The sequence below is a fragment of the Erpetoichthys calabaricus genome, chromosome 10 (genome assembly GCF_900747795.2).
Source record: "Erpetoichthys calabaricus chromosome 10, fErpCal1.3, whole genome shotgun sequence".
NCBI classification, from domain to species: domain Eukaryota; kingdom Metazoa; phylum Chordata; class Cladistia; order Polypteriformes; family Polypteridae; genus Erpetoichthys; species Erpetoichthys calabaricus.
The window spans coordinates 123,862,233-123,934,321 of NC_041403.2; the positions used below are offsets into that span (position 1 = coordinate 123,862,233).

The 72,089-nt window shown below is 38.3% G+C and overlaps 3 protein-coding genes across 4 annotated transcripts in view; 2 read left to right on the forward strand and 1 right to left on the reverse strand.

Moving 5' to 3' along the window:
- Nucleotides 1-18,346: 18,346 nt before the first annotated feature.
- ergic3 (ERGIC and golgi 3) lies at nucleotides 18,347-60,281 on the forward strand. 2 transcript variants are annotated; one of them, XM_028811868.2, is made up of 14 exons: nucleotides 18,347-18,497; nucleotides 20,491-20,561; nucleotides 22,314-22,401; nucleotides 22,641-22,760; nucleotides 23,011-23,104; nucleotides 27,968-28,133; nucleotides 29,653-29,710; nucleotides 33,433-33,447; nucleotides 40,452-40,483; nucleotides 44,144-44,240; nucleotides 58,330-58,394; nucleotides 58,760-58,896; nucleotides 59,266-59,321; nucleotides 59,700-60,281. In XM_028811868.2, the coding sequence occupies exons 1-14, from the start codon at nucleotides 18,410-18,412 to the stop codon at nucleotides 59,777-59,779; spliced, it is 1,167 nt and encodes a 388-aa protein (XP_028667701.1). In that variant the 5' UTR covers nucleotides 18,347-18,409; the 3' UTR covers nucleotides 59,780-60,281. The 2 variants fall into 2 exon arrangements, with proteins under 2 accessions (XP_028667701.1, XP_028667702.1); XM_028811869.2 differs by lacking the exon at nucleotides 33,433-33,447.
- Nucleotides 46,969-54,021, reverse strand: romo1 (reactive oxygen species modulator 1). The gene is made up of 3 exons (XM_028811871.2): nucleotides 53,854-54,021; nucleotides 53,049-53,182; nucleotides 46,969-47,360 (listed from the first exon to the last, which is right to left on the reverse strand). Exons 2-3 carry the CDS (start codon nucleotides 53,177-53,179, stop codon nucleotides 47,252-47,254), a joined length of 240 nt encoding a protein of 79 aa, XP_028667704.1. The 5' UTR covers nucleotides 53,180-53,182; nucleotides 53,854-54,021; the 3' UTR covers nucleotides 46,969-47,251.
- Nucleotides 60,282-63,226: 2,945 nt separating the features above from the next.
- oser1 (oxidative stress responsive serine-rich 1) overlaps nucleotides 63,227-72,089 on the forward strand; it is a 9,904-nt gene continuing 1,041 nt past the window's right edge. Inside the window, exons 1-4 of the mRNA XM_051932841.1 lie at nucleotides 63,227-63,548; nucleotides 66,227-66,321; nucleotides 71,497-71,607; nucleotides 72,042-72,089. The exon at nucleotides 72,042-72,089 is cut by the window's right edge and continues 1,041 nt beyond it. Coding sequence (XP_051788801.1) covers nucleotides 66,245-66,321; nucleotides 71,497-71,607; nucleotides 72,042-72,089 — 236 coding nt within the window. The 5' untranslated portion in view covers nucleotides 63,227-63,548; nucleotides 66,227-66,244. The remainder of the gene's footprint in view (nucleotides 63,549-66,226; nucleotides 66,322-71,496; nucleotides 71,608-72,041) is intronic.

Sequence of the window (72,089 nt, forward strand, 5' to 3'; positions counted from 1 at the left end):
GCTATACTGAAAAGATCCTGATCCACACTGACCAGTATGCTGGATATTCTGGGTCTCTTTTACTTCAAAGGCCCTGGGAAGCTTGCTATGGTACATGGCATTATTTACTCCATAAAATACCAGGAAATTTAAATCTGCCAAGAAACTAAAACTGGGCAGTTGCTCGATTTTCCAGCAAACAATAGCACAAAACATATAGTGCATCCGGAAAGTATTCACAGCACATCACTTTTTCCACATTTTGTTATGTTACAGCCTTATTCCAAAATGGATTAAATTCATTTTTTTCCTCAGAATTCTACACACAACACCCCATAATGACAATGTGAAAAAAGTTTACTTGATGTTTTTGCAAAGTTATTAAAAATAAAAAAACTGAGAAATCACATGTACATAAGTATTCACAGCCTTTGCTCAATACTTTGTCGATGCACCTTTGGCAGCAATTACAGCCTCAAGTCTTTTTGAATATGATGCCAAAAGCTTGGCACACCTATCCTTGGCCAGTTTCTCCCATTCCTCTTTGCAGCACCTCTCAAGCTCCATCAGGTTTGGATGGGAAGCGTCGGTGCACAGCCATTTTAAGATCTCTCCAGAGATGTTCAATCGGATTCAAGGCTGGGCTCTGGCTGGGCCACTCAAGGACATTCACAGAGTTGTCCTGAAGTCACTCCTTTGATATCTTGGCTGTGTGCTTAGGGTCGTTGTCCTGCTGAAAGATGAACCTTCGCCCCAGTCTGAAGTCAAGAGCGCTCTGGAGCAGGTTTTCATCCAGGATGTCTCTGTACATTGCTGCAGTCATCTTTCCCTTTATCCTGACTAGTCTCCCAGTCCCTGCAGCTAAAAAACATCCCCACAGCATGATGCTGCCACCACCATGCTTCACTGTAGGGATGGTATTGGCCTGGCGATGAGTGGTGCCTGGTTTCCTCCAAATGTGACGCCTGTCATTCACACCAAAGAGTTCAATCTTTCTCATGGTCTGAGAGTCCTTCAGGTGCCTTTTGGCAAACTCCAGATGGGCTGCCATGTGCCTTTTACTAAGGAGTGGCTTCTGTTTGGCCACTCTACCATACAGGCCTGATTGGTGGATTGCTGCAGAGATGGTTGTCCTTCTGGAAGGTTCTCCTCTCTCCACAGAGGACCTCTGGAGCTCTGACAGAGTGACCATCGGGTTCTTGGTCACCTCCCTGACTAAGGCCCTTCTCCCCCGATCGCTCAGTTTAGATGGCCGGCCAGCTCTAGGAAGAGTCCTGGTGGTTTCGAACCTCTTCCACTTACGGATGATGGAGGCCACTGTGCTCTTCGGGACCTTCAAAGCAGCAGAAATTTTTCTGTAACCTTCCCCAGTTTTGTGCCCTGAGACAATCCTGTCTCAGAGGTCTACAGACAATTCCTTTGACTTCATGCTTGGTTTGTGCTCTGACATGAACTGTCAACTGTGGGACCGTATATAGACAGGTGTGTGCCTTTCCAAATTATGTCCAATCAACTGAATTTACCACAGGTGGACTCCAGTTAAGCTGCAGAAACATCTCAAGGATGATCAGGGGAAACGGGAAGCATCTGAGCTCAATTTTGTGCTTCATGGCAAAGGCTGTGAATACTTACGTACTTGTGCTTTCTTAATTTTTTTATTTTTAATAAATTTGCAAAAATCTCAAACTTTTTTCACGTTGTCATTATAGGGTGTTGTGTGTAGAATTCTGAGGGGAAAAATGAATTTAATCCATTTTGGAATAAGGCTGTAACAATAATGGGGCAGCAATGCATACAAAAAGTGTATTTTCTACCTAGTGTGGCCAACATATATGCAAATACCCTTAAATGAAAGTTTGATATGTGCACATGAATAATGTCTGAATTGTTTGATTTGTAATTTTAAACTGTGGAGCAGAGGGGTAAATCAAGGAAAAATGTGCCTTTGTCCCATGCATTATGGAGGACACTATATATAAAACACCACTTTAGCTCATCATTAGTTGTATAGATCTACTTAAAAACTCCAAATCAAGATCATTTTAGACATGCCTAAATGTAGACTCCTAAGTGGGTACAGATATTCTAGCAATGCTCATTCAGCATAGCACCATGAATAAATAAGTAACTATGATAAATTAACTCTTTGGACCACACTGTTTTCTGGGTACATTTTTAATGTTTTCATGTAGATGTGGGGTGGGAATGGCATGGTGGCATAGTATTTACCACTGTTGGCTCTAGACTGCTGCATTTAAATCCTAGCCCCATGATATTGCCTGTGTAGAGTTGCTTATTCTTCCCATTACTGCATGGAGTTTTCTTTAATTGTATTTGAGTTACCATTCCACATTACAGTTTTTGAGTGTTACAATAATGAAGAACTCTAAATTTCCCCAGTATGATTTAATTGGGGGTGTGAGTATGCTCTGTGATGTACTGGCACCTCCACAGGGTTTGCGCCTGCCCTGCATCAAATACTACCAGAATAGCCACTTGTACCTTACAAACCTGAATGGGTAGGTCCAGGGGAGGTGTGTGTATGTGTGTGTGCTTGTTAGTCTCATGAAAGACAAATATATAAAATGGAAAAAATAGTCTAGCAATATGCAGTTTTACTCCAATATAAAAAGATAATTACATTTTCAAAGGTTATTAATGTTAAAGAAACCTGATGTTAAAACAACCAAATAAACATTTTGTTAAATTAAATAAACAGAAAACTAAAAGCAAAGTGATAATAAAACAAACAGAAATTAAAACTGCATGCTTAAACTATCCATCCATCTTCCAACCCGCTGAATCCAACCAAACACAGGGTCACGGGGGGTCTGCAGGAGCCAATCCCAGCCAACACAGGGCACAAGGCAGGGAACCAATCCCGGGCAGGGTGCCAACCCACCGCAGGACACACACAAACACACCCACACACCAAGCACACACTAGGGTCAATTTAGAATCACCAATCCACCTAACCTGCATGTCTTTGGACTGTGGGAGGAAACCGGAGCGCCCGGAGGAAACCCACACATACACGGGGAGAACATGCAAACTCCACACAGGACCTGGGAAGCGAACCCGGGTCTCCTAACTGCGAGGCAGCAGCGCTACCACTGCGCCACCGTGCCGCCCATGCTTAAACTAACTTAAGTAAAATAAAATAGTGGAAGTGAAAATCTATTTTTAAGTTTCGGCACACATTTTGCAAATCAAGGATGGCACACCAACAGTCTTTCTAGTAATCAATTAAAGCATGGGATGAAAAACCTATAGGCAAATCCTTTGAAAAGTTGACATTAAAGTAACCCCATTAGTTATTTTTATGGCCTGTCATTAATGCACAGTTTCATGGTTATTCATTTTGAAGTTTCTTTGGTTTTTGGGACACAAACAAGAGCAACAAAGATGGTGTGGTTTAGAATTAATTAGGTTCACCATCAAGCTGACAGTTTAACAATTTTAATATACTGAACAAATCATGTTGTTTTTATTTTATGCAAAGTTTAAAGTGTTTTGATGACAGTATGGCAGAAAATGCTGCTTTGTGGAAAATGTTTAAACAGAAATAAGAATGTATACTGGCATGCATTAGGATATGAAAGCCAAGTCAACCACTGCCCCATCAGACTACATATGGTAACCCTAAACATTTTCTTATCCTTGTTCACTTTCAGTAGCTTTTTGGAGGTGTCCAAATGATTTTGTTTTTAGTTTCTTTAATTATTTTTGTCTTTTTGAGAACATTTTTTTTGTGCCTGGTTTGATTTTTGCCATGTACCTGATTCTGTTGAATTAGGCTAGGATGCATTAAGTGAATTTAGGGCGGAGTGGTGGCTCTGAGGCTAAGGATCTGCACTGGTATCCCGAAGGTTGCCGGTTCGAATCCCCGTCACTGCCAAAAGAGATCCTACTCTGCTGGGCCCTTGAGCAAGGCTCTTAACCTTCAATTGCTCCAGGGGCGCTGTACAATGGCTGACCCTGCGCTCTGACCCAAAGGGGTATGCGAAAACTAACAAATTCCTAATACAAGAAATTGTATAAGGCGAAATAAAGAAGAAAAAAAAAACATTTAATCATGAATAAATGAATGAATAAATTGAGGAAAAATATTATTTGTTTATATAATTGACATTCAGTATGTTTCTGGCTGACAAGCATATTTGAAATTGACTCGACATTTAGACTCTGATGTAAAACCAGGGTTGTCATTTTTATCAATTTTAAATCAAGTTTTACTGAGTTTTAATAATCTAATATGTTAAAATTACACCTCACCAAGAACACAGGTACTGCAGTCAAGCTTGAGAGTGCCGTTTGCTGGTGAGTGTTCTGTCCCAGGGCGACCCACGTAGTCCTGTTGAGTCCTGCCCAAAAAAGTTACATTGAATGATCATGTGAGCTCATTCCTCACAAGGCAAAAGGTAAAGGTCAGGTGCAAAGTTAAACAAGAATAGGATAGACCCATAGGACTTGGAACTTTACCTCTCTTAGTAAGGAGAAGCCAGAACTTGTGTGGGAGGCTGAAAAATACCTGCTATATACAGCACAGTCACAATTGAGTCACATTCACCTCAGCATGCAGATTTGGCTTTAAAATCAAAATTCTTGAACATAGGTGGTCTCTCTCCAACTATGAAGTTGCCCTGTGGGTGGGTGGATGCCCACCATTTGGAGTTGCTTCTGAAAGACTACAGTATGCGCAAAACTATTCAAAAAACTCTGGCCTTTTTAGAGGTATTGAATGCAGTGCTGGAAAGGATACCATCTACTGATGTAGGGGCTATGCAATTATTAGAAATTATCTGCCTGATGTGAATCCAAATGGTGAACTTTTACTGGATTTTTATGTGAGTCATGGATGGGTTCCAGTGAACACCATCCTCAAACCCAAGGTTCACAGCATATCTGGTACTAAAGTATCTTGAGCTATGCTCATTAATCAACTTTGTGTTGCATCATCTAATCTGAGGCTGTATGTTCTGGACATCTGGTTAAAGAATGATGGTTGGCTGTCATTTGACTCCAATAGATAAAAAGGCCTTAAAGACCCAAATGGATAGTGAGGATATGCGGGGAACAACTATGGAATGTGTCTGTTCAGAATGTCTTAAGCTTCCACCTCCAAAGAAGTGCATTCTCCATCTCTGAAGAGGGCATCATGTATAAACTCTCTTGAGTGTACCCTGTTCTACAGCTCAGCTGCAGGAAGCTCTGGCCAAAAATCATTGGTGCCAGCTAGGATCTGACTGAGGAGAGGAGATTTGAGTGGTCTCCAGATTTGACTGATAGGTAACAGCAGGTCAAAGCAAAAACCTGTGGGTGGGGGGAGTTTGATGAGGTCATGAAGAATGACCTTCATATATATTCAGAGGTTCTGGCAAGCCATTTGATTACTCAGAGATGGAAGACAGGACATGATCAAGAATTTTTTCGGCAAGGGTGGAGTAATATTGACATCCACTGAGGAAATCTTCAAGAGGTAAAAGTCTATTTTATATAAAGGTTCAGGTTTACCTGTCTAAGACAATTTGCACAAATCTTTGTGTCTTGTTCATAGAGTCTTTTTTTCTCTGACATTAAGATTGTTCTAATTTTTCATACTCTCTGAATGAAGCAGCAGCTACATGATAAATACACAAATGTGAATGAAAAAGTTGTTATTTCATATTATCAATAGTGTCTTGTGATTGTCTTTTTATAGAAGATTATTTAAAACAGATTTGGGGAACAAACTGAAGAAGAAAATGAATTACACATACACATTTTGAAAGAATTAGTAAGGAGCATAAGCACAGTCATGCAGCTGTAACAGCAGTGTACTGAGCCTTATGTTTTTTATATATGCTCAGTTCAGCGACAGTGGTGAGACAGTGCCACTAAGCTTCTTAACAAAAAAACTTGACTTGTCAATACAATTTATAATGTGCTTATTTAAAAGATCTCCTTTAAATGACTGGATTGTTTATCTTAATCTCCTAAAAGCCTGATTGTAGTGAAACTCTAAATATAAGAAAAAAACAATTATACAATACTAGTAAAGAACTTAAAATGATACAAGCATTTATCACTGTGTGCATTATTATAACTTAGCTCCAGTTTCATAAACTATATGCATTACAAGTTTCTAGCATTTTTTGCATGTTTCTTGTTTCATGACTAAGTCACATTGGAAGCTGAAAACCTCAAAAAAAAATACTGCAGTTTTTATTTTTTTATTCTAATGCTGGAGAACAATACATATTCAAAGTTTCATTCTAGTCGGCAAGTATACGAACCATTATCCTTCATATGCCACAGTGAAGACATGGGCTACAGAATCCTGTCATGTTATGATGTCTATTAAAGATATCTCAAAGTATGAATTACCTTTGACAACAATAACAGATCAGAATGTTGTCACTATGGAGAGACTCTTAATCAAAAATTGGGAAGCGACAGTGTGTGGTATAGCAGACAGAATAGGAAATGAAAAAATAAATATAAGGAACATCTGTATAAAAGAATGTTGACTCATGAAATGAAGAATCACCATATCCCATATCCAAGGAGAATCTCAAGCTAAAAAAATCAGACTAAGGAGAAATGTAAGGACTGTGGATAAAACTTCAATGCACCACTATGAGCCAGAGTCCAAACAACAGCCAAAACTATGGAAACATGTTGATTCATCAAAACATAAAAAAATCAAGATGCAAACCAACGCTGATGATCTTCTTGTTGATCCTCTGTGGCAACCCCTAACGGGAGCAGCCGAAAGATGATCTGTTTCCATATCTTCCTGTCCTCTGCATCTTGCTCTATCACATCCACCACCTGCATGTCCTCTCTCACTACATCCATAAACCTCCTCTTAAACCTTCCTCTTTTCCTCTTACCTGTCAGCTCTTTCCTTAACATCCTTCTCCCAATATACTCTGCATCTCTCCTCTGCACATGTCCAAACCAACTCAATCTCACCTCTCTGACTTTGTCTCCCAATGGTCCAATCTGAACTGATCCTCTAATGTACTAATTTCTAATCCTGTCCATCCTCGTCACACCCAATGCAAATCTTAACATCTTTAACTCTGCCACCTCTAGCTCTGTCTCCTGTTTTTTGGTCAGTGCAACCATCTCCAACCTGTATAACATAGCTGGTCTTACTACTATCCTGTAGGAAGTTCTGGCCAAATATCATTGGTGCCAACTAGGATCTGACTGAGGAGAGGAGATTCGAGTGCTGTAGGCCTTCCCTTTCACTCTTGCTGATACCCGTCTGTCACAAATCACTCCTGACACTCTTCTCCACTCACTCAACCCTCCCTGCACTCTCTTTTTTCACCTCTGTTCCAAACTCCCTGTTAATCTGTACTGTTGATCCCAGGTATTTAAACTCATCAACCTTCGCCAACTCTATTCCCTGCATCCTCACCATTCTTCTGACCTCAGTCTTATTCACACACGTGTATTCTGTCTTGTTCTTGCTGACCTTCATTCCACTCCTCTCTACAGCATATCTCCTCCTCTCCAGGGTCTCATCGACCTGCTCCCTACTCTCACTACAGATCACAATGTCTTCCGCAAACATCACAGTCCACGGGGACTCTTGTCTAATCTCGTCTGTGAACCTGTCCATCACCACTGCAAATAAGAAAGGGCTCAGAACGGATTCCTGATGTAATCCCTCCTTTACCTTGAATGCATCCCACTCCTACCTCAGACCTCACTACTGTCAAACTTCCCATATACATATCCTGTACCACTCTTACATACTTCTCTGCCACTCCAGACTTCCTCACACAATACCAAAACTCCTCTCTAGGCACTCTGTCATATGCTTTCTCTAAGTCCACAAAGACACAATGCCACTCCTTCTGTCCTTCTCTATACTTCTCCATCAACACCCTCAGAGCAAACATCACATCTGTACTGCTCTTTCCCAGCATGAAACCATACTGCTGCTCACTAATCATCAGCCTTTTTCTTAACCAAGCTACCACTATTCCTTCCCATAACTTCACACTGTGCTCATCAATTTTATCCCTCTGTAGTTACTACAGCTCTGCACATCCCCCTTATTCTTAAAATTCAGAACCAGCAAAATTCTTCTCCACTCCTTTGGCATCCTCTCACTTCGCAAGATTGCATTAAGCAATCTGGATAAAAACTCCATTGCCATCTCTCCTAAACACCTTCATGCTTCCACAGGTATGTCATCTGGACCAACAGCCTTCCAGTCCTTCATTCTCTTCACAGATAGATCTCCTTGCTAATCCATTAAACTTCCTAATTCATTATCTCCACATCATCCAACTTTCTCCTGTCACTCATTTTCTTCATTCGTCTGCCTCTCAAAGTACTCATTCCATCTGCTCAACACACTCTCCTCTCTTGTGAGTATGTTTCCTTATTTATCCTATATCACTCTAACCTGCTGTACATCTTTCCCAGGTCAGTCCCTCTGTCTAGCCAATCAGTACAGGTCCTTTTCTCCCTCCTTAGTGTCCAACCTCTCATACAACTCATCATATGCCTTTTCTTCAGCCTTTGCCACCTCTCTCTTCACCTTATACCTTATCTCCTTGTACTCCTGTCTACTTTCTGCATTTCTCTGACTATCCCACTTCTTCTTTGCCAACCTCTTTGTTTGTACACTCTGTTGTACTTCCTGATTCCACCACCAGGTTCTGTTGTCCTCCTTCCAATGTCCAGATATCACACCAAGCACCCTTCTAGCTGTCTCCCTTACCATGTCTGCTGTAGTTACCCAGCTATCTGGTAACTCTTCACTAACATCCATTGCCGGTCTTACTTTCTCCCTGAATTCCTCCTTACAGTTTTCTTTGGCTCCGCCCTCACTCTCCTCCTGTTCTTGATATCCAACGTCATCCTACAGACCACCATCCTATGCTGCCTAACAATGATTTCCCCTGCCACCACTTTGCAGTCTCCATTCTCCTTCAGACTGACCCTCCTGCATAGGATATAATCTACCTGTGTGCATATTCCTTCACTCTTGTATGTCACCCTGTGTTTCCTCACTCTTCTTAAAATACGTATTCACTACAGCCATGTTCACCCTTTTTGCAGATCCACTACCATCTGACCTTCTTCATTCCTCTCTTTGACACCATACCTACACATCACCTCCTCATCTCCTCTGTTCCCTTCACCAATATGTACATTGAAATTTGCTCCAATCACCACTCTCTCTCCCTTGGGTACACTCTCCATCACTTCATCCAATTCACTCCAGAAATCCTCTTTCTCAACCTAACCCAATTCTGGCAATCACATGCCTATTTTTTAATAAACAGAATTTAGTTGATATTGATTGAATATCTCAAATTCCAACATAATCAGTCAATATTATTCTGATCTCCTTTGGCTTTGATGCAGTCAGTCAAGGAAGTTGTCACCAATCCACTACCAACTTCACAACAATACCTCACTCACACACCATGACTGTTCTGCAAAACTCTGGATATCAAGAAACGCCACACCCACCTTATTCTCCAGACCTGGGGCCTCATGTATTATGGCGTGCGTAGAATTCACACTAAAACATGGCATACGGACAAAAGCGGAAATGTGCATACGCACAAAAAATTTCAGATGCAAAGAACCGTGTGTAAGCGTGAAAGGAAATGCACATGCACATGCACATGCCTGCTGCCCCACACGACTCCTCCCAGAAATGTGCCCCTTTGAATAAGCAAATCAACATAAATAGCCTGTTATGTTCAGCATTTTGTGAAAAGACAATGGGGTGTGCGAAGTGAAGACAAGGAAAAATGTAGTATTTGTTGGCTTAAGCAGTGTTATTAGCAACAAAATGAAAGTGATGGAGTGATACAGCGTGGCGGAGATACTTGAAAATTCAAGTTTAGAAAGTCGCACAGTGCCTGAAATAAAAAAAAAAAAAAAAGAAGTGGTCAGATGTCAAAGTCGAGGTGAAAAGGCGAGTCGTAGCCCACCGTCAGAGTGTCATATGTAAGGGTATTATAGGACAGAGAAAAGAAAAAAATTAGGGACATAGTGAAGAAAAAAAGGTTGAAATGTAGAGTTTAATCTCAAAATTCCCACTTTAATCTTGCAGTTTATTTTGTCATGAAAGCTGAACGTTGTAAACTTCATCTTAAAATCAATGTTTAAGTTAATAGAGTTTCTTAAATCCCATCATAAGTAAAGTAGCATGTATTTCCCAACCCAGTCATTAATCACAACATGCCTCTGAAACGGGCTTTCTCTTTTGTAGACAGGAGCATGCAGGCACTGATCCCCACACAAAATAATTACATTCATGATATTACAGCTCTCTGAACATTTTAGAATAGTAAGTTTATACTTGATATCATTTTCATAATCAGCTGCTATGCAGCTATGATTCCACACACACATGCAATGGGTTAAAATACTCTGAGTGGTGAGATTATCCACGCTAAAGCAGCTATGGTATTTGGAATAGTTTGTTCATTTCTATAGCAAGCCAGAGTTTGTTAGGTGTATGTGATCTTCTTTAGGAGCCAAATCCACATGAAGACAATCCATCCAATATTTTGAAGCATTTTACCAACTACTATAAACTACTCAATTCTGACTGCTATAATCTTATTGTTTTTATTAATAAAACAATATACAGTATAAATCAATATCATAGGAGACAGGCAACACATTACAAAGGTATTAAACCCATGCACACATCCAGAAATGCTGTGATTGATATCTTAAAAAATAATTAAATAAGGTAAATGTTTCACAGTTTTTGTGTTAGCTTTACAGTAACTAATACGTTTCAGGATATAAATATATTGGCTTAAATAGGTCTTAAGCTAAAATAAATTTGGTTTTTGATCTGTAAATTTTCTGCTATGCATAAGGTGACCAACCATCCCAGTTTTCCCAGGACCATCTTGGTTTTGACACTCTAAGTACCGCGTCCCACTCAAACCCTCTCCGGGATGCCTAAAGTCTTGGTTTTCTTTAAAGTATGTAAAACGAAATGTAACATCCATATGTGGCTTTAAAAATAAAAATAATAGATACTGAAAACAACAATGTTTTGGTGTCAAATGAATACCCCATAAAATACCACAAAATTGGATAAATCCCACAATCTTGTAACACTGGTTGTAACAATGAGCAGTTTACAGATAAATAGATCATCCATTCATACAGCTCACCTTTGAAATTAAGACACCAACAACTGTTAACAGGTAATGTTTGACTCTGCCATTGTATCAAGATAGTACTAGTTTAAATTCCAGGTTGTAAGTATGACGTGACTTGTCCGTCTTGCAGGATGTGAAAGTACTGTATCTCTCTGTCTCTCTTCAAAAGATATCTCTTGAAAAGATCATGTCTTGTCCCCGGGAACTTGTTGCAAGTTTTTTTTTTTTTTGTAATATAGAGAGATTTAATACTTATTTCATTATTTTTTTTGTATTACATACAGTTTAAAAATCCTACATATTGGCATCTTATCTAAAAAGAAAATGATAAAAAAAATAATACAAAAAAAAAAAACTAAAAGGAGTAAAATTATATTGTGCATTTATTATTTGAAATGGTGCAGAAATATTTTTACAGAGTATTTGATTTTTTGAACAGTAAATATGAAATAAAATGAAGTCTGTATAAATGTATTATTAAAGTATATGTTAGTTTTTTATATAAAATTAGTAAATAAAAATGACATCTTGTATATTAATCATTAAGCGGGGAGGCTGAAATAAAGGTGAGTGGATTAAGTAGTATAAGATTTTAAGGAAAACAATTTGACAAGGAGGAGGTGTTGAACCAAGCTGTATGGAGAAACTTGATCAGGCACATTGAACCCACATGACTGTGGGAAGCAATGAAGAGGAAGAAGATGAATTCCATATTAAAAAATAAAATTTATATAACAAGAAATAAAAATACAGAACAATGTAGCTTACAATGTTTACATTTCCAGCATTTATTTACATTTATGTTCATAAGAAATACTTAGCAATGCTTTGAAATCACTTTACATTTTTGTCCACATTGGTACAAGAAAACCCCCACTGTTTGACTTGTCTTGATTACCAGTTATGAAAGATATAAAATATTTTGGGGTTTCCCCCTATTTTTGGCCCTCTAGACTCAAAAACCACTCTAAGGCCATTTTGGACTGCATGTTGTGAAGGGAATTACTGTACACCAGTGTTTCCCAAACTCGGTCCTGGTGAACCCCTGTGGCTGCAGGTTTTTGTTCCAACCAGCTTCTGTTTTTAATTGGACTCCTGGGCTAATTAAGCGATGTGTTATTTCCCAAGTTCTGTGCTTAGGGAACAATATAGAAATTAGAAAACTAAGTTTGCTAAAAAAAAAAAACAATATTAAAATGCACCAAGCAGTTATATAGGAATAATATATTTTTTTCTTTTTAACAGTATTTTCATCTTGATTTTCATTCTACTTTTCTAGGTGTTCTAATTGTTTAATTAATCCATTATTTACTAATTAGTGGGTCTGACGCTAAAGTGCTTGCAGCCTTTGATTATTTAGTGTTGTTTGCCAGCATGTCTGCTCTGCTCGTTTTAAATTGTCATTATTAAGATACAACAAAGAGGGAAAAACTGCACAGAGAAAGGGCAAAGTATAATGAAATCAACAAAAGAGAGTTAAGCATTTAAATCTATAGCAAAAGCAGAAATATTACTAAATGTCTTATAAATGTAAAAACCATGCTACTGTGCTTTTCTGAATGTTGAATAAAAGAAAAAAAACAGCTAATTAAATGAGATCAGTGCTATCAGGTGTTGTCACTGATTAGGAATCCGGTTGGAAGAAAAACTTGCAGCCACAGGGGTTCACAAGGACCGAGTTTGGGAAACACTGCTGTACACCTTTATAATAAAGAGTAGACCGATTGGTGTCATCAGCAAAAATGATCAGAAGGACTTAAAGTTGTGCAAGCTACATAAACAACCCAAGTCGTGCACACTTTAATGAGACATGAAAGGGTTAAAGTTATTCCTTTTTACTACAAAAATTAAAAAAAAAAAAAGTAGAGACTGGTGATACAGCGTGTGGAGTGTCGTTTTATATTATTTTGAGGTTTCTGTTAACAAAAATTATATTTTTGATATTTGATTATTTGCCAGTGGTGCTAGCAATCTAAGAACCACTCCCACATGTTTAAAAATAACAAATTTCAAACATAAGCATGTTGGGTATCATTTTCGACTATTTCAAGGTCAGTGATTACAAATATGTTATTTTTGATCCTTTATTAGTGGAGAGTGAAAGACAGAGTGAAAAATGATGAATTTATGTTACTATCCAGAATATTTAGACTTTAAACGATGAAGCACACATTTTAATATGTCAAATATTTGACACAACTATTCATGTTTATTATGTACTTCTGCCTCATAAAGTAAATCATCTTGAACAAGTAAATCTTATGAACACCGCAATTAAGGCAGCTTACGCTAATTCAGATGATTTTATGTCTATATATATTATACATATTGTATAAAAAAATACAATGATGTAGCGACGAACAGCACTGATGTCCCAGGAGTTCTGTGGTGCTGCACCTAAAATTAGACACTGTTAATTGTGATTTCTTTCATGATGGGTTCAAACAGTTATATTTAATGTTGGTTTATAGCTTTTGGCAATGGGAGTGTTTTATTGAAGTTTAAAGGGGGTTGAGTTTGCCTACTACCACTAACTGCCTGGTGTATGAGTTCTGGTATCGGGACTAAAGAAAGGACGTAATTTGAATATTGCCTCTGTAGTGACTGTATTACAACATTACCAGTATTAAGAAAAGAGTGAAGAAAAAGTGTTTACTTGAAAAGATGAATGTGTCTGTTTGTCACACTGGTGTCAGCAGTGGGATGATCTTTTTGAAACAAGTGACACTGAAATGGACGACTCAAGCAAGAAAGCACAATACTGGTGACAGAGGCAAGATGAAGAGCCCTCCGAGGCAAAAAGATTGGAAGCACCAGGCTGGGAAGCAAAATCCAAATTCAGTGGGAGCAAAGCCATGTCTGGCACTGTTCTTCTCAGGACCAACTCAGGCGACTGACGACACACCAGCACTCCCTAATGTGAAAGAGGGTCACTATGATGGCACTGCTTCGTGGTAATCCTACTTCATTCAGTTCCAGCTGGCAGCCCAGCACAACAAATGGGATTCTGAAGAGGTGGCAGTACATCTCACTTTGGCACTGGACGGTCACACTAGTAAAGTGATAGGGAATTTGGACCTGTTGAATGTAAAAACCTCAACTACCTCACCATTGCTCTACAGCAGCTCTTTGGCCATCGCTTCTTCAGTGAAGAGATGCGAAACAGGCTAGCGACTTGCTGGCACAATGGCAAGGAGACCATTGGGGCCTTTGCAGCAGATATTAGCCATTATGCCCATTTCAAATACACCTCTTTACCTGCCTCAGCTCAAGATGAATTAGCGCTACATGTTTTCCTGCACGCCTTAGAAGCTCTGCCTTCAAGTATGTCTCTCTGCTCTTCACTCACTCTCCCAGGCTGTCTCCAAAGATAAACGTGAGGACGTCATACTAAGAGCAAATGCTAGAGAGACGCCCCGCAGCTGTCAAGTCGATAGTACATTGCAGTAAGATTAGTGTGCAGTCGAGGATGGGCTTTATGCACCAGAGGCCTCTGTTCAAATGGCAGTGCCCAATGGGAAAAAGGGTCCAAATGGCTTGGCTGTTTGAGAAGACACAGTAAGCCCTGTGACTGCCAGAATACTACAGAAACAAGTACCGCAACGTTGAGAAACTTTCAATAGATGATGTACTCCATTTGCTAGTCCCCTCATTATACAGCATGTTGCGAGCCTTGGGGACACACTAGGCCTCTATCTTCCATGTTACCTGGAAGGTAAAAAATGCTGTGGACTTCTGGATACAGGCTTGACCATTTCTCTGGTACCTCACACTGCCAAAATGCAGTCAGCCTGGTGGGTGGAGGCCAACCAATGTCAGCTTGTGTACTGTCACTGGAACACTGACAGACATGAGAGGGAGGTGAGTCCTGGCTTTATGATGGCAGGGGAATAGGGTAGAGAACAAGTTTTGGCTGACTGACATTCAAGATGAATGTATGCTAGGACTGGACTTTCTCATTACAATAGAAGCCTGCTTAAATGCCTGTAAAGAACAGCTGATTTAAAAGGGCATTCTACTCAGCTGTGGTATGGAAGACAGCAAGTTGATAAAACACGCTTAACCATCCAGTCACCACCAACTGCCCCTGGCACTGCTCACAGCTACCACCCAGATGAAACACCTGCAGCCTGCCACTCATCAACGTTGGCTCAGGATACCAGCCAGCCACAGCCTGCTGCAGTGCCGCCAACTTCAAGTTCTGATCATCGATGGCAGACACTGAGCACACTGCCAGCCAGTCAATCCCCACCATCAGCTTCAGATGACAGCCAACTGCAGCCAGCTGTAGTGCTGCCAAATGAGCAGTCAAAGCCAAGATCCGAAAATGCCTGCCAACTACAAACCATCGTGTTATTGAGAACCATAACCTCTTCAGACTGTCATCCCACCATTGAAGAACTCCACAGTCGCAGCAAGACTGGGCTGGAGCTCTGCCAACAGCACCTAGCTGATGAGCTGTTCCAGGAATTTACAGACACCTTCGCTGCAGAGGACAAAGACTGTGGCCGCACAAATTTGGTACAGTACATGATTGACGCAGGTGATGCAGCACCAGTCAAGCTCCACCCACATCACCTGCCTTTTGCCAAACGTGAAGTGGCAGTCCGGCAACTACAAAAAATGGTGGAACCTGGATTTGTTGAACCATCTGACAGTCTATGGGCAGCACCAATTCTATTACGCCAGAAAAAAGATGGCAGTTGGCGCTTCTGTGTGGACCGCAGGCAACTTAATAATGTGACCAGGAAGGACTCCTACTCAATTCCACACACTGACAATGCACTTGATCACACTGCCAGTTCCCAGTGGTTTTTGTTCACTAGACATGAGAAGTGGGTACTGGCAGGTGGAACTGTCACCAGAGTCTAGGCCAAAAGCAGCATTCTCCTTGGGTGAGGGGCTGTGGTAATTCAAAGTAATGTAATTTGGCTTGTGCAAAATCCCCTCCACCTTTGAGCACCTAATGGAGAGGGTCCTTGCTGGCATACCCTGAAGCAAGTGTATCATCTACCTGGATGACCTTCTTGTCCACTCCCCAATGTTTGAGGGGGCCATCCGGAATCTGAGAGAGGTATTCTTGGACATTCAAAAAGCTGGCTTGCGTCTGCACCCTAAAAAGTGTCACTTGCTCCAACAGAAGGTTCAGCTTCTTGGCCACATTGTGGGGTCCAATGGAGTAACCATTGACCCTGCCAATGTTGCTGCTGTTTGAGACTGGCCAGTTCCTTGTAACATCAATGAAGTGAAAAGCCTCATTTGTATGGTACAAGGTTCCTGTTACACACTGACCATGCTTCTTTGACATGGCTACTAAATTTCAAAGAAACTGAGGGCTAAATGGCGAGGTGGATTGAGAAGCTCCAAGGGTTTGATTTTCAAACACAGCACAGAACTGGGAGCCAACATGCCAACGCTGGCACTCTGTCTCACCACCCTTGTGCAGCAACTGACTGCCACCACTGCCAATGGCTGAAAAGAGGTGAACCACTTTTGACCACTGACCACTGACAAAGGAGCCACACTGGTAACACTGGACTTGGCTGAAGTAGGCAGAGAACAAGCTGCAGATTCAGTGCTTTCAAAGGTTTGACATTGGGTTGCGTCTGGAAGCACACCAGATCACGGAGAACTGTCACAGATGAGTACCACGGCAAAAGCCTACAGGTCTCAGCTTATCAGCCTTGCACTACACAACAGCATCTTATATCACAAATGGGTGCAGCAATCCCGGGGAGAGCCATATTCCAGCTGACCTTGTCTTTAGGCGACCTCCTGAAGAAAAGATTCCTGGTCCTCTGATCCAGCTCTAAGACAGGTTGGAGACAGCCCACAAATTTGCCAGGAACCAACAGAATGAAGTCGGGGCGCACCAGAAAAGAGATTATGACCATTGATGTCTGGGGCAACCTTTTGCTCCCGGAGACCAGGTGGGGGTGTTTAACCCCCGCCGCAAAAGGGGATTGTGCCCAAAGCTTGCCAGCCACTGGGAAGGTCCAGGTACTATGCTGGAGAGACTCTCTTAAGTAGTGTATAAAGTCAGGATGCCCAAAAGGAACAAGTTAATGGTGCTCCATCAAGACCAGCTAGCACCTTTTAAACACAGAAGGGCTGCAGAAGTCCCCGACATCCCACCAATCCACTTGGCATCTCCAGAGTCAACAGCCTCACCTGCTGAGCCTTCCCAAAGACATCCTCCGTGCCGGCATCAGGATTTTTCTGTGGACTGTGGGGGTGACGAGGACAACTGAAACCGTTTGGGTTGGGGCGATGTATCGACGGGCGGCACGGACATCACTAGAGGCCCTGCGGCGCTGCACCTAAAATTAGACTGATAATTTTGATTTCTATACATATTTATTACTACTACTACTAAACTATTATTTATTATTATTATTACTTTAACTGTTTAGGTCTGGGGCGGCACGGTGGCGCAGTGGGTAGCGCTGCTGCCTCGCAGTTGGGAGACCTGGGGACCTGGGTTCGCTTCCCAGGTCCTCCCTGTGTGGAGTTTGCACGTTTTCCCAGTGTCTGCGTGGGTTTCCTCCGGGCGCTCAGGTTTCCTCCCACAGTCCAAAGACATGCAGGTTAGGTGGATTGGCGATTCTAAATTGGCCCTTGTGTGGGTGGGTGTGTTTGTGTGTGTCCTGCGGTGGGTTGGCACCCTGCCCGGGATTGGTTCCTGCCTTGTGCCCTGTGTTGGCTGGGATTGGCACCAGCAGACCCCCGTGACCCTGTGTTCGGATTCAGCGGGTTGGAAAATGGATGGATGGATGTTTAGGTCTGGTAAAGATGTGCCCAGTGTTGGCCCTATAAAAAGTTGGTCGCCATAGTTATGCGTAATTTTTTCCTAATAACAATAATAAAAACTTAAAAACGAATATAGCATCACTATCAGAGTGATCATTATGACTCAAACTAAAAGGCTCATGTTCACTTTTCAAACTTTACTTATTTCCTCTACCTAATTCTATACATCATTCCAAAAAATCTGCCTATAACGACATTATCGAAATAAGTGCACTAATGTTCCTTCATTTATTTTACGTAATAAACAGCGTAAATGCAAGTTTTCACTAAACAAAATTACCTTCAACTGGGTCACTCACGATACCGCCTACTATGCAGAATGTAATTGCCGAAGCGCGCGAGTGTCGCACAACATTTGTGTCACAGAGCACGAACCTGTTCAACCAATCGGACCGCGCAATAGGCGCTCGTTTATCCCGGAAGCGTGTTGAATGAGCAGGCGCCTATATCCGGATTGATAACAGTAGAAGATGGAGGCTTTTAGTAAACTTAAGCAATTCGACGCCTATCCGAAAACATTAGAAGACTTTCGAGTGAAAACATGCAGTGGAGCAACAGGTGAGGGCTGACACGTATAATGTTTCACCATCAAATAAAACTACATTTAGAAGCTCCTCATTGCTTGTTTACATGCAGAGACAGGTACAGTTATAAGTAGAAGAAAGTGCAAGCAAGGGAAATAGATGATTCTTTTCATTTTGTAAAACTGAAATGGAGTAAAGTAGAGAGGTTTGATAGTTTATTTTAAGGAATGTTAATTCAAAATGCAATAAATCGTGAATAGACAGGGATAACTAAAGAGCAGTACAAACATGGTTCTTTATTGATAGTAAATTTGAGTGCGATCCTGTTGTTGGGGCTGATAGTTCGTTTTAAGGAGTGTTAATTTACAAATCATTACAGTGGCGAATAAATGAGAGTGTAATACTGGTTAAGATATTTTTGGAGTATGGATTGGGGGTAAAGTAGGCTATGTATGTAAAGGGAGCGCACCCTGCTACTGAACGGAGAAACAAGTGTCTTTCGACTCCTGCTGCTTTAGTCTAGTCGACGATTGCTGTGTAAATATCCAAAACTTCTTTGAATCTTAATGACAGCTAAGTGAAAATGTGATATCTTGGCGATATGAAATTAAGGAGAAAGCGTTTTTCAAATTGTACCCCTGGTAAGTCCTGTACACCTGCGTCGTATTATTAGACAGTTAAGGGATTGTAAAATGAAATTTCAATCTTAAAGTATTTAATAGTTTTACTTTAAAGCAAGTATTCATTCATTTAGTTGCTAGTATTCATTCATTTAGTTGCTATTTTATTGGGCTTATCTGTCTGGAACTGGTTAAGACCCTTTAACCTTGAAAACAGCCTTTGAAACACAGATTCAACAAATTGCTTTGAAATGTTTCAATGTTGAAATGACTCTCTTGAATCACACAGTTCCAGCAAATGTTTCTGCCATACATCCATGCTGTGAATCTCTCTTCCTCATTTCAATGGTGCTTTGTTGGATTGAGATCTGAGAATTGTGCAAGCTATTGGAGTAAACCGAAGTTGCTGTCATATTTGAGAAAACAGCACGAGATGATGTGTGTTTTGAGATGTGATGCACTATTCAGTTGGAATTATCCTTTTGGGGGAAAAACGTATAAAGCATGCACTAGAGAATCAACAATGCTTAGGTGTACTGTGGAATTCATATGATATTAAGATAATTCAATTGTTCAATACAATTAACCTTCTACCACTAGTGTGTACTGTTGACACAAGGAGGATGAGTCCAAGAATTAATATTTTAGCAGAAAATCATGACCCTCCCATCTTCATGTCTCAGTGGAAATCAAGATTTTAACAGTCTTCAGTTTTGGGGGTCATGTGCTAACTTCAACCTGATTTCCCTTTTCTTAGTCAGTAGGAGTGAATCCCACAGTGTGTGTTTGCCGATCTTCTTCAAGGTACAGTGTACTTATTTTCAGAGGTGCCCGTCTGCATGTTATTGTTTTAAACAGCTATTTCATATTTAAGTTTTTCTGTTTTAATGAATGAGTCTGGCCATTCAAGTTCAGACCACTCTCTAACTAGGTAGGTGTTTCTGCCCTCAGAACGGCCTCTCGTTGGTTATTGTTATTGCTATTAATTCATTGTTTCTGAACTGTAGTGACTGTATTGAATGAAAATCTAAGGAAGGCATTTTCTGAAATTCTGGATCCACCATTCTAACACTAATACCACAGTCAGAGATATTTAGATCAAGTATTTTTTCCATTGTGATGTTTCATTGAGAAAAAAGTAAGCCTATTAACCCCAAGCGAATTATATTTACAGCCACATGACTGTAAGTTTGAAGGAGCTATTTGCATTAACAGGTAGGAGTAAAGTGGGCATGAAGTGTAAAATATTGATTTAAAAAAATGTACAACATACTGTATCTCTCAAAAATGACAAATTACATTGATTTACAGCATCATGGTGATTGATAGAGGGGTCTGCAGTTTAACAATATATACTCCTTGAAAACATAATGTAATTAACACTGTTTCTTTCTGATTTATTTACAGTGACTATAATTAGTGGACTGATAATGCTTATCCTCTTCATTTCAGAACTGCAGTATTACCTCACCAAGGAGGTATGTAACAGTGTTTTACATTTATAGGGAAGTCTATTGTTTCATTAGTACTGTTTTGTATTGTTTGTTTTACCTTTGGTTATTACCTAATATAATTAAGACACATTTTCCATGTGTCCATGTGATGGTTTTCATGAGAACAGTCCAAATAATTATGTTTATAGGTGAATTTTATTAAATGTTTTGACCTATAACTCTGTTTGACATTATTTTTAAGGTTTATAGTTTATTACCTTGACTGCTGATTGTGGGCTTCATGGTAGCTCAGTAATTATCTCTTGACTGTTGTAAGTAGTAAAATAATTAAAAATGCAAAGTTTTTAGTTTAAAAGCAAAAAGATGATGCTACAGTGGGCAAAGATATGGTCCGTTTAGATCAATGCTGGATGTATTTGGGGACCAGGGTAAAAAGCCCATAAAATTATGAATGCTATTTGAAATGATTTAATGTGTAGTTACCTAATCAATATCTATATTAAACCATTTTTTTGAACGGATCAATATATCATGCATTTTTACAAGTTATTCTTATAAAAAAGGAAACAATCTTAATGATGCTTATTCTGTTTTTCTGATAAGGTAAAGTGTTGTTTTTCTATATTTTGAAAAATGGCACTAATTGTTTATAAAATTACCTTGTATTTCAGTCTGAGGGAAAAACTACTTTTATTAAAAAGAAACTTACTATGGTTTAAGACGGGGTGGCGAACTCCAGGCCTCGAGTGTTGCAGTGGCTGCAGGTTTTCATTCTTACCATCTTCTTAATTAGTAACCAGTTTTTGCTGCTGATTAATTCTTTTAATTAACTTGATTCAGGCCCCATAGTTGTTTCTTTTTCTTTAATTAGCAGTCAAATAATAATGAGACACAAAACAAGCCACCACATGACCAGCTCCCCTGTGCCCATTACACAATATCTGAAATTAAAGAGAGGTGATGGTCTTGGTAACGTTGATCTCTCAGGTCACCAAAACATTTTGACGGTGCTTTTAGAAAGAACAGATAAACAACAGTTTTCGAAATGTGTGCTGTGGCAGAATGAGAGCAGCAACAAGCCATGGAATTAAATAATGGGTTTAATTAACGGCAAGAATTGGCGTCTCATTAAGAAAGTGATTGGAGTGAAATTGGTTGGAGTTTGAAGTCCCAGTTTAGCTGGTCATCTGTTAGCTCGTTTTACATCTCATTTCTGCTTGGCTGTCATTTAATGAAGAAAGGAATCAATTCAGAGGGCTGAACTCTTCTAACAGGGATATTAAAGTGATGGGGGAAAAAGTTAATTAGCAGTGAAAACTGGTCACTGATTAGGAAAAGGGTTAGAATGAAAACCTGTAGCCACTGCAGCACTCCAGGCCTGGAGTTCGCCACCCCTGGTTTAAGGTAACTATTTATTTATTTTTGGAGCTTCTGTAAAATTTGAATTTCACATTGGAGACAAATAAAGTATAATGTAAAATATAATCTAGTCTCAAAAAGGTACTGTAAGCATTAAATTCAGATGAACAAACATGTTTCACTTTCTTACCTTTGTCACCAACTGTGCTGTGCTTTAGTAACCTAAAAATGTTATTCACTTCCAGGTAGATTATAAACATGAATAAGGAGCAACAACCAAATGAAGTCTGCCAAGTTGTTTTAGGCATTTTGTGTCTTTGTTAGTTAAAAAGTTAAACATTTGCTTGCAAACATCTAGCAGACATTATTTTCAACATATCTTTAAACATGTATACACTGTATTATATCTCACATCAGGTACACCCAGAGCTATATGTGGATACATCAAGAGGAGAAAAGCTAAAGATCAACATTGATGCAGTGTTTCCACATATGCCCTGTGCCTGTAAGTATAACTTGTCCTTTGCTTAGACCTAGAAGGAAGCAATATACTGTATATTTCCTCTATTCTATTTTCTAAAACATTGCACTGCAAATGCTTTTTTTTTTTTTAAATGCATAAAATGGTCTTGGTCCAGAATCTGTGTAATTGCTTGCTTTACTGATCAAGCTTGAATTAAATTGCTGATTTCAAAACGAATTCAGTTATCAAGCGTCAACCTAAGAGTTATCAATCACCTCTAGATCTGAGTATTGATGCTATGGATGTTGCTGGGGAACAGCAGTTAGATGTGGAGCACAACCTCTTCAAGCAACGACTGGATAAAGAAGGAAAGGAAGTGTCTACGGAAGTAGAAAAACATGGTTAGTAATTAATCAGTTAATTATGTCCTGTTTAATCATGTGTGCAAACTTAATTGTTCCTTTTCCTACTGTTGTGGTGATGGTATATTTATTATAAAGTGTGTCCTTTAGATGGTAGAATAAACATGCAGTACTTTTTATGCATGCCAGAGTGATTGAAAATGCTTTGCACCTGAATAATCTGTTTTTTGTCAAACAATATTTGCAAAACCTTTTAAAGATTAGTCTTCTGTTTTTGTAACTGTTTAAGAACTGGGAAAGGATGAAGGAGGGATATTTGATCCAAGCAAACTGGACCCTAACCGTTGTGAAAGTTGCTATGGAGCAGAAACCGATGAGTTACAGTAAGCATGACTTTTTCTTTCTGTGAAACATATTTTTGTATGCAATACATTTATTTTAATGTATTTTTGTGTTGCCTCGTAGAACCCTTAATTCTTCTCTATAATGCATGATGAAAGTACATTAAATATGCAGTTTTATATGAAAACATTTAATGTAAAATACTGAAGCAAACTTGTAAGGATTATTTATTTGTATAAAGTACTGTGCAAAAATATGAGACTACCTAAGAAAACTACTTTTTTAGCAGCTGGAGAACAACCAGGCCAAGTTTTTAGCTTGGAGTTGCATTGTGTTTTGGGTATGGGTGTTTCTGAAGCAATATTTTGGTTTAATGACCAGCACTGTAACTACAGTGGCGTGAAAAGTATTCAATCCTCTTGAAAGTTATCATAATTTTCTGCATGACAAAGGATTTGTGCATATGTTTATCCATTGTGTATTTTTAAAGTGAACTCTTATACTGTAACATTTCTAAAATTAAATTAAACCATTTTTTGTGGTTATTTTACTGAAGAAGAAAAACTCAAAAGTTTGTGTTTGCATAAGTATTCATAAGTTATTATTTATAAGTATTCAAGTACTCCACATCAATACTCAGGAAGCCCTTTGCTGCAATAATAGCCTTAATTCCATTGGAGTAAGTATGTACCAGTTTTCCACATTGTCCAGGAGTGATGCATCCCCATTCTTCATGGCAGAATTTCTAGAGATCCTCTAGGGTGTTGGGATGGCACCTCTGGACAGCAATTTTCAAATAGGGCCACATATTCTCAATAGGGTTAAGAGCAGGCTTTGACTTGGCCTTGTGCTTAGGGTCATTGTCATGCTGAAAGATGAATGTTCTCCGAGCTGTAGATTCATAACAGACTGGAACAAGTTCTCCTGCAATATTGTGTGTTATTTGTGTCAATCTATTGTCCCTTCACTCTGACAAGATTCCCAGTTCCAGAAAATAATGATGGCTACCATCCCCATATTTCACCCTAAGTATGGTGTTTCCTGAGGCATGGGTAGTGTTAGTTTTATGCCTTTTGAAGTCTGTCCACAATGTTTTATTTTGGTCTCATCTGACCATAAAACCTTCTCCCACATCGTAACCGACTCTTTCTCACGCTTTGTAGAAAATGCCATACAGTGGAACCTCGGGTCACGAACGTCTCGGACCACGTACAAATCGGGTTATGACCAAAAAAGTTTGCCAAAGTTTTGCATCTGTTCACGACCATACACTCGGGTGACGAACAAGCCAGTTTCCCTTCCGGTTCGTATGCGCTGAATGATTTCCGCACGTGTTCAGTCTCTCCCTGTGCATTCGCTGTGAACTCTTTGTGCTCTATTTCGTTTCCTTTCTGCTTTGTACGCGCCGGTGATTTACACACTTATTCAGTCACTCCCTGTATACATTGTTCTCGGTCAGACGTGCATCGCGCAGTGGGACTTTGTGGTATAGCGGGTCCACAGCTCACGTCAAGAGGCCAGTTTTAAATAAATAATCGCTGCGCTACAGCTGCCACATCCTCTTCATAAATAGAAGCGCGAGGCGGCTAAAGGGAGGAAAAAGAAAAAGACGAAGGTTGCGGAGTGAGGAAGTAAGCAGGAAGCAGTGTGGAAAGAACCAGTGTGAGCGAGCGCGTGCTTGCAGGCAGGCAGCTGGACAGTGAGCCCAAGCAGGGGTGGGGCAGAAGGAAGCGATCACTCCAGCTGAGCGATCAAGGAGCTGGAGTGACCAGAAAAAGGACGGCTGGCCGCGTAAGGCCGAGAAGGCAGTGGGGGTCACCAGTTAAGAATGCACCAGGCTTGTTTTTAAAGAGACTGTTTCCAGCATTATTTTAACCTCGTTGTATTTAATGAAGACTTTTTTCAATTGGATTTTAACCTCCACTTCACTTATGTTTTTATGGGATTATTTATTTATTGAAGGATTCTGAAAGCACTGCACTTTATTTAATTTGGACTTTATTTTTGATTGTTGTTTTGTTGATTTTAATAAAAGCACTTGGCACTTTTTGCACCATCCCCTTGCTCCATTGTACAGTAGTGCCTCACTGTCGTGCTCATCGGTAACATTACCGACGGTGACGGGTTTAAGGGCTCCCGGAAGCGAGATGGGAGCATGCAGCGAACCCGCATCGTCACAGACTTTACCTCAAAACTGTAATCTCCTCTCCACCCAGTTCCTCCTCACTTCCTTCATGCCAGAACTCGACTCGTGCAAGGTTAGTTTTTGTATTACGGATTTTTCAAATGTTCATTTTTCGTTTCGTAGTGTGAATTGTTGCAATGTTACTTTTCTTGGTTGTTTATTAAATTACGGATTTTTCAAATGTTCATTTTTTTCCCTGTGCTGAAAACTCATTAAAAAATTGTTTACAGCGAGTGGTTCCTAAGGCTATAGCGTGAATTCTTGCAATGTTACTTTTCTCTGTTCAAGGTTTTCTCAGTGTTATTCAATGTTTTTACATTTAGTTTACTATTACACTGTGCATTCTTATGGTGTAATTAACTAACTATTTTTGTGCTTAAAAGTCTTTAAATATATATATATATATATATATATATATATATATATATATATACAGTCATCCCTCACCTATCGCGGGGGTTACGTTCCAGAGCCCCCCGCGATAGGTGAAAATCCGCGAAGTAGCAACCTATATTTATTTTATTATTTATACATATTTTAAGGCTTTATAAACCCTTCCCACACTCTTATAAACCTTTCTCACTCTCTTGTTAACCTTTCCCACACTCTTATAAACACTTCCTATGCTCTTAAACACTTTCTACATTCTTAAACACCGAAGACCAACACTGCACACTGCGATCAGACGTCGATGTGTCTGCACTCGCTTTGTGAAGGGGGGCAGCTGAACTCACGCTGAGCAGAAATGGACTTTGTGCTGCTTCTGCCAAAAAGCCTGCTTGTCGCTCTGCGCTTTCGGAAGGAGGAGAAGGAGTGGGGGTGTGTGAGGGCTGAATGCACGTTCGCTCAAACCCTCCTCCCCGGAGGCGCAGTACGCTCCTGCCACTTTGCATTGTCAAAGGGGTGGGGAGCTGAATGAACGCTAAGGAGAAGTGGACTTTGTGCTTCTTGTCGCTCTGCGTGTCAATAATTTAAAAGCCTGTACAGCACCTATTTTCCTGTCTCACTGTCTTGTCTTGCGTGAAGTTAAAATGTTTTATAATAGTGAGATGTTACTCATATCCTTAGCCCGACATCCACATATCATATGTGTTAACAAAGTGTGTTTTATAAGTTTACATGTGTTTAAAGCATGTGGGATGGGTATTTTAAGGCTTAAACTATGAAAATGTTTATTTATATGGTCTTTCTATATCGCGGATTTTCTCCTGTTGCTGATGGGTCTGGAACATAACTTCCACGATAGGCGGGCAATCACTTGTGTTTAAAAACCTGCGAAGTCATGAATCCGCGAAAAGTGAACCGCGAAGTAGCGAGGGATTACTGTATATATTTACATACAGTTCGTACAGTCTTAAAGAATGGCTTCCTTCTTGTTACCTTTCCATAGAAGCCTGTTTTATGGAGAGGTCTTGAAATTGAAGACCCATGCACCTTCATTCCAGTTTCAGCCAAAGAGCATTGCAAACTTCGGAGAGTGATGATTAGATCTTTAGTAGCCTCTGTCACCAGTCAATATGTTGCTGTGATGTTTAGTTTTGAGGGATGGCCTGTTCTATTAAGAGCCTGGGTGCTGTGATGTACCTTCGACTTTCAGATGATGGATCCAACAGTACTGAATGGGACATTTTAAACTCTTTTTGATTTTTTTTTTTTTTTTTGTGTCCCTTTCCTGCCTTGTGCATTTCAATGACTTTGTTTCTCCCATCAGCAGAATGCTGCTTTGTATTCATTTTTGCAGTGATTGTCCAACAAAGACTATGGCCTTTACAAAGGGTGGTTTTTATTTCCAGATGGATATAAAGGACTTGCAGGTAGTGCCTAATTATGTTTAATTATGACTGTCACCTTTATGTTGTTTGTAATTCGTTTGTCATTTGTGTAAACCTGGTGCTTTCAAAGCACAGAGGTGTAAATACTTATGCAAACACTAACTTTTCAGTTTTTCTTTTTCAGTTAAATATCTACAGAAAATAGTTTATTTTTACTTTGAAAATGTATTGTTACAGTATAAGAGTCCACCTTAAAAATACTGAATGGATAAATATTTGTGTAAATCTCTTGCCATGCAGAAAATTATGACCACTTTCAAGGAGACTGAATACTTTTGCATGCCACTGTATTACATCACAATGTTTGACTGCCTTTACAGTAACAGTTATCTACAATTCAATGCATGTTTACCATTGCTTTAAAATCTACAAATAGCAGTAGTAGATTTCATTAAAAATAATTGTTTCTGTGTTATTTTTAGTTGAGATGCTACTTGTAGTTCATCACATGGAAATGTTCTTTAACAATCGTAATGGCCTGTAATATCGGAGCTGTCCTGTTCAAACACTGTACTATACAATATATTGAAGAGCATACATTTTTTAGATTAGTATAATTAGCATTGTAATGGGAATTTATAAATGTTACAACATCAAAGATAATATTACAGTAGCAGACCACATATACCTGTTTAGAGTCCTGAAATTGTATGGATTAGACAGTATTTTTACATGCCTGTCTAACAATTTTACAAATACTATTGTCATGTCTAGTAATCATATCTATGATGTTTGGCCCCTTGCTGAAAGTTCTTCGAATGAAAATGAAAATAAAGCTAATTACAAGCTTTTTTTCCTCATAAATGAGAGAGAGAGAGAGAACACTATCTAATGGATGATTTCTGTACAGTTGCCTACGCACTTTTTTTGCCACTGTTCAATTGCAGATGCTGCAACTCTTGTGATGATGTGAGAGAAGCATACCGGAGGAGGGGCTGGGCCTTTAAAAATCCAGACACAATTGAGCAGTGTAAGAGGGAAGGCTTCAGCCAGAAGATGCAAGAGCAGAAGAATGAAGGCTGTAGAGTATATGGCTTGCTGGAAGTTAACAAGGTAAACTTTATTAATTTCAAAAGCTATACATCTAAAAAGCAATATTACAATGGTTTCTCGTTTTAACCTTGAAAGACTTCCATTTGGAGTTGGAGGTTCTGGCAAACCAGTCAGCAGCTAAGGAAATATATCCAGTATCTTCTCAAAAGGAGAAATATCGGCTAGAAATATCCCAAAGAAGTAGAAAGTACACTTTGAGAAACTCCAACACCGGATGGTAATGCAGTCCATGGAGTTGACACTGGTAGAACTAGTGTTTGGGTTTGGGTCACTTTTTGTGTCTAAGCTGTCTTCAGATACTAAGACATCATACTTCTCGCCGCGCTACTGCAGCAAAGACTGTATACGATAGTAGAACCTCTGATCCAGGAAGAGAAATTCCGAGTCCATTCTACTAATGGTAGAGTGTGGGATCTTGAGAGATTGGCAGTCATATCTATATCTGCCTTGCAGACTTGGAAAAAGCTTATTATCAGTCACCTGTGTTTTCTTACAGAAGGTGCTACAAAAGTATATAATATTGGTGCTGCATGTCTTTAGGTTGTTATTTGCAAATCAATTTGAGTAACTCTAACATAGGAGTGAGTTATCTCTTGAGCATGATTTTTATGGACAGGTTATCAAGAAACGGCTGAGACATATAGATTAAAACTTAAGCATTGTGTTTGTGCTGTTTGTGGAGGATGATGTCCTCTTGTCCATTTGACTGTGGCCTCCATTTTACACTACATCAGTTTGTAGCTTACCATTATTCGGTCAGGATAAGAATCGGCACCTTCAAATCTCAGGTCATGGTCTTCTTCTTCAAAACCGTGACCTATGCTCATCGGGTGAGAGGTGAGGAGCTGCTAAAAACAGAATAGTTCTAGTACCTCAAGGTCCTTTTGAAGAGTAAATGGGAAATGATTATGAGATTGACCAGTGAATTGATGTCAACAGCAGTGCAGATGTTATACCAAACTGAGGTATTGAAGCAGCAATTAAGCCAGCAAACAAAGTGTCAATTTAGTGGTTATTTTACATCTCCATTTTCAACTGTGGTCATGGGTATATGTAGTAACTGAAGTGAATCTACTTTCCTTGGAATTCTGTGGGGGGGAAAAACTGTAGACTCTCCTTGAGGATTCAGTTTCTTGATCTGTCCAGCTCAGTAGGCCTCCTTAAGTTTTCATCGAGAAAAGTAAATGAGAAATTAAGTTAATTGCTCTATTGCATAGTTCTTGCAAATGACAGGTAAAACTTTGCACATTTTATTAAACAAGCAGTAAGTTAGATAAATAAGGAAGATGGGCTTCAATTTTAATTCTCTGAAAAAATTGTACTTTTTAGAAAAAAAAGTAATCTAATTCAATTTAGCCTTAAAGGTGTTAAGATTTTAATTTATTCAGAGGTTTTTGCTAAATATCAGATTTTAGCAAATAGAAAAGCTTTATCAGTACTAAAATGCTACACATCTTAAGTAATAATTACATTTTATTGATATGTACTTTTAATATTAACTTGTGTTTTACTTCCTTAGGTGGCTGGGAATTTTCATTTTGCACCTGGGAAAAGTTTCCAGCAGTCCCATGTTCATGGTGAGAATGTTCTTACACTTGTAGGATATGCAATTTTTATTATCGTTCCATTGATGAGGTTAACTGCATATGCTCCATAACCCAGGTTATTACCCATTATATTCCACTGAACACTAGAATTACCAAAGCCAATGAAAAACTTGTAATTCCGGCCCACCTTAAGTCAGCGTCTTTTGTCTTGTAAATGTGTTGATAAGCACAAGCAGCCTGCTATACCATCCCCCCCACCGCCGCAGAAAGGGTAAGAAGTTCTCCCAGTTCAAGCATTGATTATCTGGGAGTCAGCTACCTAGAGTTGTATAGGGTAAATAATTTCATGTGTGTTCCGTGTCTACAACAATCTATGTAAACACATCGTTAAAACAGAAATGTTTTTCATGTTTTAGTAATAAATGGCAAAATGTAGACATGAAGCATATAATGTGTGATGCCTGAAGTCCAAATATCAAATAAACACTTTCACAAAAGGTACAAGGATAATACGACAGCTTCCGTGGTGCAGCGGTAAGAACTGCTGACTTGTAATCCAGAGGTCTTGAAACCAGCTCCCTCGCAAATGTACCATTTTGAGTAGTGAGCTGCTCTTATTGTTAATATTATACAATAAAAACATGCATTTGATTTGTGTCCATAACAGCCATTGTAAATTTACAGTACTTTGAAAAGTTAGCTTTTTTTTTTTCCACTTTTATTCTCTGTCACAATCATTGTCACTTGAATTTTTTTAATTCAGTTTTATTGAGTGTTCCTGCTCACGCTGAATTAGTATGCACCTTATGGTCCATGATGTCAAAGCCGCACTGACAAAAAAACAGACATTGGTATATATGATATTTTGAATAATTCATTTTATGACCTGTATAGTATATTTTGCAAAACATTGTGGCACTGATGCAACATTATTCATATTCATTCGCATGATTTGTTGTGGTTGTAATCAATGACCTTTTTTAAACCCCCAGCCGATCTTGCCCTGTCTCTACATTGTGATGCATGGTGGTGTTTCTTTTGTACTCCAGGATATGCAAAGGAAAGAATAGTACAGAAAGATCAGTTCAGCGCTATATTCAATCAGATTCAAATGTTAACAGTTCTCACACACCCAAGGACCGTCCTTCCTACATTTACGACATGAATACCTGTTGCAATGTACACATTTCTCGCTATGCTGTGGTTTCTATTACACTGAAGGGGCACCTGACACTGACTAAGTTTGCTTTCCTGGGGGAAGTGGCTTTCTTGGAAGAGAAGCTTGTCGATGTTGCATCCTCTCTTTCTTTTTCTATTGCCTTTTCTTGTAAGAAGTGCCAACAAAGTTCCTCTGCAAAGTGAGCAAAGAACACTCTTCTTTTCTCAGTGGACCCCATGCATGCCTTGCACAATACATGTGCGTTGATCACTGCCAGGTCAAGCATGTTGTAGCACACAGCAACTGGTCACCCTTGTGTTCCTGCTCGCATAAGCTCACGCCTTCTGGAGCATGACATCAACGCAGCACCGGGGAAGAAAAGAAAAACAAATATCCATCCCTCCATTTTCCAACCCGCTGAATCCGAACACAGGTTCACGGGGGTCTGCTGGAGCCAATCCCAGCCAACACAGGGCACAAGGCAGGAATCAATCCCGGGCAGGGTGCCAACCCACCGCAGGAAAGACAAATATATGTGACATTTTGAGGAAATAATTTTAAGACCTGAATAGTACCAATCAGAAAACATCATTGCACTAATGCAATATTATTTGAAAACGAACCACTGGATCACAAGTCAGCAGTTCTTGCCACTGCACCACGGAAGCTGTCGTATTATCCTTGTACCTTTTGTGAAAGGGTTTATTTGATATTTGGACTTCAGGCATCACACATTATGTCTACATTTTGTCATTTATTACTAAAACAGGAAAAACATTTTTTTATCAATGTGTATACATAGATTGTTGTAGACATGGAACACACATGAAATTTATTTACCCTATACAACTCTAAGTAGCTGACTCCCAGATAATCAAGGCTTGAACTGGGGGAACTTCTTGCCCTTTCTGTGGCGGTGGGGGGATGGTGTAGCAGGCTACTTAGGCTTATCAACACATTTACAAGACAAAAGACGCCATTTTTTTCGTTGGCTTTGGTAATTGTAGTGTTAAGGGTTGAAATGGGATTGTGGTTAAGTGCTAGGTTTGTTTTTTTTGTTTTTTTTTTTTGCTTGCTTCTCATATACTTTTTACACTCTTTAGAGATTTACATTTCTTGCTACAAGTAAAATTGAAGCATCATTTATATAAAAAAGAATATTGTTTTAAACTAAGAGTTTTTCTTGTTATTTAGTATTCAGTAGTAGCAGTATAATTGCAATCTGTATATTGTATAATTGTTAGTGAGTTGCTATATGAAAAGCAGATTTCACTGCAGCATGTTACATTGAAGGGCTTGTGAGACAGAATCCCTTGATGTAAGGAGAAACTCTTTGGTTACTGGTTAAGACAAAAAATGAGGTTCCACATGGTTCAGTTTGCCACTCTCCATGTGTTTCCTTTATTCTCTACAACTTGAATAGTTCTGGATGATGTTATATATTCTTAGCCTGCATGCTTGGTTGCAAATTTTAAATTTCTTCTGCAGATATACACATTGAATGGACACTTTCATAACACCCTAGGGAAATATTTTGTAATACCTCCCTCTAGATTGCATAATGGTCATAATTAAACTGCTCTCGCCATTCTCCTTGAAGATTTATTGCTTCATAGAACAAAATTAAATGATTGTGTTCAAACACAGAGACACTTTTTTTTTTTTTTTTTTAGTAGTTTGTGCACTGCAGGAAGAATTTTCTTATGATGCTGAAGCATGTGTTTTATGTTGTAAAAACTTTTCAGCTTTGTTCAAGAAAATGTTTTATCTGATGAAGACGTTTTTGTCTAAATAGATTGTAAAAGAGTGTAAGTTCTGCTAAGCTGATAACGCATGCTAATAATCTTCTGCCGGGGCATATAAATCTTTGCTACACTTCATAATTCACACTAATGCTAACTAAGCAAAGTATGGTCAGTAACATTAACACATTAATTCTTGCTGAGCAAGTGGTTTGATGTAATGGAAGAATCTGATATTTGTCTAAAACTAAATGATAACCTGTAAGTGGACTAAGTTGTCACTGTCACATTTAAATATTTTCATATTGACGGATGTATCAGATCAACTTTATTTTGATTTTGTACCTTAAATAGACCGCACAAAAAACACAGTCTGCAGAATGATTGACCTGGGGAAGAAACACCTATCTCCACATTACTTTTTCCTGGACAAGTTTCCAGGTTTATCTGTAAAAGATATGCATCCTTACAAGGCAAACAAGCTAGAACTATGTTCTGTGGTCCTGTTATTCTGCAGAGTTAGCAGGACTTAGTAACAAAAGTATAAATGCACCATTTTAAAGATGAACTTTCAAAATGTAAAACTACAGTTGGGACAAAAAAATAAGTAGAATTTATATTTGAGGCTCTGCATCTTTTCGTGGCACTAGTAGACTAAGAAGTCCAAGTAGATTCATACACAAAAATGAAAATCTATTGTTAAGTGTAGGGAATTCATGAATCAGAAGGAAACGAAACGAAACGGGATGGGAAAGGGAGTATCGGGGTTGATGGTATGGGGAGCCAGTAAATGACTTATATAACACTTCCAATTTATATGTGACACCCTCTCCTCTCTTTTCTTTCTGCAGTACACGCTGTGGAGAGTAAGTCACCTTTTTTTCACATTTGTAAATTCACTGGGGTGTGAAATAAATTAAAAGTAAAAATAATCAAAATATTTTTTACATAAATACCCCATTTCACATGCTAAGCCTTGCTTTGTCATGTAATGTGGGCTGGTCACCATTTACCCTGTTAAATTGCAGCTTTCTAATATAAAGCAATTCTTTTCTTAATTATATACCTATTGCTGAATATTTAATTTTACGCTTCCTATAATATGTGCTTAGGTTTAAGATAAACTTTTGTGTGATGAAAAAGAGGGCAGCATTCTTAAGTATTTTACATGCAAGAAGTATGTTGGGGGGTTGGGGAAATGTCTGTGTATAGATCATTGTATATTTCAGTCTAAAATTCATTACCATATGTTTTCATTCAATAGTCACTTTCTTTCTGCTAACTTAGATATCAGCCTTACTTACTTCATTATGTAAGCTGGTGTGGTTCTGTCATCCTTTATGCACTGGTACTTGCATACTAGCAGTTCTGACCGTTAATTATTTTACCATTCTAATTTCTGCTGAACCATTATTATTACTTTACTCTGCTGGGAATACTCTGCAAGTGTGGGCATCTTCCAGTTACCTCCATGACTGAGCTATTGTTGTTATTGCCACAACCCCACACCACATGAACTCTAAATGTATGACATAGTAGGAATCAGTTCTGGACAGTGTCCTAGTCTGTTAATAGGCCCACTCACACACACACACACACACACACGGATACTAATAATCTTGTTAGGCCTGTGTGGAATCTTTAAGAGTCACATATTTGGGGATATGGGAGGCAACAGGAGTATCTGGGGGAAAGGCCACAAAAATTTAAGAAAACATACAGGCCGCATAAACAGTGAGTGAGTGCAAGATTTGAAATCTGTACTAGTCACTCTGCCACCCTTGTCCAAACTCGCCATTATTTGTTAGGTGCCAAAGCAAAATTCTACAGTCTTCAGAATATATTTTGAAATGCTCATTAATCAAATAAGTAAACTATCATGTAATTCAAGTATTTAATTCCACTATTTAGTTTTAGGAACATCCATGAAAACTGTATGAACTTGTTTCTTCCTATAAACCAAGTAAATAAACAGAAATCTGCCTCTAAGCAACATCTGATGTACGCTTTTGTACATCTTTACCAGTAATACTCTGGTTTTTCCCTTATGTAGAAAAAGTGTATTGTTCTTTCTACTACAATGAAAAGAACTACGCTTCTTTCATATACATGGACATAACTACAGTATAATATTGTAAAATACACAGATAAGCGATCCACTCACTGGTGTTCCTGTTGAGAATTTTAGCTTATTGCCTTATGTTTTTGTAATTTGTTCCCACAAATCTTTTAAACAGATTGCCATCTTTAAATGAATGTAGTGAGCAGTGGGGAATTTTCCCATGAAATCACATCAAGGCTGACATCATTAATCTTTGTTCATTATAGCCATGCTAGGCTCTGGCCTCCATGAAGAATTAAAAATGGTTGGATGGATGATCACAAGAATTTTGTTAATGTGTAGTATAATTTGTTAAATGCAATATGCAATTTGTTAAATGCATCATGCATTATGTTGTTAATATACACATTACCTACAAGAAGAATACATTTAAAACCTTTTTGAGATGAATAGAGAACCTTAGTTTTTATGTAATATACAGTAACTGACATTACAGTGGTGTGAAAAACTATTTGCCCCCTTCCTGATTTCTTATTCTTTTGCATGTTTGTCACACAAAATGTTTCTGATCATCAAACACATTTAACCATTAGTCAAATATAACACAAGTAAACACAAAATGCAGTTTTTAAATGATGGTGTTTATTATTTAGGGAGAAAAAAAATCCAAACCTACATGGCCCTGTGTGAAAAAGTAATTGCCCCCTTGTTAAAAAATAACCTAACTGTGGTGTATCACACCTGAGTTCAATTTCCGTAGCCACCCCCAGGCCTGATTACTGCCACACCTGTTTCAATCAAGAAATCACTTAAATAGGAGCTGCCTGACACAGAGAAGTAGACCAAAAGCACCTCAAAAGCTAGACATCATGCCAAGATCCAAAGAAATTCAGGAACAAATGAGAACAGAAGTAATTGAGATCTATCAGTCTGGTAAAGGTTATAAAGCCATTTCTAAAGCTTTGGGACTCCAGCGAACCACAGTGAGAGCCATTATCCACAAATGGCAAAAACATGGAACAGTGGTGAACCTTCCCAGGAGTGGCCGGCCGACCAAAATTACCCCAAGAGCGCAGAGACGACTCATCCGAGAGGTCACAAAAGACCCCAGGACAACATCTAAAGAACTGCAGGCCTCACTTGCCTCAATTAAGGTCAGTGTTCACGACTCCACCATAAGAAAGAGACTGGGCAAAAACGGCCTGCATGGCAGATTTCCAAGACGCAAACCACTGTTAAGCAAAAAGAACATTAGGGCTCGTCTCAATTTTGCTAAGAAACATCTCAATGATTGCCAAGACTTTTGGGAAAATACCTTGTGGACTGATGAGTCAAAAGTTGAACTTTTTGGAAGGCAAATGTCCCGTTACATCTGACGTAAAAGGAACACAGCATTTCAGAAAAAGAACATCATACCAACAGTAAAATATGGTGGTGGTAGTGTGATGGTCTGGGGTTGTTTTGCTGCTTCAGGACCTGGAAGGCTTGCTGTGATAGATGGAACCATGAATTCTACTGTCTACCAAAAAATCCTGAAGGAGAATGTCCGGCCATCTGTTCGTCAACTCAAGCTGAAGCGATCTTGGGTGCTGCAACAGGACAATGACCCAAAACACACCAGCAAATCCACCTCTGAATGGCTGAAGAAAAACAAAATGAAGACTTTGGAGTGGCCTAGTCAAAGTCCTGACCTGAATCCAATTGAGATGCTATGGCATGACCTTAAAAAGGCGGTTCATGCTAGAAAACCCTCAAATAAAGCTGAATTACAACAATTTTGCAAAGATGAGTGAGCCAAAATTCCTCCAGAGCGCTGTAACAGACTCATTGCAAGTTATCGCAAACGCTTGATTGCAGTTATTGCTGCTAAGGGTGGCCCAACCAGTTATTAGGTTCAGGGGGCAATTACTTTTTCACACAGGGCCATGTAGGTTTGGATTTTTTTTTCTCCCTAAATAATAAAAACCACCATTTACAAACTGCATTTTGTGTTTACTTGTGTTATATTTGACTAATGGTTAAATGTGTTTGATGATCAGAAACATTTTGTGTGACAAACATGCAAAAGAATAAGAAATCAGGAAGGGGGCAAATAGTTTTTCACACCACTGTATGTACAATTAAAATGTAAAGTGTAGGATAACAAATGTTTAGATCTCCTCTTAGAAAGTGTCAGTGGACTCCTAAGGGTACTGTAACAGCATACATTAAACCTTATCAAAGCTGTAACACATTGTATTGATTTAATCATGAGTGAGTCTGTTACAATTTTTAAAGTTGAGTAGTTAAGTTCTTTTTCCTCCCTTAATGTCAGGTATTTTCTGATAAGGGACTTAACTAAATGAACATAGGGTGGTGCTCGACATTATTTTGTACTTGGGCTAAGCACAAATGCACTTTTTTTTTTTTTTTTTTAACAAAGGGAAAGTAGTGAGAAGTCAAGCAAAATGACACATTTTATGGGCTAACTAAAAAGATTACAATATGCAAGCTTTTGAGGCAACTTGGGCCCCTTTTTCAGGCAAGATATATCTGCTTGCAGACTCAACCCCAACTTAAATCACTCTCTGTTGATGGTGTTCCAAAAAAATGCAGCTCCCACTCATTATTATTATTTTTTTTATAATTTAATCATGACGCATTAGGTTAAAATATAAATTCCTTAAAGTACTCAATACTTCCAACTATGTGAAATTTAGCATCATAAATTTTAAAACACAAAGTGTGTAAGCAATGTTTCCTCAAATTCTAACTTAAATAAAATTTGTTTAGTTATTATTCAAACTCTACATTTGTGTCATGCTACATACCATAATAACTTATGACATGTAGGAGTTAATCTGATATTTGTAATCATAAATTAACTTTTTATGCATTCATTACTTAACATATAAACATTGGACCAGTACAAAAAAAAAAAATCCACCTATGTTACTGTCTTGTGTATGGCTACTAACCTTTGATTGCTTCACAATTGACACTGTGGGATATAAAGACTAACGACACAGTCCACAAGTCAATTACCACACCTATTAATATGCAACTCATTAAGGTAATGCGTTACAAAGCCTTGAAAGTTGAGGCAGTTAAAATTTTCTTTAAATTAAACCATAGACAATATGGCAGACAAAAATCTAAGCAGTGTCTTAACTAGTCAAGACAATTGTTTTTAGCTGTAAGATATAAATAATTGCAATTGTTATGTAATAGGATTTCATAAAATTCAATCTCAGAATTTATAAGATTGAGAACAACCGTTATCTCTCTATGGTAGTGATGAAGTAAAGACATTTAATATTAGAAAATGCTAGTCTTTGTTTTCTTGCTGCAATTATTTGCACACATACATTATTAAAATAGTTATTTTATATTAGTTTTTAGTATGCCTAATTAAGAAAATGGTGTGCTTTTTGTATCAGAATTAAACATAACTTTGTCAAATGTTTACTGCTGTGTATTGCATGAAACATTTACTGCTATATCAAAGACAAGTGTGTTAATATAGCTTAATTTTTCATTCATACTTCTGCTCTGTGACCCTAACAACACCGGTATCTAGATACAAGTAGGTATAAAGGTAAAAAAAAAAAAAAAAGCCAAAGTGATTGTTTAATGTACCATCCATCCATTTACTAACCATGCGAAATCTAATTTTAGGGCCATGGAGAGCCAGAGCCTATCCCAGTAGACTCTGGCACAAGGCACACACAGAATATGGATAGGTTGCTATTTCATTGCAGGGCCATACACTGGCAATGGACACTAGTTCACCTGATGCACGTATGTATAGGATGAGGAAGGGGAAGCCATGTCGTCAAAGACAATGTGCGAACTGCTCACAAGATGGTGACTGCACAGGGAATTGAAGACCTTGTTCTAGAGTGGTGAAATAACAATGCTAAATATTGTATGTTTGTGCTACCCATTAAAAATAACGCAAAATATTAAATCACAATGCAAAGAAGAAAATTAGGGCAAAAAGGGATCCTGTTCTGGGCTGTAAAATGTTGAATGTAAATTTTCATGAAAGGTCAACATTTGCCATTGTGCTGCTATTCGCACACAATTTACAGTGCAAAGATTACATTTCCATTAAATAGTTATTGTGTTTCTGGAAGGCGGTATAAAAATCAGCGGTGTTGGCAGAGCACAATAATGTGAGTTAAATCCAGATGATTCCTAATTCAGCGAATATGTTTGTGAACCTCCTCTCCGTAAATGGTTATTCTGATTTGCAATTCACTTTTGACAGAGCAATTCAAACCTATTAAAAAATTTAGAATGAATAATCATATATTAAATGACTTTAAGACTGTGTTTAAACCCCTGTGGTCCAAAATAAAAGTGCAGAGACTCAGTCAAGAAATCCCAAGTTTTTCAGGTGCCCTGCATGCTGCCCTAGTAAAAGCCTTAATAATTTACTGTAATGTTTGCATATTTAACACTTAACTGCAGTTCTTTAAATGTTAGCTTTGTACTTGGAAGTTCTTATTTAATGTTTTTTTTAATTAAAACTGTAAGAATTAACCTTTTAATTCAATTAGAGTTGGCACATTTTTTAGCAATAGTAATAGTGTTCCTGTAGGTTTCAGTCTGTTGCTTTCTAAATATTTCTGCCCCGTCGTTCTTACAAAACTGCTATAGCTGCCACAGATTTGTTGCCTAGCATAAGGAGTGCCCATATTTAGTGTTGCCAAAACATTTCTATTAGGCTGATTTCTGAAATTTCACTCAACCATTCCTATTAAACAAAATTTAATCCTTTTAATCCATCTTTGGTAGTTTTGTTAGAATCACTGTTGTACTGAAGGACCTATTTTGGCTCAGGTTAAATATTGTTTATTTGTGAATTGAAGTAATATCTTTCTAAAGTGAGCACCATCCATCCCACTGTATTTCACAGATGTTGAACTTCAGTACATAGTATTGTATTGAATTAAATAACTGTTCTCTAACTGATCATTCTTGTGACGATGGTCATTTCAGTACTTCCATAAGCAGAAAAAGCAGCCCCAAATCATGGCATTCATAACCACAGTGCTTGCTGTTGGATTTTTACAAAGCAAGGTTGTTTTTTCCTTATAGCCAAAATAATTTGTTAAAAAAAAAAAAAAAAAAAAAGTGCAAGATCATCTAGATAAGGAGTTTTGAATTAAATGAGGAATTTTGGAGAAATTACTTTTCTGCTGCCTACTAATTGAGGCCTTATAGACTCTGTATTTAGACGCATCAAATTCCAAAGAAATGTCTTTTTTAACCCTTTTCTAAACTCACACTCTGTTAAGGGACTTGTGGTTTTTGAGAATTCTGTAGATCATGGCTTGGTTTCTTACACAAGCCTTATAGGGGCATCTTTAAAATGAATACGTTTAATTAAAATTATGTATTTCGGGGCATGATGATTGCCTTTTTGATTGGTAATAGTGTATACAGTTTCTTTAGCATGAATTGATGCCTGAGCCATGAACAATGTGTATCATTTGCTCAGGTATATGTGCCAATTATTGTTATGTTTTCTTACATTTTTTGTAACGATTATACAGTATTGTAATTTAATTTTAGGAAGAGAATGAAGTAGTTTCAATCAAAACAAAATATATTTAAAGCAGTAACATTTGAAGAACTACAATAAACGTTCTCAATCCTCTTATACTGTGGTGGTGGTGTCTTTGTGTACTTTCTGCAGGGACATATTTTTCTTGAGTAATAGGTCCTAGTTCACATGTTCATTGTTAATAGTGTCCAGATAATGTTTATATGTATGTCATGTTTTAATTTTTTTATTTTAGTCCTTTTTTGTTTTTTCAGTTCATGATCTGCAGAGCTTTGGACTGGACAATGTAAGTGTTTACATATACAGTACACTATATGTAATAAGATGCATCACATCTAGTGTATGTACAGCGGATGCAATAATGAAAAATATATCAAAATTGTTATGCTGTACGTACACACTTTGACTTTTATATAAAAGAATGAATATGACGCAGAAGTGTGAAATGCAAGTTATTTCCAGGTGTATGTACACTTAGAGCCTACTTTATTAAGTTTACATAATTATGAACCCCTTTTTTAAAGGATGGATTCAATAAGTTGCTGAAAATATTGCTTAGGTATTTTGGTCAATGCTCATTCAATTAACTTCACTCATTTTCCTTAAGATGCTGATACTCTTGAGTTTTCCATTCCACCTTTTCCCCAAAGGTGCTCTTCTGGATTGTGACCTGCAACCATGCAGGTTATATTGAGTAAGCTTAATTCACTGTCACATTTGTGGAATCCACCTATGCTCATACATGCTGGAGCCATTTGAAAAGGGTTGATTGTGGCTATAAAGTGATGCAACAATAAAAATAATACTTGACAGTATTACAACAAAAATACTTCATTACACCATAATGAAGACAACTGTTCTGCCACACCTCAGACAAACAGATGCAAAATTGCTGTAGAATTTGCCAACAACCTGGTGCATGAGTGAAAATATTCTATTCTTCAAAAACTCTGCAGAATTGTGAGTTCAAATGTGTAGAATGTAATCCTTTATCAGGGCCAAAAAAGAAAGACTAGAGTAAATGTTGGCATAAGCAAAGATGAGTTAGTAGAGTTTTATAAGAAAATGTCTGTATGAAAAGCAAAAGGATAGAGAAAAGTGAATTGAAAACGGTCTTAAGCATGCTGTTTCATCTTTGAATTAGCCTGAACACAAGGGGGCTCCGCCCCCTGCTCGCTTCACTCGCCTACCCCCGGTGTTGGGTAACCCGAAATACATTGATGAATGTATGAGATATATTGGAGTGTAAAGGTGTAGATGACGAACAAAGGAAGTATTAGGGCTGCACGATAACAGAAAAAATGATTATCACGATTATTTTGCTCAAACTTTTTATCACGATTAATAATGACGATTATTCCTTTGGTAAATGAAGTCTGTGACCAAAGCAGTGTAGCCTCGGCCAGTTATTCACAGATGCTGCCCTAATCATATTAGCTGCGTTGTCTGTTGTGATGCACACAAGTCTTTCTTCCACCAAGCCCCAAGCGAACATCGCTTCTTTGAGGCCCACTGCAATAAACTCCGCTGTATGGTCTTGTGGGAAAAACGAAGTTTACAAAAGCTTGCTTTTCATCTCAAACTCGCTGTCAATAAAATGAACTGTCAAGCTCAAATACGGTTCCGCAGTTCTGCTTGACCATAACTCGGTCGTGGCAGCAAAATATTCAAGGCTGAGCCTGAGAATTTCTCTTTCTATTTCTTTTCGGCATTTCGCATACAGCGAGGGCAGCGCAACATTGGAAAAATGGTTGCGTGAGGGAATGCTATATCTTTTATCAAGTGTTGCGATCATTTTGTTAAACCCCTCACTGCTCATGGTGGTTATTGGACACATATCCTTGGCTATATGGTACGCGATCGCCTCTGTTATTTCCTGGTGTCTTTGCGAGCTAGGCAGATATGGTATTGCGTTGAACAATGTCCCGATATTGTTGTCTGTGTTGTGGATGGCTGGTAATTTTTTGTTGTTGCTGTTTGTGCCTTCAGTCGTTGAAATTCTTGATAGTGTACTTTGTGGTGGCTTTTAAGGTGGCTGATGAGGTTTGTTGTGTTACCTTGGGACGTTTGGACGGAACAGGAGCAAAGTTTGCACAAGACTCGTACCTGATCAACATCCCATTCCTCGAAATCGAAATAGTTCCAGACAACTGAGTATGACCCCTTTTTAGGAACTAACGATCGCACTTCTGCACGTTGCTCTGCCATCATATGTTTATTCTGACTGACTGTTATTGCTGCTATTGACTTCTACTGCTTCAGAAAGCGCTTGCAATCTAGACGCAGTAACGTCATAGTGACGCAGTCCAATCCGTAAACTCAGCCCATAAAAAACAGTTTGGTCTTTATACTGTAAAATCGCGACGATATTTATTAACTGATCGTGGGTCATAAATATCGTTATCATGAGAAAAAAAAGATTAATCGTGCAGCCCTAGGAAGTATATTCATTAATCCTAATGAATGTCCACTAATAGTGGACTCATTACAGAATGCGTTGTCAGCTAATTGGCGGAATTGTTTATCGGCCGTCTGTCGTTCCTTTCTTTGCCGTTTATCTATTCACTCTGCTGCTTGAGAGGCGCGTTGTAGGCGCCTACGTTCATTAATTGTATTCAGGCGGGCTCGCTTCTGTGTGCATCTCCGTCAGTTGTGGTCGTTCGTTTTGAACCCATGCCTGCTTTGCTTCCGCAGTTTCAGACGCGCGTTGTAGGCGTCTATGTACATTGTATTTGTCCATGCGGGCTCGTTTTTGCAGCTCCGTTAGTTGAGCGGTTTGGTTTTGGAGCCGAGACAGTTTTGCTTCCGCGGTTTCAGACGCGCGTTGTAGGCGCCCACGTCTATTGTTTTTATCCATGCGGGCTCACATCTTTGTGGACCTGTGGGGCCTCCGTAGGTGTGTTAGAAGCGCGTGGACCATGCTGTGTAGTGTGGCCGTTTAGTTCAGAAGCACGTTGTAGGCGCATGCGCCTTCCGTACTCTCTTTGTGGACCTGTGGGGCCTCCGTAGCCTCTTCCGTTTGACTCTGGGGTGCAGCGTGGAATCCTCTTTTTTTGTGTGGCTGTGTCGTTACCTATGGGCGTGTTGAGCTCCTTCGTTTTTGAGCTGTGACTCCTTCGTTCTCGGTGGATCAGACTTCGCTCGCTGTCGGCGCCTGCGCACTATGTCTCCTGTGTCCATATCCGGTTTACCATTCTCGGTTAGTAATATGGATAGTCATGTTTTGGTAATGAGTGACCAATTCTGGAACTAACTTTCTCTACTTTATTGATGATGAGACTAATAATTGTAGCAGTTGAAGCATTTTGAAAGAGTACAGAAACATCTTTAGTGCCTATTGACGTTTTTGGCATGTTTCATGTAGAAATGCAGAATCTGAAAACATACAATCAACACAAATGGCTGGATGGCAGGATAAAACATGCTACATTAAAATAAACTTGACATTTGTTGTCAACAAAAACACCAAAAAAAGAAAAACTGAGACCTGTTGCAGTAAAGAACTAACCAACCAAAACACTAATTGCAGCATACCCAAATGCTGTTATTTTTATTAATTTTTCCCACCAGATGGTTATGATAAAAGTTTGCAGGAGTATGAAGTTTAAATAGATCCTTCATGAGTTCCTGCTCAACTCCATACAGATAATGCCCACGCCACTGAACACAGGATTCCTGGAATATGGTGCAGTAGTAGTGTTTAATTGCTGCATCATTGTAATTCTTCAGTACTAAAATGGCAGGATGGGTCACAAAGTAATCTTATTAACTACTGAAGAATAATTACAATGAAATATAAAAAGTGACATTACATGAAAAAAGGAAATTTAGTTAAAATCAAAATTCCTTCTGTTAATTGTAATTTTGGCTATAAAGAGCATGATAATGAGGGTAGCACTGTATTTTTATATCAAATTATTTTAACATTTCATATCTTTTGCTGCAGATTAATATGACTCATCACATTTCACATCTGTCATTTGGGAGGGATTACCCAGGGATTGTAAATCCTTTGGATGGAACGAAGGTGGCTGCACAGCAAGGTAAAGACATATATTGCACTTTTAATATTTAGGTTAAATTATATATGAATTACAGTTGCTAGGCTTATTTCTAGAAGATATTAATGTAGTGATCTAATTGTACATTGTCAGATAAGCTGTCAACATATATACAGTAATCCCTCCTCCATCGCGGGGGTTGCGTTCCAGAGCCACCCGCGAAATAAGAAAATCCGCGAAGTAGAAACCATATGTTTATATGGTTATTGTTATATTTTCATGCTTGGGTCACAGATTTGCGCAGAAACACAGGAGGTTGTAGAGAGACAGGAACGTTATTCAAACACTGCAAAACAAACATTTGTCTCTTTTTTCAAAAGTTTAAACTGTGCTCCATGACAAGACAGAGATGACAGTTCAGTCTCACAATTAAAAGAATGCAAACATATCTTCTCCTCTTCAAAGGAGCAAACAAATCAATAGGGCTGTTTGGCTTTTAAGTATGCGAAGCACCGCGGCACAAAGCTGTTGAAGGCGGCAGCTCACACCCCCTCCGTCAGGAGCAGAGAGAGAGAGAGATCAATACGTGCCCTTCATGCTTTTAAGTATGCGAAGCACCGTTCAGCATGTCGTTTCAGGAAGCAGCTGCACAAAAGATAGCAACGTGAAGATAATCTTTCAGCATTTTTAGATGAGCGTCCGTATCGTCTAGATGTGCGAACAGCCCCCCTGCTCAATCCCCCTACGTCAGATCAGAGAAAGTCAGCGCAAGAGACAGAGAAAAGTAAGCTGGGTAGCTTCTCAGCCATCTGCCAATAGCGTCCCTTGTATGAAATCAACTGGGCAAACCAACTGAGGAAGCATGTACCAGAAATTAAAAGACCCATTGTCCTCAGAAACCCGCGAAGCAGCGAAAAATCCGCGATATATATTTAAATATGCTTACATATAAAATCCACGATGGAGTGAAGCCGCGAAAGGCGAAGCGCGATATAGTGAGGGATTACTGTATATACACATATATATCTGTCTCTAGCCAATTTCTTAGGACTCTTTCCTTGGGGTTGTTTTTTGTACTCATTTTCTGAGCAAAAGCATCCGTTTACAATATTGTCTTTTCTGTGGGGTGTGGATTAAATTCCCAACAACTAAGGTTTTTATTCATTCAATGATGCGATTGTCAAAATATCTGTACAAAATGAATAATGGAAGGTTTTCCCTAAACTGTGACGCAGTACATATAATCCATCCATCCATCATCCAACCCGCTATATCCTAACTACAGGGTCACGGGGGTCTGCTGGAGCCAATCCCAGCCAACAAAGGGCACAAGGCAGGAAACAAACCCCGTGCAGATTGCCAGCCCACCACAAGCACATATAATGTAAACACTAAATATTCTAGGTGAGATACAGGAAGAAGCTTAGAGGCAAGATTTGAACTGTGGAAAGACATCTGCTTGATTTAAAAATATTTTAAATTGACAATCATACATTTTAAAAGTCTTAAACAGATGGCAAGAGGAGATGTGTTTTTTTTTTTTTTTTGTTTGTTTTTTGCAATTTTGTAATGTGAAGATGGCAGCCTTAAACATTCTTTTAAGAGTTCATAAGCCTATACCCACACATTTTACATTAAATTTGATTGCTTTAAATTAAAATGCATGTTTCTCAAATTACTACATTATAGCACGAGAAGCAGACAAGTCTGCAAAAATAAGACAAGAAGTAAAGGTAACATGGTGAAGGAACAGTGCTTGTTTAAAAAGATTATAAAATCATTGATATTACCAGAGTAAATCAAAAAGTAAAGAATTTGAAAATTACATGTATTACAACAGCTTCTAGCTGTTGCAGAATATCAACACATTCATGATGGTTTATGTGTGGTTCTAACACACATACACAACGCAGGGCTTTGCTATTAGTGTAGTTGAAGCCAAAAATAAATTAACATAGACCCTCTGCTGCAGGATTGCACTATTTTTGAACAAAGTACCATGGTGAGATTTCTTTGCGCAGGAGTAAAATCTGCTGAAATTTCCTTAAGTATTTTGGCTTGTGCAGATCAGCAAGCTGTTTGCATACCCAAGTCATCATGCGTTATGGCATGTGCAGCAACAGCAGACAGTGCAATCTGTTGGTCTTGACTGATGAAGGCATTCACCGTGACTGTGTGTGCTTGTTTGTACAATGTTGATGGTTGATCAGAACAAGCTGTTGATTACACCGGTTCTTTCCACTTTAAACATTTCTACCCATTCATGAAGTTTGTTGAGTCATGCTGTTTTCATTTCTGTACTGAGCCAACATCCTTTGGTGAATTTCAGCAGCTTTCACTCAGTCTGCCCAATGAAATCTCCTGTACAGTGGTGGAACACTGCCACATAGTGTCCATGTTCTTTTGACCTTGGCTTCAACTAATGTCAAAGCCCTGCACTGTATGTGTTTAAACTACACATAAGCCATCATGAATGTGTTGCATTGCATCAGCTTCATACAGTGTAGTTACTATGTAATTTCCAAATTCTTTTTACTTTTTGACTTAACTTTGTAATTTTTTAATCTTTTACAATGTTTATAATTGTTTCCAACTGGGATGGGTCAAGTAGTCTTGGACTGTTTTGTTAAGTGTACTGTGGCCAGCATTAGCAGATTGTCTCCATAAAATGTTCTGCTTCATACACGCATGAGTGATATGCTGTTTTTTAAAAGGAAGACCACTGAGTAAACCATTAATGCAATTATTGGAGAAGAACTGATATACTCACTTTTCTTACTTAAATCATTAAATATTTAATTTTTTGATTTAGGAAGCAACTCAAAAGTCTGAAGGTTATGGAAGTCTTTTCTTCTACTGTTAACAGGCATTTGCCCCAAGTTAATTTAAATTTTCTTCTCTAAATAATAGAAGGCCTTAGAATCGGCACTCCTTTCTGCCCAGTATCAGTATAAACATTATTTTGCCATGGGCTTCTAACATATACATTGTACAAAAAATTATGCCAATTGCTCTACACTTGGGCAGGAATCAAGGAGAGGATATACTGTATTTCAGCAACGAATTCCCATTCCAATTGCCATGAATGTGCCAAATGTGCCCCCACTTTGCAACATCGTCTTTCCAACTCCTCCCATCAGTTCTCTGCCTCTCATGCCAATCCTGTATTGAAGAAAACAAAAATTAAAATGTAGACTTGGCCTGAACAAAAGTACTTTCATTCAAGACAGAGTTCTTAAAGAGACTAAAAAATTGTTAAACTCTGCTTATGCAGTACACAATTTAACTGAATCGACCAAAAATGATTAACACTGTGAAATTCAACACTGAGATAGCAGAATACACCATTTTTCATTTTAGCATGCAGTGTTCCAAAAATTTAATTCCAATTATTTAAATTCTAACTAAAGGCAGTTCTACTTGTACCCATATACAGACATCCCATTAGTTTCATATTTACACTGCCCGTTTCATTTCAGTTGTAGTGCAGATGTTGTCCCTGCCCTATAACCTGAAAAAAGACACATAGAATTTGATCCTAAAACCTAAAATTCTCACTTGAATTCTGATACACACGCACACAAGTGTATGGATGCTCAGATTGTATTTAGCACAGGAGTTTCTCGGTCCTGTTTACATTTGTGTGAATGAGGAGAAAATAAAACTAACCAGCACATAAATTTGGCAATGTCATGGTGTAGCATGAGTTAATGCCTCAGATAAATCCAGAGATTTACCAGTCATTTTTCAATAAGGGTAATTTCAAACTACTGCTGAATCAATCAATATCTAGTTCAGGTACCAAAACAAAACTGAATATTTGTGTTTTGAAATATATTTCTTTTGTGCTTGCTGCAGTGTTGTTTAGGGTTAATACTGATGACTGATTTTATATTACAATTTGGCGATTCCAATATATATATATATATATATATATATATATATATATATATATATATATATATATTTTTAAACACACAAAGCTCCTGCATAATCAGCCATGTATAAAACTTTATATTTTAAAGTGGTATTTTTACAATTAAATACTTGTCACTGCTTTTTATTAAGGAAGTTAAATTCTGTTGACTTCTTGTTCCCCTTTAAAATATTTAGTACGTTTATTATTGTAACACACATGCCATAAAAGAAAAACATTCTTGCCAAAATAAGCAGCAATTCTAATAAAATGGTCGTGTTTATCAAGAAGGCTAAATAACGTGCTTAACAAGTTTACACGTAAAATCGACATATTTGGTTATTAAGCTAAAAACCATATTGTTTAATTAAAAGATGACAATTTTGTTCTTTTTCTAATTAAAAATTTGAGCTGCTCTACTACTCTCAAGTTTGCTCACTGTCCACACTTAGGAGTATGTATCTCTTAGATATAGGACAAAATTAAATAGTCTGAAATCCTCCTCTTAATTTCTGACTTGTGCCACTCTTTTCTTACATTCTGCCATTCCTCTCCATTTTCTCAGTTTATTACTTCACTTTCTTTAATGTAAAAGCCAATATTCTTGCCTTCACTCTTTCCAAAAGTCTGGCTGTTAGCACTCTGTTCATGTGTCATTTTGCTGCTGAACTTCCCGTAATTTCCTTGTACTGCTCCTTTACTTGAGGTATTATGGTAGTAAACTAAATTACCTTAAAAGCTGAGGACAGTAGGTTCTGAAAAGAATCATTTTATAAGATTGGCTAATTTACTGATCACCAATTGAATCATAGGAGACGAAAATCTTCGGATCTCAATCGGCAGCCCAATTGTTTTGGCTGGAGCAGCACTACCATATGGTAATATTTTATTTAAAAGTGCCTTTCAAGGTACCCAAGGCCACTGTACAACAATACACATAAAATCAAACAGTCCAATATACAAGCAAAATTAATGAGAACAACAAAAGGCAATATTAAAAAGACAGGCTTTAAGTTTAAAAACAGAAAATGAGGTACATGCATGGAGCTCCAAAGGCAGGGCATTCTATAGCCGTGGCCCTGATACACTAAAATCCCTGTCGCCCGTAGTGTGCAGTTCCCACAATGGAATGATTAATAGCAAAGAGTACAAAGAATAGTGGTTGTGGTGAATATTGTGACAAATTAAAGCAATTATGATGGAGCTAAACCATGAAGAGCCTTAAAAACGAAGTTTATATTGGATATGGAAGGGAACAGGTAGCCAGTGCAATTTTAGAAATGTAGCCATTGTTTCAAGTGGGTAAACCACTCTTGCTGCTGAATTTTGTACATAATGTAATTTGTTTGGACTCCGCGCAGGGATACAAAATAGCACAGCATTGCAATACTGAACTCATGAGGTGACAGAAGCATGAATGGTGCAAAAAGGCAATGTTGGTAATATTAATATGAAAATCAAAGGAGAGTGTAGGATCAAGAATAACACCAAGATTTTTAACCTGTGCAGACAAGGATGTAATAAAAAGCCTGGAGATGCAATAATTAAAGCCTCAGTTTTATCACTATTTTGTTTGATGTGTAAATACATCTGTGTACTGTCAGCATAACAATGAAACAGTAGTGTGCGCCATCTAGTAATGGCACAGAGAGGAAACATAAAAATGATTAAAAAGCAGAAGGCCAAGAACTGATCCCTGAGGACACCCTGGAAGAACCAAGATTGATCCGACCTAAACCTACCGACAGCAACAAATTGCTGATGGTCCTTAAGGTATGCCATGCAAGAGCTTTTCCAGCAATATTTAACTCATTCTCAAGTCTAAACAAAAGAATGTAATGATGGACCCTACCAAAAGCAGCAGTGACGTCTAAAAAGATCATTGGTGTCTTTTTCAATGCAATGGCTATGCTCTTGATGCCTGCCAGTGACCCTTTCATACTCAAAATCTTTTCTAAAGATATACAACTACCTTTTTCATCACGTTACATGAAAAACAAAAAAAGGTTTGATTTATTATTTATCTTCATCTTCTTATGAGCACAAGTTAGTTATTTCTTCACAAACGTGGTACATATGCTTTTGCCCTGCAAAATTATGTTCCAAAGTTAAGGACTTTCTATAAATATAAAAAAGAAAATCTTGCCCGCTCTGGTACCTTATAGTGGGCGATTGTGAATTCTCAGAACCTAGACATGCTGCACAGAATACGTTCTCCAGAAGCAGCTGGAAGTCTGTCCTACTCTGTGAAGCTTCGTAGACACATGTACCAGAAACCATCAGTATTGAAATATTTGATAACTTTTTTTCCTTTAAAGAGTAGCTCACTATTTGTGACATGCCAAGTTAATACTGACATTTTCCTTAGCATGTGTTAATATTCCAGTGTTTGCACTGCATATAATACAAATTTCTCAATTTTTTAAAATTTCAATTTTCCTGATGCAGAAGCTGAAATGTAAATAAATCGGGTTATTTTCACCTTTAACAAGATCTCACTACCAATAATACTCAATAAAAGTGTTTGAAGTTTTTTGTTTCTAAAATTTTCTAATGTCTTGGTCGTCTCTTTAACACTTCATGAAAGCACTTTTGCTTCAGTCTCTGCAGTCTCTTTCAGTAGATCTATCAACTTTATCCCATACTTTGTTTGCCTTCTGGAACAAATTTATATGCAATTTTTTTTAAACAATACATAGTTTACATTTGCCACCCTTCCCTAAAGCTTACAAATAAAAAAAAAATGCAGGAAGTGGTCATATACTGCCAGAAATCCAGGTCATTTTTTACCTTTGTCTCCATTATGTTTTTTCTCTCCAATATGCCTTTTTCATATTCAGAGTATTTTTTTTTCTTGTGCATCTGCATAGTACAACCTGCAGGTGGCTTGACTCTTACAAAAATCTAAGACTATTATTAATATGCTGTGTAATTAGTTCAGAGTTTTGTACGAAGTACAATAAAAATGTTGTGTGCTTTTAGCCACAACTTTGCAACTCCATGTTATTCTTGTCTGTAGGCTGTATACAATAACACAACGTAACAAGTGAAAAGTAGGCATCATTTAAGAAAATGATTTGAACGTACATTGTAAAAGCCATGTCAGAACATAACTGCTGAAGACATGGAATTGTAGAAGCAAAAGTAGGATAATAGGCAGAATATTGCTTGCCGAAAAAAGGACTAACAACTCCGCACACCATGACTGCTGTGAGTAAGCAAACAAGCAAGAAATGTATCCTTGCATCTAGAAAATATCAAGAATCTGTGATAAACTTCATCACTTACACTTCTGTTGTCAGAAGCATGGCTCAGAAACCTGAAAGTCATTGTTTTCTTAAAATTTAAGCCTTTTTCATATTGGAGTCTCTAAAAACGTATTGTGATCCTGGTACCCATTGGATGTACTATAAAACACAACAGCAAGCTAGTTTTTTTTTTTTTTTTAAATATACTTCACTTTAGAATGCAATTTCAGGTGACAAATATATACCATGATTGTGAAGAAATTACGGACTTAAAATTTACTTATCCTTTAATGATGACCCGCAGTGTTACAATATGTAGTGTATTATTTTAATTCTTTAGTACACTTCTCGATCTATACCTTTTAATAAAATCACATACATCTTTAATTAGCTGCTTTTGGACTGAACAGCTACGTTTGTGGGAGTCACTTCACCCTGGAACTTGGATCACATGGTGTATATTACCATTTATGTAACCCAGTAACTGAACATCTATTTTTAATTTTCCTAAAAGTTATCCACGTGTTATTCACTTAAAACTGTTGGATGTTCAAAATAATGCAAGTGCCTTATAAAGTAATACAGTTCTGCATTCTTGTGGGTTGCAACATCCTTCATGTCTTCTACAACTCTGTGATAGGCAGTGTGAAGTTCTACACTGTGGTTTGCTGTACTTTCAGCCAACAAATCATTCAGCAGTGTGTCAGGAAAAGCTACTGAGGCTCCTTCATACCTACACCAACACATCTGCATAATGCCTCACTATGACTGTGAAGTCAAAAGCTTTCTAAATTTTTATTCATGTGTGTGTATACATATCCATTTATTTATTAATTAGCTGCTGTAAAAAGCCACATTTCCTCTTGGGGTGCAAAATAACTTTTCTACATTTGCTTGGAATTGTAACACTTAATGATTGATTTTATATTACACCCGGTGAAAGTACAAATTTTTAGCAAAAACTTGCATACATAATTATTACTAGTTTACGAATAGAATGTCAACAAAAAGACTGTAAAGATCTTAAAAAGTGGTTTTCTTGAGGTACAATATCTTTAAACTCTTAAAAATCTGAATGGCACACCTCGGTAGGTTTAAATGTGCACCATCTGTATTTAGTAATTAGTCGCATAGCTAGACATGTAGTATGAGGAGATACATCAAAACATAACCTGCTGGGTAGGACCTGGTACAGTTTTTGCACAGAAAATGTGAATCTAATTGTAACAGTTTTCTGAAAAAATGGTGTAAACCTGCTGCTTAAGGGTTACAGTCTTAATATAGATGTTTATTTCACATAATTTACATAAGTGCAAAAGGGGGGTGGGGGTAGGAAACCATGCTTAACAGGAATAATTTGTCCATACTTGGTTTTTAAAGTGTATAGGCTTGTGTTGTTTAAATGGGAGGCTTCAAGTTAAATTAAGAGTTTTAGCACAATAAAAGTGTTATATTCAGTTGCTTGAAATAAGTGCCAAAAAGGTAAACTAAGTGTTGATACCATGATTCCTTTTCTAATGGAATATAGCCGATAATGCAGGAATGTGATGCTGGCCCCAACAAAATGGTTCTACTGGAATGGTTAATTAAAAGACAACATTTCACACTTAATTTATACAGGATGAATACAGTTTTGTACATTTAACAGTTCGTTTAGACAGAACTATCACGCCAATTTATCCTTACCTGAGGCAGGAGAAGGTTCCAAACATTGCCCCTGCTGCCATTCCCACTGCAAATCCCATCATGAAGCCCATTTTGACCCTGTCAAAGCAGTTGGGCTGAGTCTGTCCATATGGTCCTACTGATACTGGCATCTCCTTTAAAACAGTGAACCCAAAAAAAAGTCAGCATGCTCTGTTTTCTAATGCAATTTTACAGTTAAAACGTTATGTTACTTAAGTCGTCAAATACATTAATAAAATCCAACCTCTTCCTTAGTAAGGCTTCATCTAGGTACCATACGTATAAACTAACAAGGAACTCGCAGCCAAATGTCAACCTCTGCGGAATTTCGAGCGGTTACAAAGGACACAATGCAACTCTGAAACACTGAAAAACGCCTAGTTATCTAACGAGAAGCATTTTAAAGAAATATCCATTGTGTTGATATGCGTGCTGTTATATTATCAAAATAGCGTACTGCTTCGTGTAATGTGTGGCAATATATGCATTTGTTACTGAAAAAATATTTAACAATTACTTCAAGTGAAGCCCAGCGAGAAAATATCAAGAGTTAAGTAAATTGAAACAATTACAAATTTCGCTCTAAACTTAATAAGCGAAAATGGGTAGCTGCCGTGGACAATCCATCGCACGTTATTACAATAGCTATTTACAACATGGTGTGTTCACATGTTCTTGTAAATATATACTTCAGTGATTATTGTTCGTATATTGTTAAGGGCTTCCTGCCTATGCATCGGCCTTGTTGCAAGAATCTCTATTCACCCCAGTAATCGGTGGTCTAACATTTCTGTAGTTTATTTACCGTTGCTTAAAAGTGCGTCGTTAATCTCTGAACTGATTTAGATTTCTTTTTCTCGCTTGATTCGTTGTCGGCCAACTTATAATTTCACAAGGCTGGCGTCTCCTTCAACGTGTCGCCACAGTTTACAGATCATCTCCTATATTTGCGTCATGCGCAGAGGCTCTTATCAGGTGGTAAGGCCAATGCGTAATCACCCTGCGACGCCCCGCCTCTCCTGTTGTTGCAAGAGTTTGTAATGGGTTCCCCTCAAACGTCAGTGAAACAAGCATCATGATAATTTAATGTTCAGGTATGTTCACACAAAAACAGGGTTTCATGTACACTGCTAGTTTAAGAATGGTTGATTAAAACGAATGTTAAGTTTTATGTTTTCGCATTTTGCTGTCTTACGTAAAAAGCAGCTTATAGAGGTATAGCCATAGACATATATAGATAGACGCCGCATTCACTGTGTTGCCCAGTCGACGCGATACGTCAGCGCGTACGCCATATTGCGAGTGGCAAAAGTGCCATTTTAAACTAATACATGTAAACGTGGAAACCGGGTTTTCTGATGAAAAAACAATGACGTTTCAAATAGTATCGTTTACATACAACATATTTTGGCAAATCGTTTAAATGCAATTATTTATATCCATTTATACACTAATAATGACAATTATTAAATAATCCATCCATCCATTTTCCAACCCGCTGAATCTGAACACAGGGTCACGGGGGTCTGCTGGAGCCAATCCCAGCTAACACAGGGCACAAGGCAGGAACCAATCCTGGGCAGGGTGCCAACCCACCACAGGACACACACAAATACACCCACATCCACACACCAAGCACACACTAGGGCCAATTTAGAATCGCCAATCCACCGAACCTGCATGTCTTTGGACTGTGGGAGGAAACCGGAGCGCCCGGAGGAAACCCACGCAGACACGGGGAGAATATGCAAACTCCACGCAGGGAGGAAGCGAACCCAGGTCCCCAGGTCTCCCAACTGCGAGGCAGCAGCGCTACCCACTGCGCCACCGTGCTACCCATTATTAAATAATAATAATAATTATTATTATTAAAGAATTCCTCACATATAAGTAACATTTCTCTGACTTACTTCTTCCATCTCCGAAACATTTCTATACTTTGTCCTGTTCTTATGCAACACAGTACTGAAGTATTGGTTAATGCACTAGTCACTTCACGTATAGATTATTGTAATGCTATTCTATCTGGCATCCCACAAAAACTTTCCCATCGCTTACAACGTCTTCAAAATTCTGCTGCCAAGATAATAACCTGCTGTTCTAAATCCACTGAACATATTACACCTATTCTCTCTCAACTTCACTGGCTCCCTGTTAACTACAGAATACAATACAAAATACTGCTCTTAACATTTAAAGCTCTCCAAAACCTCACTGATCTCCAACAGACTTACACTCCCTCTCGCTCACACAGATCCTCATCTGCAGCTCTACTTTCTGTACCGCACATCAAACTCTGTTCTATGGGAGCTCGAGCGTCTCTCATAGTGCTCCTCAACTCTGGAATTCTCTTCCCTCTCATATACGTCGGCTCGATTCAATAACACATTTTAAAACTACCCTCAAAACTTATCTTTTCAAACTGGCATACCAATTGTGAAATTTGCACTGTTACTGCCAGTCATCTTTGTTTGTCTTTCTTTTAACAGTGAAATGATATACTCAATGACAAAAATAAACAAATTGTATACAAATTGGCTTAATAATTTCTGAAAACATTTCACTCATTCCCCTCTCAATCTCTTTCTCTCACGCACACACACACAATGTGGTTACTTAAATATATACAGGATAGGATCTAAAATCCTTGAAACAGAACTGTCTTACTTGGCTTTTTCCGTGTGTTGCCACTCTGTAATTTGAGAATTCAGTCTGGCAGTATGGTACAGCCTTAGTTTGTGGAAGACAGACACAACTAAAGACATGAGCATAAAATGATGGTTGTCAGTTTCAAACTGCGTTTCCTCAGTGTTCTCCTTGAGAAAAAACACATCATCTGAACCATTCTCAGCCCGAACAAACTGATTGATCAAAGATACACTGACAGCTTGCCCTAATGTCGACTGTCGGATAACACACTCAGCTACTTTGACCACCTTCACTGTACCCTCAGAAGGAATCCTCAAACCTCCTTTGTTTTTTTAATGTGAGCAAGTGGTAGCTTTGATCATATGATGCTGGTATAGCATCTGTTACCAAACTAGCACGGCACACATCACAGGACTGCTTTCTCAAAATCCCGTCTAAGGGCTACCTCCCACTGCTTCCTGAGGTGGATTTCTTTGGGAAACTTTCAAAGTTTGAGAAATGTTAACAGCTAACAACAATCTACATAGTTAGTGACTAAATACGTTTAGCCAAAGCATTGTTTGGAGGCTCATTTGAGCACATAAATGCATAGCCTTGCTAGCTTAGCCTGGCGTAGCTAAAGTTAAGATTATAAAACAGGATTTTCTAATGACCAGATATAACCAAAACAATTGTCCAGTTTTACCTATGAAATGTAATCCCTGTGATCTGGTTCGGAGCGTACAGCAGTTTGTACAATCCCAAGCAGCACATGCGTGAGGCATCTTTATCCATTACTTCACTCCACAGCAGTGCCACTTGCAATATGGTGGCGATGTTGACGTGTGATGCTGCTGGTCATGAGGCGTCTAGTAATTCTATGTCTATGGGTATAGCTGGGAATGCATACTTGAAATGTCTTTGGATTGGGCCAGAGTTGGCTATGTTTATCAGGTAGCCGAAGACTGTCAGAACGGGTGGGGCTATCTTGAAAACTGAGCTCTAGGCGCGTGGTTGCAGATACAGCTCTCAGCTGCTAAAGTCCATCGGGAAGGATCCTGGCTTTGAATTGAAAATGGCAATGCAGAATGATCAAGATGGAGAGAGAGTGCATTCGACATTGAATGGATCAACTATCGGCAAAGTGTTAAGTCCATTCCTTCGACTCTCGCACCCCGGGTCATTACAGTATTCTTTGTATCATACTATGCACCGGCGGTTTCCTTTACAATAGGCAACAGATCGCTACCATTTCTTAATAGGAAGGGCCCAATGACTGTCACAGTAGAGCAACTAAAATAGACATTTGGCTTAACTTGGCAAATTATATGAGAATCATGGGTACATTTGCTACAGTATATAAATAAAGGAGAAATTTAGATTCGGCTGACAATCTTTCACGTGAAATTTATTTATATAGTTATGTATGTTGCTATAATTATTTTGGAAGTTTAGACTGAAGAATGTTAAGGGGACAAACGTGGTAATACTCGAATCACGGATGTTTCATGTAAACAGTATTACATACAGCACTTTGTTGAATACATCAGGCTGACCAAGGCATTGTGATTTTTATTTGTATATGAAATACAGTGGAACCTCTAGATACGAGTTTAATTCATTCCAGCACTGAGCTTGTATAGCGAATTTCTTGTATCTAGAACAAACTTCCCCATTGAAAATAATGGGAATCCAGTTAATCCGTTCCGCACCCCAAATATATTAACATAAAAATCAATTTTCCTAACAAATAACATTGATAAATTATATATACTGTAGTCTACCGTTAATAAATAACACTGGTAAATAATATAACTGATTATTAAAAGAATCAAAACAGGTGTCTAAAGTGCAGTAGAGCATTCAATAAATCTTTAAATAAATAATCCTTAAAACAGTTGTGAAGTGGAGGTTTAAAATACACAAGAATAACAATCCTTTAACACGAGGTTAAAACGTCAAAAGGATGCAGTCTTTAAAAAAACAGATGACAATCCCCGGTGTTTCTTCTCTGTTAGCGTCTCACCTGCGGGCTCTGCAACAGGCGAGACACTCTTAATGCAGCTGACCTTCTCTACACCATCCTGCTTCAGCTGTTTGGCTCGCCTGTTCAGCTCACTGTTCAGGTACACGCGAGCCTGCACTCGCCCGCTCTCCCGCACCGCCTGCCTGCCTGCCTGCCTGCCTGCCTGCCTGCCTGCTGCAACCTCCGTTCTCTCTCCTCTGTTTTCTTTTACTTCTTCTCCCCCTTAACCGGCTCGCGCTTCTCTATATATTCGGGGAGGACATGGCAGCTGCAGCCCATCAGGCACAGGAACAATCATGGATGTGGGCAGTTTCCCACCTGTGCACTTAAGTGAGAAACGCAGACACCGCAGATCGCGGCTCGCAACTGCTACCACGCCCCCTCGCTAAGCTGAGAGCTATACCCACAGCCTGGCTCGTGGCTCGTTACGCGAGCCAATGCTCGCATTTAGATCTGAATTTTTCGCTCATACTTTCCTCGTATTTTGAATTTCTCGTATACAGAGGTGATCGTATCTCGAGGTTCCACTGTATAATACCTTTATCCTTTTATTTTGTAACATGTATTTTTGGAATGGTAGACTGTTGTTACATACAGATTTTTTAAATTTTCTTCTTTTTTGTGTAGCCTCTATGATGTACCAGTACTTTGTGAAAATCGTTCCCACGATATATGTAAGCAGTGATGGAGAGGTGTGTTTTCTTTTATTTATTTTACCTTTCACAATAATGGATGTAGGATTGTCCGTATAGTTGATAATGTAGCCTGAAAGATTTTTTAAACTTAATAATACTAAAACTAACATATTTATAGTTTATTTTCTTTTAATGTACTATATATGTGGGGAGTTATGTATACTTGTCAGTATTCCACAGCAGGCTGTACTGTCACAAAAAAAAATAATTAAAGAGCAGCAGACAGTCATGGAAATCCTTTTGATATCTAAATGTTAGTTACCTTTCCATATAAAATAGCACTGAAAATATTCAGTTACACATGTTCAAAAGTCTGAAGCATAATTCTTTGTTCATTTCTGCATGTATTGTAATGTTTACAGGTAGTTAAAACTAATCAGTTCTCTGTGACACGGCATGAGAAGGTGGCAAATGGCATGATTGGTGACCAAGGTTTGCCAGGTGTTTTTGTGCTGTATGAACTTTCACCAATGATGGTTAAATTTACTGAAAGGCAGAGGTGGGTGCCTCATAAGTTTTTTTTTTTTTTTTTTTGTTTATTCCTACACTTGTCATTTAAAACCTTTAATCTGTTTGGGGGGGTGGGGGGGGAGACGCTTAAGCAGCTCAATTATTGAAGCTGATAATATACCTAAATAAACATAAATGTGTTATTTTAGACAGTTCTAAGTACAACAAAACAAACTGCAAAATATCTGTTTTATAATCTTATTATAAAGAAGTATCATGCTTATCAATGAATTTTAACATATATAATAACCATTTCTAAGAATGATGATTTTTGTCTGGTTTAATCACTTAAGAAAGTTTATTATAAAGACAGATTATACAACTGTATAAATATTTAAACTCTTTTTCTTTCCCACAGGTCATTCACACACTTTTTAACAGGTATTTGTGCCATAATTGGAGGAGTTTTTACAGGCAAGTTAATCTACAGTTCTAACAGCGTTTTCATGTTCTGCCCATGTCTATGGGTTTTTGTCAAAATAGTCTTGGGTTTACCATCCTCAGTTATTGTTCATGTACTGTAACTTAGGGTAATTGGCAATACCACATTGTCTGTGTTTGAGTGTTTGTATGATCTGCTGTGGATTGGTTTGTATTCAGGGTCTGGTCCTTCCTAAGACCTGATTCTGCCTGGATAGACTCCAAACACCCCATGACCTTGATTTTGATTGTTTGAGTTTGTTATCCTGTACAACACATCTTTTATACTTAAAGTAGCTTATAGCAAAGTAAATCATGTTAATGTTAAAACATCTTCATTTTTTTTTTATTTTTTTTTTCTCTTGTTGGTAGTGGCTGGACTTATTGATTCATTGATATACCACTCGGCAAAAGTCATACAGAAGAAAATTGAACTGGGAAAAGCCTTGTAGAAAAATCGTTACTAAGATGAACAGCACCACAGCAGTTCTCCTTGGCTTTATATATATATTTTTTAATTCTTCTCAGTATTTTTTCTTGTGAAAATAAGGAGAAACACACAGATTTTACCAGAGTACTTGGTATACAAAACTTAATGAACACTTCAGCGGATGTACTTGACTTGAGTGATGCTATGAAACATTTTTGGCCACATCTTTACTGGAGTCTACACGTGCTTTCAGTGTTTGGGAGAACCTGCCCCTTGAAAGGGAAAAATGTTCATATTTAAATAAATAACAAACAAACTGGTTGTTTCTAATTGTGTTACAAGAAGATGCTGATTGATGTTCCCTGTTTTGACATAGTCAGAACTATAACAGAAAGACTGTGAGTTAATTTTTTGGCATCATCATTTGCTCTTTTAATTTGATTTCAAGGGCATATTTTGACTACTACTGACCTGTGCACAGAAATGTTTGTTGTATTTCCTAAATAAAAAAGACTGAAACCAAAGGCTGTATACATTTTTCAGAATCACATCAATGCAGTGTTTATTTTAATTCAGGTATCACCCTGTTATTCTTTATACACCAGTACTGGATAATATATAGATATTGTTTCTTTTTAAAACAATGTGCAATATACGATATTTTTATTCCAAATTGATTAGTAGTTTTCTTCATATGTGCAAGTGTATATGACCTATTTATTCTATTGCCTGCATTACAACAGGATACCATATTGCACAACAGTAAATGCTGTTAACTGGTTTGAAAGTACAGGTGGAGCCAGTTTCATTGACTCTTTATTAATTGTTGCATTTTTTTCCCTATGTAGTGTCTCCCATGTCAGAGGTTCTCTCTTTCAGTCATTTCTTCTAATTTAGTTAGTAATTGCTGATTTTAGTTTTTGTAGTTAAAATATTAACATCTGGCTTAGGTATTTAAATTAAATATATATTTTTTTTTTATTTCAAATACAAATGAGCAGGGAAGCTGGATAGTTAGACCTGTACTCAGCAGCTGTGTTCACAATACAGGGATCAATGCTGGATGACGTACAAATTCGTGAATGGCCATACTCTCACATACACCCCATTTATTAGTACCTGGCCTAACTGTAGACTCGGATTTACTTTTAACATGTGTGTCTTTGGAAATTGAGGAAAAACCAATGTACCTAATGCCCTTGCTCACAATTGAGCTCAAGTCCTTGCTAACCATTGTGCAAAAAACTGCTAATGTAAAATAATTATTTATTTAAAATATATATATATATGTGTGTGTGTGTGTGCGTGTGTGTGTGTGTGTGTGTGTGTTCTTTATCTGCATTCCATCTTAAGAAATACTATTTGGAGTTAACTTCACAAAAGATAAACTTAGATATCTATTATTTTTGTAATTAATGTATATTTGTCCGTAAAGGTGGGTAGATACAGTATACAGTATTGCTTCAAATAACTATTTCAAAATACTTTAGATTCATTTTAATCGTTGAGGTTTACTAGTAGCCACTCATACACACAAACATTTCATTCTCCTTCACCAACCACAGGGGTACAATGAGGGACACACACAGACCATTGAGCGAAGAAATAGAATACCCAAATAACCAGATCACAAAAAGAGATCTGTGGTGAATTACATATGTCACAACCAGTTTGCTGTATAAAACACATGTATATGTGTTTTAAGTGAAATGTTGAGCCTATATTGGTCTGATTTGAGAGAGTTTTTGTGTTTGTGTGTGTGTGTATTCTAACCCCCCCCCCCCCCCCCCCCCCCCCACACACACACACACCTGTGTTAGGCTGGTACCCCATCCAGTGTTGCTTCTGCCAAAATATTATGTTTTCCATCACCTTGAACTGCAATGGAAGGATGAAGTTCAATTTCTGATTTAAACAAAGTGCCCTGTGATTTTTTTTATTACTTTATAAATACATCACTGTCCTGACAAATAATAATATTAAGTTACAAGATGTCTTTACCCTGTTTTCATTGTCTCTTTTTTGCCATAATTTATTAGCACAAAATTAATAATGGTTTATACTTGACCTAACCCTGGGAATTTTCCACATGTACAGTAGAACAGAGTTACATCATGAATTATGTGATTTCCCTTATCCTAGGCACTAAACATTAGACAACTTCCTTGATGACCTCTTATATTCCATATTAAACAGGTCTCTTTCTCCTAAATCCAAGGAAATTGTTGTCAGTTCAGTTTTTATAATTTTGCTTGTTTTCCTCAATGTTTCAATTTTTAACACCTTCAGGTTAAAATTTCAGATTTTGCAACTAAATCAGTCACCATATATACTTGAATGTGCCTAAAATCACTGGCTGAATGGATATTATTATGCTCCTGTCTTGATCAGAAATTAAACCTTTTCCTATGTGTATGTCTACTTTGTCCTATGGACAAGCACCTGGAAATGAACATCAACTCAAATGATGTATTGGTGGACATCTTTTGTGCCCACAGCTATCACATTCTACAGTATAATGCCACCTCCCATTATGTGCATCTTCATTCCAGCCATTGCGTTGGCACAGAGACACTTTCTTTAGTGGCACAGGTAATCAGGTTACTGTACTACCACATGTGTTAGATAGGTAGGTAGATGAACATGCTCATAATAACTGTTGCACTTGTTTATTAGTTTGCAATTTAAGGTTACTGTTTTACACTGTTTGTGGTATCTTTATGTTCTATGTTGCAGGTGGAGAAAGTAAAGTGTCTCTCCAGTGACTAATAAAGCATCTACTTTATCTATCTAAAGCATCTTGAAACTTTTCCAACCCGCTGAATCCGAACACAGGGTCACGGGGGTCTGCTGGAGCCAATCCCAGCCAACACAGGGCACAAGGCAGGGAACCAATCCTGGGCAGGGTGCCAACCCACCGCAGGACACACACAAACACACCCACACACCAAGCACACACTAGGGCCAATTTAGAATCGCCAATCCACCTAACCTGCATGTCTTTGGACTGTGGGAGGAAACCGGAGCGCCCGGAGGAAACCCACGCAGACACGGGGAGAACATGCAAACTCCACGCAGGGAGGACCCGGGAAGCGAACCCAGGTCCCCAGATCTCCCAACTGCGAGGCAGCAGCGCTACCCACTGCTCCACCGTGTCGCCCAGCTATCTTATATGTACTGTTTAAACATCTGTATGGTCCTTTCTCTTTTAAAACTGCACTTTAGAGAGAACCTATGCACCATATTTTTTGTCAATGTTGACAAAGAAAAGATTGAATAAAATTACATATATTTAATCGTCAAGCTGTTTAAAAAATTTTTAGAAACAAGATTTTCAATGTTTTTACCACACCTAATTTGTTAACCTCGTGAAATTGTTACTTGATATTGAAGGCAGCTAGCACCCTTATCACATGACTAGGGCAGTGCCTCTGATGTAACGAGCATGCGTATATATGCGTCAGTTGTTGCGCTGTTGTTGAGTCACGATTGCTTGTGTTCGCGCGGTGTAAACAAGACGCGGTCGCTAGAAGACCAAAGCCTAAGAACTTTGTAGAAGATATTGGAACTTGTATGTTTTAATTTAATGTCGCTCTAGTTATTAATATGGTACTCCAGTGAAGTCTGCGTTACTGGGGTGTAATTGGGAACCTAAAAAGTGTATTAAAACCACTGCACGTTCCCGCACGCCCTTCTCCTGCCTTCGGCCTGGCTGTCCCAATCAAGCGCCTGGGAAAACCCCTGGATGCCCAGGCCTGCGTTGACGGGGTTTATAGACGGGGTCTGCTAAGGTGTGAGTATTTAAGCGTAATGCTTTCATTTTGATTTTGTTAGACTTTGTGCTTTCTTTCCCTTCACTGTGTCACTTTGCTGAATATGTCGAATCTCCCGCCACTATGGTGCCAAAGGAGGGCGATCGTGCATTTTTGTAACAGTGTGCATTGTTTGCTTATTTCAGTTTTTTTTGTACTTTGTTTATTGCGATTCATGTAAACTGTTAGGTTCGGATAGATTCTAAAGTTACTCTGTGTAGTTTTTTAACGTATTTTTTATCTATCTCATAATTTGAATTTACAGCTGGATATGACTTAATGCATATTTAAGAGACTAAATATTCACCAGTACGGGAAGAGGATGTTTTGGCCATCTGGTCTGGACTGGACTGGACCGAGCTGACTGGCCTTTCAAATATTTTACAACTAGATGCTCCTTTATTGTCTGAAGATATGTATCAAATTATAAAAATTCACACTGTGGAAAACCTCTTTAAATTTATCAACCTCCACTGCGTTTAGTTTATGGTGAAACCTAATAGTAATTGCTAGTGTAAGGTTGGCAAGATGCGTCATAAATTTTTTGCAAGCATTGTTATGTTAGTAATCATCGTGGGTCGTACGCGGATTATGCAAAAGAGTAAAAAGGGTAAGAAATACAGAAAAAAAGAACGAGATGGGCTTGCTATATTCAAATTTAATGTGTTTAAATGTAAACCCGTCGTATATAAGGGCAGGTCTGACTATCTTCCTGCCACCTACACACTTGTTATTGATAGCAGCACCAAGCCAGAAGTTCTTAGGTGTGTATATACATTTTTGAGCTTCTTTAGTATTTTAATTTCTCCTTGTGTATAAGTGAAGTATGTCTAATTTAATTAGCCCAGCTTTAATTTTAAATCTATACTAACAATAAGAAATATATAAGGAGTAACTTAGTTGTAAAATTGCATACTACATGATCAAAAGAGACCAGGTAATTCTCCAGTGATGATGTGGGGCATGTCCTCCTTGAGAAGCCTTGTGCCCCGAGCATCTGTTTCGTTCTTACCACTGTTTTTGCAGATGGAAAAGTCCATTAAGGGATGAGAAGTGTCCTTGCTGATTTTTTGATTGCACTGTCCATACACCCTTTGGTGATATTATGGTGCACTGTGCTGCTTGCTTTACCAAACTAATAGGAGCTGTTCAGTTTTCGGATGCTTTCCACAGCACCCATGTAGAAATTTTTTAGGATTGCTGGGGATACCCTTGCCTTTTTGACCTGAATTTGGATGTGCCAAGTACATTTTCAGTTCCTCCGCAAACTTCACATTGAAGTTGGGATTGTGTATGGCTACAGAATCGAAGTTGTAAATGGAATACAGCAAATGACTCCGAACACATATTTGAGGGCCTATTATATTGAAAATAGAGTTGGAGACCCGGTATCCCAATATTACCTCCTGGGGTTTTCCTTGAGGAAATCCAATGCTAACTCTCAAAGGCATGTTTTCAGTCCCAAAGCACTTAGTTTGATGAACATTTAGTTAGGAACTATGGTATTAAAAGCTGTGCTGTAATGTATAAATAACAATCACGCATAGTTCTCATTTTTGCCATCCATGTTGGTGAGTGTGGTGTGTAGAACATGACAGAGGTCTTCAGTTGATCTGCAGCAGAGAAATGGTGTTATAGGAACAAATGAAGTCATGGAGCCTTTCAAACACCTTCATGAGTAAAGATGTTAGGCCAACAGGCTGATAGTTATTCAGGCATGAAGACTCGTTATGCTTTGGTGTAAAGACAATAGTTGATTTTTTTTTTTTTGGCAATAAACATGTGGACCACAAACTCCACCAGGAACTTATTGAAGATTGCAATGAAAACCCCAATCAGTTGATCAGTGCAGCAATCGCCCAGAGATGCAGTTGGGACCATCTGCGTTCGTGGTGTTTGTGTTGTAGAGCTCTGCATACTGTACATACTCTTATTATACATCTATCCTTCGGTGGAGACATGTCCAATGCAGGTGTCATTAACTTTAAAATGCACATCAAATTCATTCAATTCGTCAGCAAGTTGGAAATTGGTGCTTAATGCAGTGAAAGGTTTACTTCTAAAGTCCACAATGTACAGCCTGTGCCACATTGGTCGGTGTCCGTCACTCTTTGTGCTCCTGATACTGGCACTTAAACGTCTTTAACAGCATGTTGTAAGCTGTATGTATATATTTCACTTAATATAAGAAATACTCAATAAAAGCAAAAATTTTCACTGGTCTTAAAATCCAACTTGTTAAAGATTTCACATTTCAGTAGTTGACATAATTGATCACAATTTATGGTTATTGGTTTTAGAATTTTTCTAATGGTTAATGTTTGGGACAAAGACTATATAACCATGCTTACTGTTGTTGTCTTACAGCTCCAGAGTCCCTAAATTCATTCCTTTCTTTAGAACCGGCTATGAAGAGTTTGCATATTCTCCATGTATTTGTGATCCCAAACACATTTATGTTGGGTTAATTGGGGACTCTAAATTGACTCTGTATCAGCGAGTGTCTTGTATTTGTGTCCCGTGATGGACTTTTGCCACTTTGTGTTTAGACCCTGAACTGGGAAAGTTACTTGGAAGATTGTAGACTAGCTGAATAGACATGGTTTGGCAGTATACCTTGACTTGATGGTACTTTAACATTTATTTTTGATTTGCAGAAGCAGAACCTTTTCAGAATGGAGTCTGAAGTAAAGGATGGAGAGGAGGAAAGCTTGCAGACTGCTTTCAAGAAGTTACGAGTAGATGCAGATGGGTTGGTATTCAAAACTTATGTATCCACATTGATGTGTTTTGCATTAAGTAGGGCTTGTTTCAACACTGATAAAATATGTAGGTTAGCCAAAGTGACACTTACAAATTGCCCCGTATGTATGTAAATGTGCTCTGTGGTAAAGCAGTGCTCTGCCTTGGTTATTTTCTTTTTTGAAAGCTGCAGGATTCTAGTCAAATTTGAAACAGTTGACTTTATTCACTTTTGGTGGTGGATGCGATTCAACCAAAAATTGCAGATACAATATAGGAGACAGTATTTGGTGTTTTGCCATGACTGCACTTTGTCTGTTGGCATTTGTGATTTTCATTGATAGTACAGGATGTCAAGATGCAGGAATACCTGTGATGTTTCCGTTATTGAGCACATGGCAAAAAAATAACCCAAGATGGACCACTGGTCCATTACATGGCATGAGCACAGATTTGTTTCCTGAAATCCTAAAACATCCTTTAAGTACACATAATATTGAACCATTACTGAATAAAACATTTCTTTCTTCACATGTATCAAATATTTTTTCGTACCTGGTTATCTGTCCATATGATCCTGGGACAATAACTGTATTATTATTTTTTATATTTTTTTTTCCCCCCTTTTATTGTATATTCACAAGGGGTGGGTATAATGGATCACTCAGTTCTGATATTTCTCGCTCTTGCTTTTGCACAAATAATTAACTAAATATTGTATTTTAATGATCAGTGAGTGTTTCCTTGTTGGTAGTATATGTGCTTTGAATTCCTTTTAGAGCTTACTGAGAAGGTAGTTAACAAACCATACAGAATGAAGGCACATAGGATCTGATTTCACACTCTGCAGTGTGGTACAGAAGTTTTAGTCCTGCAGTCAAGGATGGGAGAGTCAAAGCATAATATATAGGACTGAACTTAATTTTATTTTTGTTCCTCTGCAGTTTCTGCTATTGTATAACACAGATGACCTCTAACCTTTTACATCTCACTGTTTTGGACAGTGTAAACTCTATGAAAAATGCATGCCGAGTTATCAAAAGTATGTGTTACTGGTTGAGAAACGGTGCCCATTTGTAACTTCAATGTCCTTTAAAAGAAACATCTGAATAATCAGTTATGGGTCCAGCTATTGCTACCTGTAGTGACACTGACCGTAGCCAAATGCAAAACTAGTGAAGAAAACGTCGAAAAAGATGTCGGTGGCCTCCACCTGTTAAACCATTCCTGTTTTGTGGGTTGTTTCATTGTTGCCCCTCTAGAGCACCTGTTAATCAGTTTCAGCTGATTTGGTGTTAACGAAATTAACACCCTTTGCTACTTATCTGACCAGATCAATAGCCCAGAAGTTTCATTTGATGCTATAATCCGCTGATGCCAGTACCTCACTTTTGTTTTCGATCTACATCTCCAGATCACTTGCATCAAAATCGGAGTGAGACAAATCGGTCCGATTCAGGATTAATATGAAAAGTCATCCACGGATTATTTTGCTTTGAGCATTCACTTTGGCATTTTTCCATATGCCATTTTAGAAGCTGTTTGCTCTTCGCTACTCATGCACATGCAGGGAATTGAGGTCAAATCAACAAAGCTAACTTTCCTTCTCGCAAAAGCATATCAAAATGTGCTGTAACAAGATCACTGATCTCTATCGCTAGTGCGACTGAAGCTTTCAAATCGATGATGATAACAAACTGCATTAACTTGCCCAACCCATGTAATTCTCACTCGGGGGGATCTGTTAAACCTTTTTAAAAACCTGGAAGGATCTGATCAATAACATTTTAGGTTGTATATACTAGCTGTGTAAGCTAGTACTACAAAAAGCCTGGGCTCCAAGAAACCATGGGTTCTGGCTAAGCAAGTTTCTCTTTTCTCAGCGGTTTCACTTTGGTGACAGAGTAGGTTTCTTTTGTGTTTTTTTTTTTTTTTTTATATACAGTCATGGCTGAAATTATCGGCACCCCTGGAATTTTCACAGAAAATGCACCATTTTTCCCAGAAAATTGTTGCAATTACAAATGTTTTTGTATATACATGTTTATTTCCTTTATGTACATTGGAACAATACAAAAAATGGAGGGAAAAAAAGCCAAATCTGACCTGTCACGCAGAACTTCAAAAATGGGCCGGACAAAATTATTGGCACCCTTTCAAAATTATGGGTACAGTAATCCCTCGCTATATCGCGCTTCGCCTTTCGCGGCTTCACTCCATCGCGGATTTTATATGTAAGCATATTTAAATATATATCGCGGATTTTTCGCTGCTTCGCGGGTTTCTGCGGACAATGGGTCTTTTAATTTCTGGTACATGCTTCCTCAGTTGGTTTGCCCAGTTGATTTCATACAAGGGACGCTATTGGCAGATGGCTGAGAAGCTACCCAGCTTGCTTTTCTCTTTCTCTTGCGCTGACTTTCTCTGATCCTGACGCAGGGGGGCTGTTCGCACACCTAGACGATACGGACGCTCGTCTAAAAATGCTGAAAGATTATCTTCACGTTGCTATCTTTTGTGCAACTGCTTCCTGAAACGACATGCTGCACGGTGCTTCGCATACTTAAAAGCTCGAAGGGAACGTATTGATTTTTGTTTCTCTCTCTCCCTCTCCCTGCTCCTGACGGAGGGGGTGTGAGCTGCCGCTTTCAACAGCTTTGTGCAGCGGTGCTTCGCATACTTAAAAGCCAAACGGCCCTATTGATTTGTTTGCTCTTTTCTCTATCTCTGTGACAGTCAGTGCTCCTGACACGCACTCCTTTGCAGAGGAAGATATGTTTGCATTCTTTTAATTGTGAGACGGAACTGTCATCTCTGTCTTGAGACAAATGTTTGTTTGCAGTGTTTGAATGACGTTCCTGTCTCTCTACAACCTCCTGTGTTTCTGCGCAAATCTGTGACCCAAGCATGACAATATAAAAATAACCATATAAACATATGGTTTCTACTTCGCGGATTTTCTTATTTCGCGGGTGGCTCTGGAACGCAACCCCCGCAATGGAGGGGGGATTACTGTAAATCGTTTTATTTCAAGCATATGATGCTCGTTTGAACTCACCTGTGGCAAGAAACAGGTGCTGGCAATATAGCAATTAACACCTGAAGCCAGTTAAAATGGAGAAAAGTTGACTCAACCTTTCTGTTGTGTGTCTGAGTGTGCCACACTAAGCATGGAGAACAGAAAGAAGAGCGGAGAATTGTCTGAGGACTTGAACAAAAATTGTGGAAAAATATCAACAATCTCTAGGCTATAAGTCCATCTCCAGAGATCTTCATGTTCCTTTGTCCACTGTGCGCAACATAATCAAGAAGTTCACAACACATGGCACTGTAGCTAATCTCCCTGGATGTGGATGGAAGAGAAAAATTGATAAAAGACTGCAACGAAGGATAGTCCGAATGGTGGATAAGCAACCCCAATCAACTTCAAAACATATTCAAGCTGTTCTGCAGACTAGGGGTGCAACAGTGTCGGCTCGAACTATCCGTCGACATCTGAATGAAATGAAACGTATGGCAGGAGAGCCAGGAGGACCCCACTGCTGACACAAACATAAAGCCAGACTGAAGTTTGCCAAAATGTACTTGAGGAAGCCAAAATCCTTCTGGCGAACGTCTTGTGGACAGATGAGACCAAGGTAGAGGTTTGTGCTAAAGCTCATCATTCTTCAGTTTACAGAAAATGGAATGAGGCCTATGAAGAAAAGAACACCGTACCTACAGTCAAACATGGTGGAGGTTCTAAGATGTTTTGGGGATGTTTTGCTGCTTCTGGCACTGGATGCCTTGACTGTGTGCAAGGCATCATGAAATCTGAAGACTACCAAAAGATATTGGGGCGCAATGTAGGATCCAGTGTCAGAAAGCTGGGTCTGCGTCAGAGGTCATGGGTGTTCCAGCAGGACAGTGACCCCAAACATACCTCTAAAAGCACTCAGAAATAGTTGAAGACAAAGCGCTGGAGAGTTCTGAAGTGGCCAGCAATGAGTCCAGATCTAAATCCGATTGAACACTTGTGGAGAGATCTCAAAATTGCTGTTGGGAGAAGGCGCCCTTCGAATCTGAGAAACCTTGAGCAGTTTGCAAAAGAGTGGTCGGAAATTCCAGTTGAGAGGTGTAACAAGCTTGTTGATGGTTATAGGAAGCGCTTGATTTTCAGTTATTTTTTCCAAAGGGCGTGCAACCAAATATTAAGTAGAGGGTGCCAGTAATTTTGTCCAGCCCGGTTTTTGAGTTTTGTGTGAAATGTCAGATTTGGCTTTTTTAATGTGGGGTGTTTTTTTTTTTTTTTTTTGTTTTTTTTTGTGTTTCAATTGCACATAAAGGAAATTTTAAATGTGTATACCAAAACATTTGTAATTGCAACAATTTTCTGGGAGAAATGGTGCATTTTCAAGGAAAATTCCAGGGGTGCCGATAATTTCGGCCATGACTGTATGCAGTAATATATGGAAGAAACCTTTGCTTGCCCCCCACCCCCGTACTTTATTAGCTATCAAGTAGTACAAGAATTATTCAACATTTGGAACTTTTGAGATTTAAAAAAAAAAAAAAAAAAAAAGTTTCAGATTCAACTATGTCTACTTTGCATACATTTGCATTCTAAAATTTGGCACTAGAGCTACTAAAGAATTCAATGCTCTTTTCATTGGACACAAACAGTTGGTTTTATTAACACATTTCAACTGATTGCAAATTGGCTTGAATGTGAGTGTGACGTGTTTAAGTGAGACTTTAGGTGGAAGGCTGTTTCTAGCCTTGCATCCGGTGCCGCTTGAATAGGCATCCGCACTAACGCAACCATAACTTGGATTCAGTGGGCTGGGGAATTTATACATAACTGTTGCCCAAGAGCTTATTCTCTGGTTTTTCTTTTTCTCACAGAGGATTGTTTATTTTAACTTCATTTGTTCCCATTCATAACTCTTACATGAACCGAGAGGATTGTTTTGCATTTGATCCCTAAGAGCATTTAGCATGGATTTAATGCAGTTAGGTTATTTAACACTTTCCCAGAACCAGAGTTTGTTTATACCTTAGTCTTTGCGCTCTATTATCAATATAATGTAAGAGTTTATAACATTTTGAAAAAGCAAAATTCATCACTTTTTCTTAAGCCTTTTGCTGGACAGGATTGTTTCTTTTTAGATTTGGCAATTTTTATTTATTTTTTTTTATTTCTTAGATCTACAGCAGCCATTCGAGCCTCTGAAACACCAACTCAGAGAATACAGTCTCGTAGTAATTCTGATAGCGCCAAACCCAAGATGGCTTGTACAAAAGATAACTGGCATGGGTGAGTCATTTGAAGCACTTCATAATACAGACTTTTAATGTGTAAATTGGATTATAGTGTGATAATCCTTGTATTTCTTAAGATTAATCGCTCATTTTATGGATGTGATTATGTGCAAAAAATTAAGTAAAATTCTTTTAAAATTGTTAAAAATTAACTGAATTTCTTCTCCGAGGATGTGTTGAATTAAAGAAATATTTGAAGTTCCAATAATTTAGAACATGAAATGATAGCTTCAGTCAGAAGCTGTTTTATGTTCTTAAATGATCCATGCTGGATACTCAAGGTGTAGATGAAATATTAGTCTGTAGATTTATTTTTAAATAATAATTCCAGTGTTAAGAGTTGAAATGCAACCCTTAGAAAAGTAGTGGTCCTCTTATTAGTTATTTATTATTATTGACAATTTAATGTTTGATCACTTTTTTTCACAGATGTGCAAGAAAGTCTTCAAGAGGAGTAGTTCGAAATCAGCGCAGAAG

What these genes read in the sequence shown, in the direction of transcription:
- romo1 (XM_028811871.2), bottom strand. Translation starts at nt 53,179, where the DNA reads ATGCCAGTATCAGTAGGACCATATGGACAGACTCAGCCCAACTGCTTT. An exon ending in GGAACCTTCTCCTGCCTCAG is followed by an intron (nt 47,361 to 53,048) that starts GTAAGGATAAAT and finishes TCTTCAATACAG; the next exon opens with GATTGGCATGAGAGGCAGAG.
- ergic3 (XM_028811868.2), top strand. Translation starts at nt 18,410, where the DNA reads ATGGAGGCTTTTAGTAAACTTAAGCAATTCGACGCCTATCCGAAAACA. An exon ending in AACATGCAGTGGAGCAACAG is followed by an intron (nt 18,498 to 20,490) that starts GTGAGGGCTGAC and finishes ATTTATTTACAG; the next exon opens with TGACTATAATTAGTGGACTG. An exon ending in AATTGGAGGAGTTTTTACAG is followed by an intron (nt 59,322 to 59,699) that starts GCAAGTTAATCT and finishes TCTTGTTGGTAG; the next exon opens with TGGCTGGACTTATTGATTCA.